Here is a 72,089-nt window from a genome sequence, read left to right on the forward strand (position 1 = left end):
AAGAATACGATAATCGGATTTCCAGTGGCCTTTCATTAGGCAAATTTTGTAAAATTTCGATTTTTTAATTTTTGATATTCAATTACGCCCTCTAGGGGTGGACTTACAATTATGAAAATAATTTCCAGACTTTTCTCGAGGCAACTTTTGTTATAATTTTTTTTTTTTAAAGCTGTACTATAAACGGTTCCTGAGATATGGCCGAGCGCCATTCTTATTGGGACACCGGTACAAATACAAATTAATACAAATAGTTTTTTAGTCATCTTCCAGTATAGGAACCAGTTCTGTAGTATTATATACATACATTGAAAATGCTCTATACGCGGACTATTCGAATTTTTCGGAAAAAAAATCGTTTTATAAACATAGCTCCTTTATTTTTCGCGATAAGAAGTTTTTTCAAAAATCATTTTGTAGGATTTTTGAAGAGATATAAGACTATGTAAATTAAATTCCGTAAAATCACTCACTTTTTAATTGGGGTGGGTTTAAAAGGCTCGATAAGGGAGTGTTTGCTCGTAAATAGAGGTTTTAAGCAGCTATATCTAGCTAACTATTCACTGTAATTAAAATCTATGCACAAGGCAATTTTAGTTATAAAAAAAGCTACAATTTATTAGTTCATAATTTTTTTCGTATCTCCAGTATTTTCGGAGATATTTTGAAGAAAATGGTGAAAAATACGAAATTGCAAAAAATCTATTTTTTTTAAACTCCAAGTTTTCTAAAATTAGGCCTGTTAAATAGGTCAAGCTTCTTGGATGTATTGATAATACAAATATAAAAGGAATTGCAGAAAGGTGAAGATCAATTTTTAGTTAGGAGGGTAGTTAGGGGGTTGTTTGTCACTGATTTTTTCGTAGAGAAAAGCAGGTACCGACATTTTTTTTATCGAAAGTCGCTCAATTTTTATGCTAGAAACTTTTATTTTTTTTTTTTTAAGTACTGATTTTGCGTGTACTTGAAAAAATATTAAATAAGTTTTTCTCGAAAAATTCAAAATTTTTCCGTTATTAGGCTTTGAATATTTCAAATTATGTATTTGACGAAAAAAGCTAACCTTTAACATGCCGTATCTCGGTTTGTATTGGTCGTAAAAATATAGAAAAATAATTTGGTTTGTGCTAATAAAAGATACAATATTGATATTAACAGTTTTTTGATTAAATGCATATTTTTCGAGTTATTCTCAAAAAATCCTCTAAAAAAGTCGATTTTTTCGTCGAACAACTGTTACTTTCAAGCCCGAATTACTCGAAAAATATTAGTTTTACGAAGAAAATGTAAAAAACATTTTTTTCTTACAATTACTTTTTACATCGATTTACATGGTTAAAATTTAATAAAAATTTCACACTCCCGAGATGGGGTGGAAACCACCCCAAGGTTTTAGCATACAGCGGCCTGATATAGAAAATGATCCTTGGACTATTCCCTACCATCTGTGAAAATTTCAAGAAAATCCATGCTGGACGAAAAAATTGCGAGCCAAAATGCTTCATTAACTCGACTATTAATAAACAAACATTTATTGTCGTTCTCAATTATAATTTTTTTTCAATAATTTATATTTTGAAACCACACAAAAATGTGGATGCTCATGGTTAAAACAAAGTGATTTTAATACTGAGCACACATCAAGGTACCTTCATCAATATCCTGCCTTCTGCATTCAAAGTAGAACATAGACCTCTCCTAATTTCTTACAGTTCTATCAGTTTGGAGCTTCCTGCAGCCAGTTTCCAGCAATTCTTATGACGTAATCTCACCATTGTGTAGGTGGTCTACAGTCGGAAAAATGAAAGAATACCCATGAACGAACATATAAAACATGCTGTATTTTCCTTTCACCGTGTCACAAAGAAAATTGTCCAGTGCAAGTACATCTAACAATAATTATTACATGTACTTGCGCTGGCCAATTTTTTGTGTGACACGGTGACAGAAAAATACAGAATATTTTATATGTCCGTTCATGGGTATTCTTTCATTTTTCCTACTGAACATCTCCTTCTTCTGGATTTTTTGGATCCACCGCCCCTTATTCATTCGGGTCATATGCATAGCCCTGCTAGTTTCATTTCAGCAATGCAAAAATATTTGAATATAGAATTGTAGCTTAATTCCCAAGAACCTTGTTTGCAAAAATTTTTTCTACGGCAAAAATTGAGTGAGCTATTGACAATTAAAACTTGTAATAACATGCAAACCTTTACCAACACTTTCAAAGTCATATCTTTTTGCGACTGAGGGTTTTAGAAAGATTTAATATCAATAGGCTTATAGTCCAGGGTAATAAGGTTTTTTCCATGACACTCGAGCAGCCAGGGTACTGAAGCGTTTTTTCGACAGGTAATACCTATAAGAGCAAATTGTAACTATTTCCTGCGTAGGATCTGGCGGCCATTTATATTTATAAACAATTAAGTGTCAAAAAATGGCATTTTTCACTTTTTTTCAAATCAATAGAAAACAGTGAAACTTACGGTTTTTTTAGTACAAATATCTTTGAGATTATAGAAAAATCTTTAAAATGACGTATTACAAAGTTTGATATACTCATTTATTGTTAATATAATTGCGAAAAAAGATCGGAATTGCAAAAAAAATTAATTTCGCAATATAAATTGTAAAAATTATTGTACAGCTTTGAAATTCTTGTCATATAAGGATTCTTTGGTGCTTAATATGTGATAACAATTTCAAAGCGATTCATTCAATTGTTTAAATTTTATTCAAATTGTTTTTCCCAGAGACCACTTTTTTTGCAATAACATAAGTCAGATAAAAATGACTTTAGAACCGTTTCACAGGTGTCAAATGAAAGAGCATGAGCACGTTTTTAACTTGGTTTAAAAAAAGCGAATAAAAAATGCATTTATTAGTAATAAATAATTATGCAAAAGTATCGTAAATCTTTCCTTATAAACTTTTTATTTTGTTATATAAGAAATTATATATATTTATTGCAATGTTTTATCAAATATGATATAAATAACATTACTTGGTAGTTGTGCACTTAAAACAGGGTAAAAAGTTAATTTTTTTGGAAAAATTATTCAAAAAGTTTATAAGGAAATATTTACGATACTTTTGCATAATTATGTATTACTAATAAATGCATTTTTTGTTCACTTTTTTTAAACCAAGTTGAAAATATTGCTCATGCTCTTCCATTTGACACCTGTGGAATGGTTCTAACGTCATTTTTTCTGACTTATGTTATTGCAAAAAAATGCTGTCTGAGATAAACAATTCGAATAAAATTTAAACAATTGAATGAATCGCTTTGAAATTTTTATCACATATTAAGCACCAAGGAACCCTCATTTGACAAAAATTTCAAACCTGTACATTAATTTTTGCAATAGATATTGCAAAATAATTTTTTTTGCAATTCCGACCTTTTTTCGCAATTATATTAACAATAAATGAGTATATAAAACTTTGTAATACGTAATTTTAAAGCTTTTTCCATAATCTCAAAGATATTTGTACTAAAAATCATAAGTTTTACTGTTTTCCATTGATTTGAAAAAATATGGAAAAATGCTATTTTTTGACAGTTAATTGTTTATAAATAAAAATGTTCGCCAGATCCTACGCAGGAAATATTTACAATTTGTTCCTATAGGTATTACTTGTCGAAAAAACGCTTCAGTACCCTGGCTGCTGAAGTGTCACGAACAGGGTATAATTTTGTCTTATTACTCTGGCCTATTAGAGATCTTGTAAAAACCTACAAAATTCTTTTTAGCAAACTTTCTAAGATAAAAAATAAAAGGTTACAATTAAAAATCAATATATTTTTTTGAAAAAAAAAAGGAGAAATCCAATTGGAAGCATAATGTAAGTTAGGCGGCGTTTTTAGTCATTGGCGTTATTGATTCTTCTTTATTTATGTATTATTAATAGAATCTAGAAGTTAGACTGGCTTAGAATGATTAGTTTTTAAAAAACTTGGGTTAAAATCGAATAACGAATTTTTGTAGTTTGGTAAAAAATGTCATTTTCTTTAGAATAGAAAGATTAGCAACAGAGATAGGAACAAATATTTAAATATGAAATTGTAGGTTATTTAATTTCCAAGAACTTGGTTTGAAAATCATTTTTTTACGGCAAAAATTGAGTGAATAGTAAATGAGTATATCGAAAAACATTGATTTTTTCGATATAATACTAATACTTTCGATAGCGAATAAATCGAAAACAATTAATTTTATAAAAAAATGTATACAACATTTTTTGCTTAGAATGAATGTTTTCATCAACTTTTGCGGTCAAAATATAATAAAAAATATCCACCCCCGAGATAGCAACCACCCCCATGGTAAAAGCGCCTTTCGCCATCATATAGATTTTGATCCTTGGACTATCCACTACTTATTTTCAAATTTTCAAGCAAATCGATCCATTCTGTAATAATTGCGAGGTGAAACGCTTTGGTTCCTGGACTATTACTAAAAACGTGAATTTATATTGTTTGTTGTATGCAAGTGGAGAAATGCCTAGCTGTTTTTCAGTCTTTTCGATATTTTTTACTTGGCTTTTTCACAGTAAGTTAGTAAGTAAGTATACAGTCGAAAAAATGAAAGAGTACCCATGAACGAACATATAAAACACGCTGTATTTTCCTGTCACCGTATCATAAAGAAAATTTTCCAGTGAAAGTACATGTAACAATAATTATTACATGTACTTGCGCTGGCCAATTTTTTGTGTGACACGGTGACAGAAAAATATAGCGTGTTTTATATGTTCGTTCATGGGTATTCTTTCATTTTTCCTACTGTAGGAGTGGTCGAACGTCTTCGTTTTCAAATAATTCGACAAGTTGCTGTTGAATATGTCTAATAAAGCTCCACAATACGCGGTCCATTCTAAAGAAGTGATTGTTCAGTTCAGATCGGATAATAGATAATCATTAGTAACAATAATTACTAACGAAGAAAGACTTTGAGCAATCTTAAACAGAACCTTAGAATGAATGTAATAATTATTATAGAAGAATTATTCCACTTTGAAATTTCTATATTAAGATTGTTTTTAAAAACGGCCTTAATAAATGAATCTTTATTGAATAACTTTAAAATGTTTTACCTATATAAAGTTTAATGAAGTTGTTTTCAAATTTGCATCTCCTAGTTGCATGTTCGGTAGTATAAGTAGGTATAGAGTTTTCGTTAATGTTTAACATTAATGGTTAAGTTGCATGTATATAGCTAAGGTTTTCAAAAGTATAATGTTAGGTTAATTAAAAATCATTTGTGATTAATTAAAGAAATAGAAAACTGAAAGACAAAAATAGCGACAGTAAATGACATCGATAAATATACTATTAGAATAATTTAAATCGAATAATTATAAATTTTGAGTAAACAAATAACATTATTTAGTTTTATAATTATTGTCAATGAAAAATTTTAGGTATGCATAAACGTTTATATTTTTTAAATAAAAGTCAATTTACAATAATTACAACATAATATATTGTTTTACTAATTTTAAATATATAACTTTATTGAAATGTCACCCAAAAAATTGTATTAAAAACATGTGATGTATCTTAAATACATATATGTAGGAGATAATATTTTAACAACGATTCGATGAGACAACCACAGCAGCTAGGAATGTACTAAGTAATAGATTGGACAAAAATGGAGGATGAAACCTGACTAACCCTGTCTACATTTACTTAGAAAAAGAATGACTTTTATTACCTGACATATTTAACATTTATGGTGTAACGTGTAACGTTAATTGGTAGAATAGTATATTGTACAACAAGAGAGAAAAAAAAGACATATTTCTCACGAGCGCAGAAGTTTGTTGGCACGAGCCGAGGTACGAGGCGAGTGCCGCAAATCAAGCGAAGGAGAACTATGTCGTTTTCTCACGTGTTGTACACTGTACTTTTTCTATGGATGCGTTTTTGTCAAGAGTTGAAATTTCAAAATTAAATAATTTAGGGGCTTTTATGTAGATTATATGCCAAAATTTAAAAAAAAATACATATTATACACATATGTAGGTATTTAATATTCTTAATATTTATATACTTTTAGTTATTTAAAATTATCGTTACCAGTTATATTTGAACAGTTTTGAAAGGTAATTCCTGGTCAGTTTTGATTTGACACATTTTATTTGACAAAAATATTTGTGTTTGTATTGTGCATGTTACCATGGAAATCGCGATTCTATGTATGGAACCCGTGAAAAAAAATCTTTCTCACTGCAATGGCCGACTTTTCTCACAGCCTGAGAAATTGTTCGTTTTGAATGTATGTAAGTAGTGAGAGAAGTTGCACATTGTGTAGCATCCATAGAAAAAAATCTTTAAAATATCCACGAGGAAAGTAAACTTCCTGTAGCTGGCTATACCATAAATCACAAAAATACCAATTTTTTTGTAAAAGGTATATATTAAAATAAAAGGTATATATTAAAATTTTGTTGGAGAAAAACCGTGGTTTTTACGTGGGAAGAGTCCTGTGTTGCCCTGGGTAACATCCAGGCATATCTTTAACATCAGATGATCTTTATATAAATATGTAAAACAACCATATCATTTAGATTTAAAGGGTTTTTACCCAATACATTTTGGTGGCTCAGGCATGCAACTTTGGCTTTTAAACACTGATGATGGATTCCTTGATCCGAAAACGTTTTGTATTGTGACCCTTATTTAGGGTATTTTAATATATACCTTTTACAAAAAACTTGGTATTTTTTTTAATCTTTAAGTTAAGCTTTGCTGATGACCGTACACTTATAGCAGCAAATGAACATAAAATACTAGATATTCTGCAAATAGTTGAGTAAGAAAACACTAAAGTTGGTATTAAAATTAATAAAGACAAGGCGAAAATAATAGTGGTAGACAAACTCAACACTATTTAGCTGAGTCACCATCAACTATCTCGAAACTAGTGTAACTAATCATAGCAATGCAAAGTAAAAGTTCGGAGAAGCATTGGTATTAGTTTATTCTTTCACGGTTTCTGCTGTACATTTTAAAGAACCGCTTGGATTGACATGAAATTTGGCATACACATAGCTAACATGTCAAAAAAAAAGTGATATGATGCCGATGTGTGCTTTTGCTCTGGGGGTGAGTTTCAGCCCATCTCGGGGGCGAAAAAATATATCCAAGATAAGTCCCGAAATAGATAAACTGACTAATTTTAAGCAACTTTTGTTCTATAGAGTTTTTTCACCAAATCAATACTTTTCGAGTTATTTGCAAGTGAATATGTTCATTTTTCAACAAAATAATCACATTTTTAGACGGTTTTTCGCAAATAACTCAAAACGTAAGCATTTTGTCGAAAAAAATATTCTTAGCAAAACTATAGCCTATCAAAAAGTAAAAAAAACGGTGTATATGTTACGTCTCTGTACTGTACCTAGCAAAAGCAGAGTGATAGCTATAGCCAATGAAAAATAGGCTCATATTCGAAAAACTCCAAATACATAGAATAATTTAATGTGAAATATCCAAATAATGAAGCATTCCTGGGGAAAACACATTACAACTTTTTTAAAGTGTTTAAAAAAGAAAAAATGAATAACCATTTTCAATTTCGTTGCAAAACGAAAACACAGCCGAACCATATTCTAGTCCAATCAGAGAGTGCTGCAAGCACCCCTATCGGTTTCGAAACTTATTAGTCTCTCATCAGGAGTCACATATGCTGCTCTCCCTGATCCAACCAAAACAAACTCCAGCGTGCAGTCCCGGATTGCAACGAACAAAATGGCATAGATGCCCTAGCGGCAACTGCTAGCAAAAAGACTAATTTTTCACTCTAATGGCATATAAAACAACATAATACTATTCTACATCCCACCAGAATGAAAACAATGGGAACCTTCTCTGGTTACACCTCCGAGGCTTCTACAATTTGCAAGCCATACGGATACTGAGACTAAGCAAGATGAGGGAATTCTACAATTTACAATTCACGTCCCATCTGCTCAGCGCGGTAAAGTTCCAACGAGAATGGTTCCCTTCATATTCCACACAGAGTAAATGTAAATCAAAAATGAATAACCATTTTCAATTTCGTTGTAAAACGAAAATACAGCCGAACCATATTCTAGTCCAATCAGAGAGTGCTGCAAGCACCCCTATCGGTTTCGAAACTTATTAGTCTCTCATCAGGAGGCACATATGCTGCTCTCCCTGATCCAACCAAAACAAAGCCCAGCGTGCAGTCCCGGATTGCAACGAACGAAATGGCATAGATGCCCTAGCGGCAACTGCTAGCAAAAAGACTAAGTTTTCACTCTAATGGCATATAAAACAACATAATGTTCTTCTACATCCCACCAGAATGAAAACAATGGTAACCTTCTCTGGTTACACCTCCGAGGCTTCTACAATTTGCAAGCCATACGGATACTGAGACTAAGGAAGATGAGGGAATTCTACAATTTACAATTCACGTCCCATCTGCTCAGCGCGGTAAAGTTCCAACGAGAATGGTTCCCTTCATACTCCACACAGAGTAAATGTAAATCAAAAGTGAATAACCATTTTCAATTTCGTTGCAAAACGAAAACACAGCCGAACCATATTCTAGTCCAATCAGAGAGTGCTGCAAGCACCCCTATCGGTTTCGAAACTTATTAGTCTCTCATCAGGAGGCACATATGCTGCTCTCCCTGATCCAACCAAAACAAACCCCAGCGTGCAGTCCCGGATTGCAACGAACGAAATGGCATAGGTGCCCTAGCGGCAACTGCTAGCAAAAAGACTAAGTTTTCACTCTAATGGCATATAAAACCACATAATGCTATTCTACATCCCACCAGAATGAAAACAATGGGAACCTTCTCTGGTTACACCTCCGAGGCTTCTACAATTTGCAAGTTGAAGGTGTAACCAGAGAAGGTTCCCATTGTTTTCATTCTGGTGGGATGTAGAATAGCATTATGTTGTTTTATATGCCATTAGAGTGAAAACTTAGTCTTTTTGCTAGCAGTTGCCGCTAGGGCATCTATGCCATTTCGTTCGTTGCAATCCGGGACTGCACGCTGGGGTTTGTTTTGGTTGGATCAGGGAGAGCAGCATATGTGCCTCCTGATGAGAGACTAATAAGTTTCGAAACCGATAGGGGTGCTTGCAGCACTCTCTGATTGGACTATAATATGGTTCGGCTTTGTTTTCGTTTTGCAACGAAATTGAAAATGGTTATTCATTTTTTATTTACATTTACTCTGTGTGGAGTATGAATGGAACCATTCTCGTTGGAACTTTACCGCGCTGAGCAGATGGGACGTGAATTGTAAATTGTAGAATTCCCTCATCTTCCTTAGTCTCAGTATCTGTATGGCTTGCAAATTGTAGAAGCCTCGGAGGTGTAACCAGAGAAGGTTCCCATTGTTTTCATTCTGGTGGGATGTAGAATAGCATTATGTTGTTTTATATGCCATTATAGTGAAAACTTAAGTCTGTTTGCCAGCAGTTGCCGCTAGGGCATCTATGCCATTTCGTTCGTTGCAATCCGGGACTGCACGCTGGGGTTTGTTTTGGTTGGATCAGGGAGAGCAGCATGTGTGCCTCCTGATGAGAGACTAATAAGTTTCTAAACCGGTAGGGGTGCTTGCAGCTTTCTCTGATAGGACTTGAATATGGTTCGGCTGTGTTTTCGTTTTGCAACGAAATTGAAAATGGTTATTCATTTTTGATTTACATTTACTCTGTGTGGAGTATGAAGGGAACCATTCTCGTTGGAACTTTACCGCGCTGAGCAGATGGGACGTGAATTGTAAATTGTAGAATTCCCTCATCTTCCTTAGTCTCAGTATCCGTATGGTTTGCAAATTGTAGAAGCCTCGGAGGTGTAACCAGAGAAGGTTCCCATTGTTTTCATTCTGGTGGGATGTAGAATAGCATTATGTTGTTTTATATGAATGCCATCAGAGTGAAAGCTTAGTCTGTTTAAAAAAGCTTTATTTCTGTTTATATAAAAAAAATTTCTAGCATCAGATGTAAGCAAGTTACGCTCAAAATAAAGTTGGTCCCTTTTGTTTTGGCAAAAAAAATCAGCAAGATCACCCCCCAATTAGCAACTTAAATGAAATTAATCGTTACCGCTTCACAAGTTACTTTACTTTATATTGTGTTTATATGATCTGTAAGTTTCATTGGTTCAAAGTGCTTATTTTTGCTTCGTTTTTTGGTTATGGCACGTTAAAATATTCGAATTGGAATTTGACGAATATGAACCTATTTTTCATTAGCTATAACTCTGCTTCTACTAGATATAGTGACCTAATATTAACCATGTTTTTTCACTTTTTTACGTGCTATATTTTTGATAAGAATTTTTTTTTCGGCCAAATACTTACTTTTTGAGGTATTTGCGAAAAACCGTCTGAAAACGTGGTTACTTAAAGAACGTACTAATGGCAAAAAGTGATAAGTCGCCTAACTAAAGTTTGGAGAGACAGATCTATCTCCCAAAATATCAACATAAAAGTGGTGAATGCACTTGTATTCTCAATATTTCTATACGCTATGAGCTCGTAGGTAGAGGGGATAATTAAAAATTCGCGAGTGCCAGTAGTGACAAGTCTGTAAACTTTTACTGGAAATTTGACATAAATGTCAAAGTGATTAATTTAAAACATTTTAATTAAAAACATTAATAGGAAATAATATTAGTTGATCAAAGCTGTGGTGTATATTATTACCTTAAATATACTTACGTTTTAAATAGTGAATTTAATTTATTTTAATATTTCGTAATATGTAATTATAAATTAATCTAAGCGCCATATACACGATAATTGTGAAAGTATCTGAAGTAAGAAATTAATATTTCATTAATAGAACGTTAAAATGATTAGCAAAATCTTTAAAAATCGATTACAATTTAATTACTTTTTTGCGTTGTAAATATTAAGCGATAACAATTAAATAATAAATTTCAAAATACCGGTGAAAGTTGCATTAGTAATCCGCTAGGAGCGACACCAGCGAAGCTCGGAGCGTATACGAGGCAGAAATTTGGATTTTTGCACACGAGAATGCCAACAAATTGATGCTCCTGAGGTGTGGTGTTGGAGACTGCGCATATCTTAGACTAGACAGCTCAGGACAAACATTTCCATTCTTAACCAACTTGATATTAAAAAAACTCTGCACAATTAATATGTCTACAGATAATTTTACAGTTTCCCAATCTCAATAATGAAGTACGCATAATGATTTAATAAAAGTATTATTTTTATACTAACAACTACTGGGACTCTTACTGTAATTATTGTAAAAGCTTTATATTGCATTATAATGCTATTTCGGCTGGTACTTAAACTTTACATACAATTACGTGTTCTACAAAAGTCTTTGAAACTATAAAGTTATTCAATGTCAATTTACATACTAAGAACTTGTCATACCCACCATCATAATCAGCAAAATGTACACAAAGTTGAGAAAGTTCTCGAGAAATGTAAATATGCTTTGCTTTTTATATTACAAGCTTCGTTTCTAACTTTTTTTCATTTTCCGCAATGTTTTTTCAACTAACGTGATACTCTTTTTTGGCTTAAAATTTCTCTAATTTCCATGCAATAGGCGAATTCAGAATGCCATAATGCAAGTTTAAGTAGCTTTGTAATTGTAATAAATGTTACCTGTATCTTCTCGAAGATGAGAAAAACAGTACCGGGTTTAGAAAATACTACGCAAATAAACGATAACGAATTACAAAATTGAATTAAATCTTATCTGATTGTTGTAACAATATCTAATGATGTTGAATATTAATAATTACATCATTTAGGTACGACAAACTGACTAATTAAGAAACATATTTTGTTATTACATAATATGTATATTATGTATTATATTCTATATTATAGAAAGTGGTGTCGTTACGTTTAGACATTGTATTATACATATCGATACATCAGTATCAGACTGCACCAACTCAAAAGTTTTCAATATTGAGATAAATATGAGGAAATGGTTAAAATATGTTTATCAGTTTCAAATTACACCATCTCAGAATTCCAACCTCATTGTAAAAATTTTGACTTGTCAACATGCAGAATCGAATATTTTTTTTACAACGTCGTAGTTTCATACCGCATCACTGTGAGTTAGTGCATAATGAAACTTGATCGGTAGAACTGCTGTCAGCTACTAACTCAAAATGGTCTGTGAAAGTTGCTTGCGCTGACCGTTGCTAAATTAAATGTTCGGAAAAATTTAGTGACACAGAAAGAGAAGAACTGTTAAACAACTACTGGGGTCTTGGGGATTTAAATAGGCGGCGAGATTTTATAGTTAACAATGTAATGCCGGTTAAGGCAAAATATCAATATAAGACAGAAGGGAGTCATAGAAGCGAATATATAGCTTATTACTTTGAAAGATGAGAAATGAAAAAATTAGAGTATGTAAAGTTTTCTTTATGAACACTTTAAACATTTCGAATAGGATATTAATGAAAAAGCATGCACAGCAATTTAAAAAAAAACAGAGCTAGGGTTTGCACATAATGACAATCGAGGAGGAAAAAAAATGCTGGGCGACCAAGGGTACTAGATAGTGAAAAAGAATTCGTGAGGTCCCACATCAAATCGTTTCCAGTAATTGATTCTCATTATTGCGGAGCAAGAAAAAACAGATCTCTAACAAGCCACCATGTACCAAGAAAAATGTAGAGGAGAACTGAAAATTCCCGTAAAACTCCATTATTACACCAATATTTTCAACAGGCAATGTAATAATGCCTTTTTTCAGCCAAAAAAGATCAGTTTTGTTAAAAGTGTTACAACTTAAGTATGATGCACATATCAGAGAAAAAAATCAGATTCAGTTACAAATTCAGTTACAGTTGTAGAGAAGTAGTTGGATATCAAGGATTCAAAGGGAGATGACAGTACTGTTGTTTTCACCTTCAAGTTGTATTATCACTACCAAATGGAGATCGGAGTGATTTTCTTTTTACACGAGACGCCTATCATGTTACAACTTCACTATATTTGATATTTCTCACAAACATTCCTATAGATTTTTGTGGCACGGACGTATCGCAAGCAGAGGTGCTAATGAAATAAGTACGTGTCTTTGACAGTATCTAAAGAATCATGGGACCTCAATATGAGCAAATATTTTACTCCGATATTATAATTGCCTGGGCCAAAACGAAAACAAGTATATTGCTTGCTTGTTTTTATATTGCTGTTAAAACTTAACAATAAAAAGCATAACCCACAAATGCTTAGTAGTTGGACATACTCAAAATGAGGGTGATGAGATGCATGTCCTCATAGAAAAAGAAAAAAAAGATACCTAAAAGGAAACCCGCTCTATATTTTATCGCAAATGGTACCTATAATTATTAGCCTGGCTAAGAAAACTTTCAATAAAAATATCGGAAAAGAAATGAAAGGCAGAATTTACAAAACAGTCATCAGACAAATAATGACATACTCGGCAGAAACACGACCCGACACAGAGAGAACAAAAAGATTGCTCGAAACAGCGGAGATGAAAACCCTTCGAAAAATCGATGGTAAGACTCTATGGGACAGAGCTAGAAGTACAGATATACGAACGAGATGTAAGGTGGATAACGTTAATAAGTGGGTAAGAAACAGAAAAATAGAATGGAATGACCACATAAGCCGAATGACAACAACTATAGTAGTGAGGACAGCGAGAGACGGTTCCCCAATAAGAACACGATCAGTGGGAAGACCAAAAAAAAAACGATGGAAAACGACAACTTACTAGAGGCACATTGAAAAAACAGACAGTCATGTCTATACAAAAAGAAGAAGAAGACGAGAAGAAAAAAACTGGATGGCCTAGTACGCTACAGAAGAAATTGCCGAAGTGTATGAAGTAAAAATTGACAAAAAATTGGGAAAATTTTTAATACAAATGAAGCAGGAGACAAAATAAAATGGAGCGAAATACAAATTCGAAGAGTTGAGAAAGACCAGCCACACAAAATAATGTAAAAATGTAAAAGAAGCCTTATTTTGACGAAAATTATAATGTTATAAATATTCGATAAAACAGAACGAGCGTGCCTTATGAAGAACCATCTCTCATCCTCTCCAATAAACCTCCAGTTTTTCTAGAACTTACCACTACCACAGTTGCCGCTGCTGAAGAAAGTAACAATTCAGAATTATTTTGATTTTATTATATTTTTTCATAACAAGGAAACAATAGTGATTTTACAAGAAAATAAAATACTTAAATAATTTTATTTGATTTCCATACAAATACCCTATACAAAACCCACTAACTGTTAAAAAATCATGTGTCTACAGTTTCATAGTGCACCAAGTCAAAAAAAAATCTGAATTATTTAAAAAACAATTAATTAAAAATTACCATCTAAAAGAACCATAAAATAAACGTCTAATTCCAAAATTTTGTTCTATTTGAAAAACAAATGGGCCATTTACAACAGATTAAAAATATTTGCTCCCAGAGAAAATAAGTTATAGTTGATTTGTGAAGAACTATGTTTTTTGAGTTAGTGCACTCTGATACTGATGTATCGATATGCATGTCAACAAAAACTTCAAATTTAAAAACCTGTGTATCAGTTAACAGTGTGTTAGTAAATATGTATGAAAAACTTTAAGGGATAATTCTACATGAAAAAATAATGGCAGTTTGCTCTATAAACGTATGTCAGAAAATGCTTTGTTTCTATACCAAGGACTATTTTTGAAAACTGGTTGTAGCTGTTGATACCAAATACCTTTAATCTTTTAAATATAAAGGTATTTGGTATCAACAGCTACAACCAGTTTTCAAAAATAGTCCTTGGTATCTCAATGTTCCTTACATAGATAGAAGACATATAACAATTATTATCAGAATGCGTACAGGTCACTGCTTGGTTCCAAATCACCTATTTAAAATGGGGATAGTAGAACATCCTTATTGTGAATGTGGTCAATTAGCAGATTTACAACATGTGATTCTTGAATGCCCTATTAATACTGTGCAAAATTTTGATTTATATAATGAATTAGCTAAAAATGGGTGCCCAACACCCATATCCCTTACAACCCTTCTTTATAAACCGCAGTTGGTTCTTATTAAACTTTTAATACATTTTTTGAATATACACAAAATTAAGTTATGAGGAAAGTAAAATATTGAAAGTAAATTAATAATATAAATGAATATATTATAAATAATTTGAAAAATATGTCAAAAGTACACGTGAAAATATAATTCGTATAACCGAATAATATAATCTTTTGTTTCTATATAAACATTCTGTAATCACCTGGGTCTTTCACTATACCTATCTGAGGCAACAACATGGGATTGTGTAATGGTCAGGTGTTGCCCTGTATAAGAGAAGTTTGTGCCTTTGTTGTATTTATTCCATGCCAACTCAAAATTGCCTGTAAATAAGATATAGAAGAATAAGATTGTGTAATGGTCGGCAGTTTCCCAAGAGAGAAAAAAGTTTGTGTCTTGTTATATTTCCCATGCCATCTCAAAATTGCCAGTAAACTCAAAAAAAGTAGAAGAATAAGATTGTGTAATGGTCGGCAGTTGCCCCTGAGAGCAAAGTTTGTGTCTTTGTTGAATTTGTCCCATGCCAACTCAAAATTGCCAGAAACTAAAAAAGAAGTAGAAGAATAAGATTGTGTAGTAGTCGGCAGTTGCCCTCGAGAGAAAAAAGTTTAATGTCGTTGAAAAAAAAAGTTAAGTTTTTGTATTTGTCCCATGCCAACTCAAAATTTCTACTAAATCAAAGAAGAAAAAGAAGATTGTGTATTGATAGACAGTTGCCCCCTTAGACAAGGAAAGAGAGGTTGCCCCTAGCGTGAAATTTTTTTTTATCTTGTCATGTTTGTCCCACACCAACCAAAATTACTAGTTAACTAAAGAAGAAGAAGAAAAAGATGAAGAAGAAGAAGAAACACATTGTACAATGTACTAACTCCAAATTGTAAGTGAATAAGGGATTTTTCCCTTGTTCCGAGACGATGAGCTGGCCAAATACCCAAGTAGGTGGAGGCCAATAAACTGAAGAAGAAGAAGAAGAAGAAGAAGAAGAAGAAGAAGAATGCTTTGTTTCCGAGATACAGGGTGTTGAAATTTTTATTTCGAACTGCCAATTTTTTTATTGCTCTAAGACCGGTGAGATATGAAAATTGCATTTGGTGTGTTTCAAGACGTAGTTAATGCGCATTTTTTGGAAAACAAATAGCAATTTTATATTCATCATTGGCGCGCCTACGGGTAATGGTCTGAATTTTTTAAGGAAATAATGGTACGCCACTGAGATATTTCAAATTAAAAAATATTTTTGCATTCCACGTTTAATTTATGAAAAATAACCTTTCTTGTATTGTTTCCTATGGTGCACCGTTATTATGCGAAAAAATAAAACATCTGGAGGGACGCCGGTGTTCAACATTCCTCCATGGAGAGTTTGGAGTAGTTCCAATGTCTCTTTCCAGCGTTTTGCACTTGCAGTAAGTTCAATGTGTCGCTAAGCCTTCGATAGCTAAGAGGAGAACTTTTAATGAACCGTAAGATGCTGTAATTCTGGCCTGTTGAATTGTTAATGTAAATAAAACACTTTCTATTTTGCTATGACTGTAATGAAGTTGAAAAGGGCAAGAAATAGAATTTTACATGTGAACAATTGAGTTAACAACTTATCCGTGAAAGACGCCACTACACATATATTTACACTTTGTACCGGCTTTTTGCTAATTGCGGCGTGAAGAATTCTCTTCGAAAAAGCGTAAATGAAAAGAGGTTTTTGCGTACGTTCTTAATGAGTGTTGATAGTTGACTGACTGTTGCACCCCGCTCTTTCATCCCGTTAACAAATATTTCCGTTGGGTGCTTTGGGTAAAAGAGAGGGCGGAGATTAACAATCTTGGAAGTTTTCTTCAGGCACTGCGTAATGAAATTATTTATGGTTGTTACAGAGGCGGCGCGGAAATTTGTTGTTGGTGAAATAGAATTTATTTTGGGTGGAGAATACAGTTCTCCAACATTCCCCCCGGCGTTAGAGCCTTGTGGTCTAACCTACTCTTCTTTACCTTGATTAGGGAGAACCGAAATTTTAGAGATTGCCCTTGTGAATTGACCATCGATGGTCTTCAACTTGACCACTCTGACTTTGCCAACTTGCCCGGGCATTGTATCAACTACCCGTGCTAAAGGTCATTTTAGAGGAGGTACATTATCCTCTCTCAGAAGAACTAAGTCATTGACTTTTACGTTTTCCCTTGGTCGGGACCATTTTGGAGAATTTTGTAACCACTTTTGGTTCAAGTAATCAACAGACCACTTTTTCCAGAAACTTTGTTGTATTTTTGCAATTTGCTGAAACATGGATAGTTTATTTTCCGGAATTTTTTGTAAGTTTTGCTCAGGATGCGCTGACAGGCTGGAGCCAATTATAAAATGCCCAGGACTGAGAAAGGTGTAATCTGAAGGGTCGCTGGACATGGAACAGATAGGCCTTGAATTCATCACAGCTTCAATTTGAACCATGACAGTGTAAAACTGTTCGAAAGTGAAAGAAGAACAGCCTATTAGCCTACGCATATGATATTTTGCGCTTTTTACTGAAGCTTCCCAGAGCCCAGCCCAATGAGGAGATCTAGGGGGGATAAACTTCCATGAGGTTTGATTTTCAGAAAGGTATTCCATAATGGTTTGAGAATTAGACTTATTTTGAAAAAATTTGTATAAGTCATAGAGTTGGTTTTTTGCACCAGAAAAACATGTGGCATTGTCACTGTAAATGACGGTTGGGTTACCACGTCGGGAAATGAATCTCTTAAGTGTTAATAGAAAGGAAGAAGTTGTTAGATCAGAAACAACCTCAATGTGCACAGCTTTGGTCACCATGCACACGAAAATGGCTATGTATGCCTTGATTTTTGGCGCTTTTCGGAGTGAAGAAGATTTTAACAGAAAGGGTCCACCATAATCTACACCCACTTTTTGAAAGGGTCTTGTTGTAATGGACAACCTATCTTCAGGTAAATTACCCATAAGCTGTTGTGCAGGAGCACACGAAAATCGGAAACATATGGTGCAGTTGCGAATTATTCGTTTTGCTTCCTTTAGACCATTGAGAGCCCAGAATTTCAAACGAAGATTTGAGAGAACTGTTTGCGCACCAGCATGTCCCAATCTGAGATGTTCATTTTTGATGATAAGATTGACGATAGGATTATTGGAGGGGAGCAGTATCGGATGTTTTTGCAAATAGTCTATGTCGGGACAGTTCGTAAGTCTGCCTCCAACTCTGAGAAAATTAGAAGAATCTAAAAATGGTTTTAGTGACATGAAGTTTTTATTCGAAATAAATTTGTTATTTTTAAGCGCCGAAATTTCTTTTGAAAATGCATCACCCTGTATTTTCTTGATGATGAAATCCATTGCATAATTTAACTCCGCAACAGAAAGAGGTTCAGAAATTTTTTGTTTTTTACAATTAGAAATAAAACGAAATACGTACGCTACTGTACGTTTTAAGCGTGAAATATTTGAGAAACGTGAGAAAATTTTTATCCAGAAATTTTCCACATTAGAATTTACCACGAGGCTTATTTTTCTTTCCTCGGGTAGGTTTTCGAGAACTTTGTCATTTACTAGATTGGAAACATTGAAATTTTTATCTCGCAAGCATTTGGGACCTTGCCACCAGAAGTCGCTATTGAGAATTTCAGAACCAGACATTCCTCGAGAAAGAAGGTCTGCGGCATTTTGCGCAGACTTTATGTGAAGCCATGTAAAGTTTTGAGTCAACTCTTGGACAAGAGCTACCCGGTGAGCCACGAAAACCGACCACCGACTTGGATGACTTTTACACCACGACAGAGCTACTTGGGAGTCTGACCAGAGGCTGACTGAATGAAATTTTATAGATTGATTTTCAAAGATAGAAATTATTTTTGCAACAAGTTTTGAAAGAAGAACCATTGCGCACATCTCAAGCCTAGGAAGTGTTACCGTCTTTAACGGAGTTATCCTTGATTTGGAAGAAACTAATGCACAAGAGATGGTCTCATCCGAATAGAAAGTTCTTAGGTATACGCATGCGCCATAAGCTGCCATGCTGCTGTCTGCAAATCCATGAAGCTCAACCTTCAGAATTATTTTTTCAGAAAAATAGAAACGAGGAATTTTTAATTGTTTTAATTGTGACAAAGTCCTGTAGAAAGTTGTTCCAATCGTTTAGAATAGTTTTGTCCGAAATTTCTGTGTCCCAGTGAATTTTTTGCAGATAGAGTTTCTGCGTAAGCATTTTGCCTTTAACAATAAACGGATTGATGAGTCCCAGAGGGTCGAAACATTGCGCTAACGCAGATAGGATTTTTCTTTTTGTTATTGGTGGGCAGAAATTATTTTCGGGGACGGAAATTGTTATTTGGTCTTCCGCAGGGTCCCATTTTAGGCCTAGAACCTTACTGGAAGTGGAATCGAAATTTAGGTCATATTCCTGAGTAGTATTTTTTGAATGTTCTGGGTTGATTTGTTGTAGGAATGTGGATGAATTTGAATGGAATTTATGTAAAGTAAACCCATGGCGGTTTAGAACAGAATTTAATTGCTGAAGTATTTCGAGCAATTCTTGAATATTATTTGACCCACATAAACCATCATCTACGTAGAATTGGTTTTCGAGAAAATGCGAGGCCAATGGGAATTGAACTTTATTTTTATTTGAAATTTCTTGCAAGACTCTCGTCGCAAGAAACGGGGCGCTATTCGTCCCGTATGTGATAGTATTTAATTGAATACATTTTATAGAATCGTGGGTATCGTCCCTCCATAGAATATTTTGTAGAAAGCGTTGATCTTTGTTGATCCACGTCTGTCGAAACATTTTTTGAATGTCACAGGAAAATATGAATTTGTATTGCCTGAAACGAACCCGAATGTCGAATAAATCGGGTTGAACCTGATACCCTTTTAATGAAATGTCGTTCAGACTTTTTCCTGTAGAGCTTTTACAACTAGCGTCCATGACGACACGCAAATTTGTACTTTTATTTTGTTCGTTGATGACACATAAATGTGGAATAAAATATTTTTTGTCCGAATTTTCATTTACGAACGAAAGAGGTACATATTCAGCATGCCCTAAAGAAATATATGTGTCAATGAAATTTTTGTACTCGAAAAATAATTTTTTATCTTTTTGGAATTTATTTTCGAGTGAAAGAAAACGCCGTTTGGCTATAGAAAATGAATCACCCAGTAATTGGTGTTCTTGTGCACTTTTTAATGGAATATCTACTTCAAAGCGTCCATTTTCAAGGATCTTTGTTGTAGTTTGAAATATTTGTTCGGCCAGCTCGTCAGCTTCCGACAGAATAGGTTTTTGAGAAAGTTCTTCCATGTTCCAGAATTTCGTGAGCAGCTCGTCCGTGCTACACGTAGAAAGTAGAGCAACATCTCCAGAAGCATTGTTTGCTACTGTAGGTGCCGTCAAGTGAGGAGCAATCACGCCGGCTATTAGGTACCCCAGATGAGAAGCCTGCAAAACTGGAAGCCCAGGGCCCAGAGGAATTATGTCAGGAAGAATTAAGTCGTAGTACAAATCAGCCCCAACCAAGATGTCTACCTGACTAGGTTTGTGATAGGAATCGTCGGCGAGAAAAACGTCCCTTGGAATTGGTAATTTTTTTGTAAGAATGCGGAACTGTGAAAGATTGCAAGTAATATTTTTTAAGATGGCACATGAAATTTTGAAAGACTTTTTATTATTGTTAGAATGCATTTTTATGTTGACCATTTTTTTTTAAACCGAATTATTTTGGCCTATGCCAGAAATGTTTAGAGATATGTCATATGGCTTGTAGCCCAGCCTATCAGCGAGACACTGGGTACAAAAGCTATTTTGACTTACTTTGACTTTTGACTTTTGACGTATCGAGTAACAATCGGGCCGTTAAAGGTTTCCCGTTTTTGTCGAAAATGGTTACTTTGGCCGTAGCTAGAAGTATGTTTAAATTTTTTACGGACAAGGCAGAAAAGGAATTTGTAAAAGGTTCTTGCCCTTGAAACGAAGGACCTTGAAAGTTTGAATTTGACGAATGTTCGCGTTCGTAATTGTTTGAATTTGTAGAAGTGGACGGACTTTCATTTTTATGGGTCGTAGAAAAAGTATTATGTTTACCCGAATTATTATTTGGTGCCAGAATGTGCAAATTTGTATTATGGCGCCTTTTACAAACGGTACATACATGTTTTGATGAACAATCTTTAGAATTATGCCTACCTAGGCAATTTACGCAAAGACCTTTTGAATTCACGAATTTTATTTTGTCATCATGCTGAATGTTTTTGAAAAAGTGACATTTGTAAATTTTATGACCTTGCCTTTTGTAGAAAATGCAATAAAAATCAGAAACTAAATTATTTGACGTATTATTTTTATCTGAATCCTCTGATGTGTTATTACTGGATGCATGATGTGAAACTTTTACGTTTTTGGCTTGCCTAGGATTTGTATTTTCCAGGCTTTCCAGAACAATGCACCTTTTTTCAAGAAATTTAAGAAGAACATCCAATTTTGGTACATCTGAATGATTTCGCTCAGTTTCAAAAAGTCTCCTTGTTGAAAAATCTAATTTGCTTTCTAGCAGGAAAACTAAAATTATATCAATGAGCTCTGTACTTGAAAATTGCAAATTTTTTAGCAATTGCATATTTTTTGTTACGGTAGTTAGAAAATTTCTGAGGGCTTGCGGTGAGCTGTTTCTCAGTGTAGGAATGTCTATAATTTCTGTTACGTAAGAATTTATGATTGTGACCTTATTCTGATAGCGGTTCTTTAGAATATCTAAAGCAATCGAAAAATTTTCATTTGTGACTTTCAAAGAATCCACCAACTTAAGAGAATCACCCTGTAGGTAACTTTTCAAATAAAGAAACCTTTGGATGTCAGAAAGGGACTGATTTTGTATTATCAGTGTGTCGAAGAGCTCAAAAAAACTTTCGAAGTCCCCTATTTGCCCGGAATATTTGCATATGCTTATTTCCGGGAGCTTTACGGCCACTTGCTTAGCGGCAGCGACGCTCCCTGTATTGGTAATATCCAATGCTCTAATCGAACTTTGTATTTTTGACAGAACCGCAAAATAATTTTCTTCAAATATGGCACGATCACATTTTTGAGAATCGTCCAGGAATTCAATTTCATCCTGTACGTTATTGTAATCAGAGAACAGGTCTTGTAATCGACCTTCTCTTGTTTTGAATGAGAAAACATCTTTTTCCGAGTCATGGTTTGCTTCTAGCCACGTTTGAATTCTATTAACAGAATCTAGAATGGAATGCTTTTTGTTTAATAATTTACTTAAACCTTTTTTGCTCATTGTAATAACTTTAATTTGTTTATTTTTGAATGAAATTATTATTTATTTTTGAATTTTAACAAGCATGCAATATTAAACCAAAAATTCAACCCTGAATAGTTCTTTAAATAGTGTTTAACTTTATTAGAGTAACATTTCGCAAGAGATCTTTGAAAATTAACTTTTTGAATTTACATATATAGAAAAGTTTATTTTGTACGTCACCCCTGGGCTCTTGGTACTTGAATGTGGGCTGATTTTCCTGGAATCAGCTAGTCCTTGAACACCACTTCTTGAAGTAAACTATTATCACTGTTTTTGTTCACAGAATGTTTATTTGTCCGTAGAATAAATAACGCAATCACTTTGTCTCTTGGAATTATTGTCTATTCGACGAGAATATCCGAAAAACGCGACACTTATAATGTCTTTTAGAAAGAGTTGGCATTAGCCAGAAATGTTTTTTAACAAAATAATAGAATTAGATAGAAACTTGAATTGAGTGTTTTTTGGCCAGAAAAGTTCGGTCGATGGATCAAATGTGGCTCTAAGGGCCAAATTCGGCTCTTAGAAATAAAATCCGGTCTCGGAGGAACAAAATGGAGGGACACCGGTGTTCAACATTCCTCCATGGAGAGTTTGGAGTAGTTCCAATGTCTCTTTCCAGCGTTTTGCACTTGCAGTAAGTTCAATGTGTCGCTAAGCCTTCGATAGCTAAGAGGAGAACTTTTAATGAACCGTAAGATGCTGTAATTCTGGCCTGTTGAATTGTTAATGTAAATAAAACACTTTCTATTTTGCTATGACTGTAATGAAGTTGAAAAGGGCAAGAAATAGAATTTTACATGTGAACAATTGAGTTAACAACTTATCCGTGAAAGACGCCACTACACATATATTTACACTTTGTACCGGCTTTTTGCTAATTGCGGCGTGAAGAATTCTCTTCGAAAAAGCGTAAATGAAAAGAGGTTTTTGCGTACGTTCTTAATGAATGTTGATAGTTGACTGACTGTTGCACCCCGCTCTTTCATCCCGTTAACAAATATTTCCGTTGGGTGCTTTGGGTAAAAGAGAGGGCGGAGATTAACATTCTTGGAAGTTTTCTTCAGGCACTGCGTAATGAAATTATTTATGGTTGTTACAGAGGCGGCGCGGAAATTTGTTGTTGGTGAAATATAATTTATTTTGGGTGGAGAATACAGTTCTCCAACAACATCTTCGAGCGCATGTTTCATTTCTTAATACATTATCAAGAACTCTCCAATATAATAATAGCAAAGTAGAACAATAACAGAAAATATTACTAAAAAGGTTTAAACTAGGTGCAGAGCTACAATAAATGTTCAAAATTACCTCCTTTAAAGGTGACAAAATAATTTTATATTCACCATTGGCGCCCGAACAGGTAATGGTCTGAATTTATTAAAGAAAAAAAAATAGTAAGCCAGTGAGAAACGTCAAATTAAAAATTATTTTTAAATTTCTCGTTTAATTTAGGACAAAAAATCATTCTAGTCTTTTTTTATATGCGGCGCCGTTTTTATACAAAAAAATAAAACATCTTACCGCTTACAAATTATTCGAGGTAGATTCCATGTGCATAGAAACTTCTTATTTCAAATACTTTGTAAACGTTAAGATATTTTATTTTTTTGCATAAAAACGACGCCTTATATAAAAAAAAGACAAACACAATTTTTTGTCGTAAATTGAACGAAGAATTCAAAAATGATTTTTAATTTGGCATATCTCAGTTGCCTACTTTTTTTTTCTTTAAAAAATTCGGGCCATTACCCCTACGTGCGCCAATGATGAATATAAAATTACTCTGTCACCTTTAAAGGAGGTAATTTTGAACATTTTTTGTAGTCTTGCACATAGTTAAAATCTTTTTAGAAATATTTTTTGTTATTGTTCTAGTTTGGAATTATTATATTGGAGAGTTCTTAATAATGTATTACGAAATGAAAAATACGCGCGAAAATGTTTTATTTTTTTGCATAAAAACCGTGCACCATATGACAAAAATACAAGAAAGGTTCTTTATTACAAATTAAACGTGAAATACAAAAATAATTTTTAATTTGAAATATATCAGTGGCGTACTAATTTTTTCTTTAAAAAAATCAGACCATTACCCGTAGGCCACCAATGATAAATATAAAATTGTTATTTGTTTGCCAAAAAATGCGCAATAACTACCTCTTAAAACTCACCAAATTTAATTTTCATAGCTTGTAAGATCTTAATGTTGTTCTGAAGCTATTTCCTTGTGGCATTTTTATGATTAATTATTTATATGGGAAATAAGCCACAATTAAAATGAAAAAAATAATTTTATTAACGTTTCGACGCCCAAATCGGGTGCCGTTGTCAAAATACAAAATATTACTATCAGTAATATTTTGTATTTTGACAACGGCACCCGATTTGGGCGTCGAAACGTTAATAAAATTATTTTTTTCATTTTAATTGTGGCTTATTTCCCATATAAATAATTAATCATTGTAAGATCTTAGAGCAATAAAAAAATTCGCAGTTTGAAAAAAAAATTCATCACTACGTATCTTGGAAACGAAGCATTTGCGGTGCGGACATACGTTTATAAAGCAACTGTCATTATTTTTTCATGTAGAATTACCCCTTAAAGTTTTTCATACTTATTTACCAACACCCTGTATACATATAATAAAATGTGATTGAAAAATCATTTTTATCAATACAATATTTATGAATTTAAAATTTCATCAAATATTTTTGTGTTGCATATTCGGTTTACCTAGATCAAAAATATATGTCACAGATGAACAGCAAGGCAGGGGAACGTCGTGTAAAGATGCCATATTCGGCATAAGCAAATAAATAAAGAAAGCAGTAGGATACAGTAGGACAGAGTCAGACTTTAAGATTTATTGCATAATTACATCTCTTGTATAATTAAGAGATTTTGCTGGATATTATAAAAACAATTCAAAACAAACATTACAACAAAGATGCAATATCGATAGCACAAAATGAAGATAGTCTTTAAAGAATAGTTCACCAACTTAACACAAGATCAAAAAAAATTAACTTAACGATTTCAATTCTGGTAACTAGGACAATGGTGATCAGTAAAAATACCAATAATATATAAACTGGAAGTCGATAGGTTTAATAATAAGTAATGGAAATGAAATACCTAGTGATATTCAGAGTACCTAGGGATTACAATCTCTATCCATGGAGGAGCTAAAAAAAGTAAAAGATCAAGTTCAAAAGTGTGCCTTAATAACATTATAATATGGTATAAAAATTTAGACTACTAATGTATAATCGTAGAAACTATACAATGTACAACTGTACAATGTAGATACTATATGGGAATAACCCTCCTTACTACAGCTTACAAAATATTTTCGAATTTCTTATATGGTCGCCTAAGTGCACATTCAGAGGAGCTACTTGGAGAATATCAAAGTGGTTTTAGGCCTGGTCGATTAACAACAGACCAGATCTTTGTGCTAAGGCAAATACTGGAAAAAACCAATGAATTCAATATCGACACATACCATCTGTTCGTAGATTTTAAATCGGCCTATGATAGTGTTCTAAGAAATAAATTGTATGAAGCCATGGATGAATTCCACATCCCTGATAAACTGATAAGATTAGTTAAAGCTACAATGCGTAAAGTCGTTTGCAAAGTCGAAATACAGGGCGAACAATCACAGGCTTTTGAAACAAATGTTGGGCTGCGACAGGGAGATGCGCTGGCGTGTCTCCTCTTCATCATAGCTCTGGAAAAGGCGGTCAGAGATTCACGAATAGACAACAGAGGAAATATTTTTAATAAATTATCCCAAATTTTGGCATATGCAGATGACGTGGACCTAGTTGCCCGGACAACACGCAAACTAGAAGAAATGTATACCACCTTCTCAAATTCCTCAAAAAATATGGACCTGAAAGTAAACGAGGAGAAAACTAAGATGTTGGCATTAACACCCAACAGTAGAGCCAGAAACATCGGTCACCAATTCATTGTTGATAACTCTACCTTTGAAGTGGTGGACAAATTCTCATACTTAGGCTTCCTGATCACCAAGGAGAACGTCATGATGGAAAAAATCAAGCGAAGGATAATCCTAGCGAACAAATGCTATTTTGGACTGAGTAGAGATATGAGAAGCAGAAACTTAAGCAAAAAACAAAAATAATTGTATTCAAAACCCTTTTACAACCAGTGTTGACATATGGATCGGAGACATGGACCATTTCCAAGGCAGATGAAAACCTTCTGCCTATATTTGAACGAAGGATCCTGACAGGAATATTTGGTTGCATCTGTGAAAATGGGATTTGGAGGAAGAGGTACAACTACGAGGTATACCACAGATATAAACTTATATTTGGTGGTAAAGACGTAGTATCTCTTATAAGAATTGGAAGACTAAGATGGGCAGGACATCTAGCAAGATCACAGCATAACAACCCTCCTAGAAGAATCCTTAGGTCACAACCTGTGGGAAGTAGAAATAGGGTTAGGCCAAAACTTAGATGGAAGTATGGTGTAGATGAGAATGGGAGAAAAATAGGCGCAGTAAACGGGCAACGGTTGGCAATGGATAGTAGTGACTGGCGTAATAGACTTGGGAAGGTGGAGGCTCTTTCATAGGGCTGTAGCACCATTGATGATGATAATGTACAATCTAATCCTTTCTCGCTTCTCACTAATACTGCATATGCAAGTATGAAAACTCCTACCACACAAAAAAAAATTAACCTCAGAAAATATATAAACCACTCTGGGGGGCAATATGAACCACTCTGAGAAACCATAAATGAGTGACCACTGACCAGCAGATAAAATTAATGATAAGCGTGTTAAAAACGAAATTTTTTTGAAAAAGACTAAGTACCAAAATATTTTTGTTTTTTTATATCTATTTTTAAATGTATAATATCAAACTATGCGAAATTTTACTTTTTTTTAGTAATATAGAAGAAACGGTAAAAAATGAATTGAAAATTGTGTAAGTTAATTGAGTTTCACCTAGACTTTTTTTTTTTTTTTTATTATTATAACGCATCGACCACGCAGGGTCATTAGCGCATTTAGGTTAAGATATGTGTGTTACAATATGGTTTTTAAATCTTTTGTAGTAATTGACAGTCTTTAAGGTACGAACATATTTTTTTTGTATGTGTATTTTCTTCTAGGGCATCTTTTAGGGAGTCGGGTATGTTATACTTCCGTCGTTCACTGTTATATTTGGGACACTGTATTAAAAAATGTTTTACCGTTAGTTCACTGTTGCACACTTCACACACTGGTTTATTTTTGCGTTGTAGTAAATAGTCATGAGTAAGTCTTGTATGGCCGATTCGGAGACGGGTAAGTATCACTTGTTCTCTTCTGTCTTTTATTTTTGGTTTCCAAAGATGTGGGTGTTTGTTGACTTCGTATAACCTTGATGGGGTGTTGTTCCAAGTTTGTTGCCAATTTTGAATTATTTTTTGTTTTAAGAGTGGTTTTAAATCGTTTTGTACCAATTTGTTACTTTCTTCGGACACAGGGTTAGTTGAGGCACTTTTAGCTAATTTATCTACTACTTCATTACCTTCAATTCCGACATGAGAAGGCACCCATAAAAAGTGAACTTGGATGTTCTTATTTGAAATGTTTTTAAGCTCTTTTTTAATCAGAAGTAGTAGGGGATTGTCACAATATAATTGAGTTAGTGAGGATAATGAACTTAGAGAATCTGTGATTATTATGCACTTTTCTCTATTTTTGTTTTGTATTAACGATAGTGCTTTTAGGATTGCGAATAATTCAGCCGAAAAAATGGTGGTAGTTGACGGCAACTTGAAACTTACTGCGGAGTCTTCGGTATAAATTGCCGCTCCAACTCTGTCTTCATTTTTTGACGCATCGGTGTACACGTTGTAGGTATTGCCATATCTATTTAATAGTGCATGAAATTTTTGTTTTATGACGATTGATGATATCTCTGATTTTCTTAGGTTTGTTAGACTGATATCGATAGTAGGAAGAGGTATTGTCCATGGTGCAGGAATCTGGATTGAAGAGGTATCGTAAGTTTTTGGAAATTGGAAGTTTAATTTGGATAAGTATAATTGTATACGGAAGTAAAAAGGATGGTCAATTTGATGTGATTGTTGAAATTTATTTGTAAATCGATCAGCGAAAACGTTATGTAGTACTGGATTATTACGGTTTGATGACACTGCAGCTGCGTAAGATAGGCTCAGATATTGTCTTCTAAAACGAAGAGGAAATTCTCCAGTTTCCCAATAGAGGCTTTGAATAGGACTTGTATAGTGAGCGCCTAAAGAAATACGTAGACAAGTATTTTGGATAGTATCTAGTGATTTTAAATGGGTTTTTTTGGAAGAATTATAGACAATGGATCCATAATCAAGTTTTGATCTAATTATGGATTTGTAAATAAGTATTAAACTTGAATAATCAGCACCCCAGTTTCTGTAGGCAAGTGATCGTAGTAAATTTATACCTGGTAGACATGATTTTTTTAGCTGTTGGATGTGTGTCTTCCAAGTTAACTTTTTATCAAAAGTCATCACCTAGACTTTATGAATTACATTTGTTGAAATATACATCTATGTTCTCATTGCAGAAATCTCATAATTCAAAATTTATTTCGGTAGTAAAAAATTAAATGTCTTTTAGTCAATTTCTGAAGAACAAATACAGTAAATGTATTCTCTGATGATACAAATAATAAAACACACACATCCTCATTGATTTGTAAAGTAATAAATAGTGTTTGTGTCTCCTGCAAAAATTTACTAGTGTGACTCGTGTGCTTTCTGATCTCAGCGATACTTTTGTCCTCGACTAACTAGAGACAAGTTAAAAACATGTATATTACACTCGGGTGCAAAAAAATCGATTCACTGTAAATTTGGTCATTTTTGATGTCTCGAATTTCCTAAACCTGTTGTCCGATTTAAGTGATTTTTTACCATGTTATAGCCTTAGTCATTAATAGTATCGCTGTAATAATATTGTTGCTAGACAGGTAAACTGTCATTGTATACTGGGTATACGAATCAAACTGTGTTTTTTTCTCAAAGTTCGCATCACCTTGTGGACTATTCTAGCATTTATAAAATACTGAAATTAAAAACCACCTATAGTCTCAGGTTTTATTAACATTCTGTTTTTAGATTCATTCGGTTATGTTGGATAACAAAAAAGTTAGGTACTTTAACAACTGACCATGTTCGTCATCAGTACAAAGTGTTTCTAAAAAAGTACGACAAACTTTAAGGGGCAATTTTACATGAGGAAATAATCACAGTTTGGTTTATAATCATATGTCCGCAAACGCTTCGTTTTCGAGATGGGGTGTTCAATTTTTGAAGTTATACTTCCTTACCGGCGATAGAGGGTGATTTTTTTATATGTTAAAACCTATCAGCCCGGCGCATGCGCATTATAACTTTGTTCTGATTGGATGTTCAAATGACATGTCAAAAATTATCCAATATGGCATCTGTGGTTTGGAGGTAAAGGTAATATTGTTGTGAGGACAGAAACAAAAAAGTTTATAATATTGTAGTGACTTTTAAATAGTTTTTAAAAGCAACAGGTACGTAATAATTGTTAATGTATCATGGGTATAAACCTACCTATTTGATCTGCCAAAATGCATATTATGTAATACTTTTATTTATATAATTTGATTACCATCAAAATTTCTATCAATATTCACCTAATATATTGTTTTTTTACTCTATGTTTTGTTGTATTTTTTCAATTCTAAATCATTTCAATTCAAAATTAAAATAATTTGATCAATTTTCAAAATATCAAAATATCACAAGTTTAATCCGTTTAGTTAGTCGATCTTCGTAAATAATGACACATAGTGTCCGTGGCTAAGCGGAGAAGGCGAATTAATTAAAATACCAACCGCTCTTATCAGCGCTGGTTCGAGTCCCAATAGAAACTTTCTTTTTTGTTTTTTTTAATACATTTTATGATTGTAAGTATATTTATTATATAATTGTATTTTCAGAAAATACGTATTTAGTTAAAAAAATTTTCGACAATTAATGTTCAGACATCATTTGTGGCTTGTTTAATGTGTTTGTGTGTGTTTTATTCTTTTATTATTTTAATTTTTGGCACTGTTCTAATAAAAATGTTTGAGAAGTAGTAAGTATAAATTAGTTTAATATTTAAACAAAATATAAATAAAAAGTATATTAATTTCGTTTAAATCATATGATAGAAGAATAACTTCTTACGTGCGTACAAAGTACACACACATTCTTTTTTTTTACAAACTTACGATTTATTTATTGATTTAAAACCAGTTAAGCTATGCAAATCAGATTTGGTGGGTTTTAAGACGTAGTTATTGCACATTTTTTGACATACAATTAAGAGTTTTATATTCACCATTGGCGTGCATACGGGTAATATGATCGGTCATAATACCCCTTTGCGCGCTAATAGTGAATATTAAATCTTAATTGTATGTCAAAAAATGTGCAATAACTACGTCTTGAAACTCACCAAATTTGATTTGCAAATCTTAACTGGTTTTAAAGCAATAAATAAATCGTCAGTGTGTAAAAAAAATTGAACTCGAAAACGAAGCGTTTACGGACATATGATTATCAAGCAAAATGTCATTATTCTTTCATGTAAAATTACCCCTTAAAGTTTGCAGCACTTATTTTGAAACACACTGTACAGATGACGAACATGACCAGTTGTTAAAGTACGTAACTTTTTTATTATCCAACATAATCGAATGAGTCTAAAATCAGAATGTTAAGAAAACCTGGGGCTATAGTTGGTTTTTAATTTCAGTATTTTATAAGCTCCAGAATAGTCCACAGGGTGATGCGAACTTTGAGAAAAAAACACAGTTTTATTCGTACACCCGGTATACAATTACAGTCTACCTGTCTAGCAATGATATTATTACAGCGATATTGATTATGAATAAGGCTATATATAACATAGTAAAAAAAAACACTTAAATCGGGCAACAGGTTTAGGAAATTCGAGACATCAGAATTGCCAAATTTTCAGTGAATCGATTTTTTTGCACCTGAGTGTATTATCGATTAACGTCCACAATCTCAGATACGCAGACGACACGCTACTGTTTGCTTACAATGAAAAAGATTTGCACTTATTGTTGACTTATAAACAGGGTGGCCAAATAATGTGAGGAATATGGGCTAAATCTTAGTAATTCTAAGACAAAACTTCTAGTTGTCAGCAAAACGAAGTTATAACCAATGAACATCAGAGCGTATGGAGTTAGAAAAAGTCAACAATATCAACTCTTTGGATACCAACGTTAACGGTAACTAGGATATAAACAAAGAAACAAGAAAAATTGAACAAGCCAGAGCAGCCTTTTTTAAACTAAAAAAAAATTCTCATTAATGGAGATATTACAGTCAACTTTAAAATCAGATTAATACGCTGCTAGAGATTCTTCACATTGCTGTATGGCATGGAGAGTTGAAACCTAATGAAAAATTGGTGAATCTTGGTGGTCCTGTAAGAAATTAAATAGGAAACATAGAGGGTTGCATTTTGATTCAATTCGAGTCTCTTACCATCCTCTGACATGTGTTTCTAAGTCTAGCCGTTATCAAAGAGGCTCATAAGACGACTGAGCTGAATCTGAGTTTGTAACTGGTTGGTAGATGCAATGAAATATTATACAAACGCAAGCATTTATCGTCTTCTAACGAAGAAAGATGAAGTGAGTTAAATTAAATAGTATTACACCAAATGAATAAGAGCACATAAATAACGAGTAATAACGAAGTAATAAACATTCTAAAGTTACACTATTTCGGCCATGTAACGATACATCCAGAGAGGGATAACCTTCTACACCTCATAATATAGGGCAAGCTCGCCAGAAGAAGAGGCAAGGCCGAAGAAGAGGCAAGGCCGAAGAAGATCCTGGTCCATTTCCGAGAGAGATATCAAGAGACATTCGCCGATCTGTTTCGAATTGCCATAAACAAAGTAATTATTGCCAATATGATCTCTAATATTCGATACTCGGATATTTTTATTATTTTGGTCAGTTCGTTTTCTTTATCTTTCCTTAAATGTTCGCTTTAGTAAATAACCTTGGTCATTGATGTAATATTAGTGAATAGTGAATAGTTGTAAAAGATTTTCTAAAATCTAAAATAAATCACTTCCTTTTACTGCGACAATGTTGTTTAAGGTTCAGGAAAATTCTGCAACTGTCTGAGCCATCTCTGTAAAACGTTTCCCATCGTAAAGTTTTTGAATCACGGAAAATTGAATTGAACCATAAACCGAACATTTCGTCGCTTTCGAAATGCAATGAAGAAAATAAAATAAACCAGCTTTATATTGAACTTGATGTATAGAATCACACATTTGAAAGGAGTGGTGTATTCAGAAAATTTATTTCAGTAGCCAATTAGCCTAATATGATTTGTTCGATCGCAAAATGTAAATAGCTTGTGTAAATAGTACAAAAACACTTTAAAGATAGTAAAGTTAATAATAAAGAAAGTATCGATAATGGGGTGTTTGTAAGATAGTATTAATATAGTAAAAGCGATCACGGAGACATTTTTAAATGCAATTTAATTATAAAAGTTATAAAAGTTATAAAAGTTATAAAAGTTATAAAAGTTATAAAAGTTACAAAAAAGTTATATATATAAAAGTTATAAAAGTTATAAAAGTTATAAAAGTTATAAAAGTTATAAAAGTTATAAAAGTTAAAAAGTTATAAAAGTTATAAAAGTTATAAAAGTTATAAAAGTTATAAAAGGTATTAAAGTTATAAAAGTTATAAAAGTTATAAAAGTTATAAAAGTTATAAAAGTTATAAAAGTTATAAAAGTTATAAAAGTTATAAAAGTTATAAAAGTTAAAACAGTTATAAAAGTTATAAAAGTTATAAAAGTTATAAAAGTTATAAAAGTTATAAAAGTTATAAAAGTTATAAAAGGTATAAAAGTTATAAAAGTTATAAAAGTTATAAAAGTTACAAAAAAGTTATATATATAAAAGTTATAAAAGTTATAAAAGTTGGCAGCCCCTTGATTTCAGGGTTGGTATGGGATCAAAGGGGTAGATAGAACTCCTCAGCCGTAGCGAAGGCAATCTATCTAAGAGAAGGACACTCTGATGTAAAATCCTGGCCCTCCATGTTGGGGGTTGAGGCATCGTGCTAACTCCACGATACTCGGAAAAATAAAAAAAAATGTTAAAAACCCCAAATCGTCTCAGACACGGATGGAAATGCGGAAACGAACTCGGCAAAGAAAACGAACACTGAAATTTGGAACATGGAACATTCAGGGAATCTCAATAAAGCAAACGGAAGTGCTTAGTGAACTAAGACACTAAAAAATTTACCTCACGGTACTAACATAAACCAAGAAAAAGAGCCAAGCAGCGGAAAATATAGGCAGTTACGATTACTCCTATTATAGCGGAGTCACTGTAAACGAATTGACGGGATGGGACGAACAAGTCGAATCAGAAGTAGAAGAAAAGCGAAGAAAATACCAGAGATATATGAGTACAAGAGATGTAGTAGACCAACTAGCTTATAAGGAAGCACAAGTAAACGTACGCAGAATGATTAGGCAGAGCAAGAACGAAAAATGAGAAAAGCAGTGTGCACGAATCAATACATGCATCGGAGGTAGGAAATCCACTGAGAGCTGTAGAATTTTTAGAAATCTACGCAAAGAGACAGGAATAGAACTTATAACTGCAAAATCTTCGAATGAGTGGAAGGAGTATTTCAGCGACCTATTGACAGAAAAAAGAAAGGAATTCGAAACATCAGAACCATCCCAGGACACAGTAGGAGTAACAGGATATCCAATGAGGCTATTCGCCAATGAAATAAAGAAAGTATGTACCGAACTAAAAAACAGTAAAGCACCAAGACCTGGGGGATTCCAGCCGAGTAGATAAAAAACGGAACTCCAAGACTTTACGAGCACATAAGGAAACTACTACAAAGATGCATCGACAACAAAGAAGTCACACGAGAATGGAAATTATCGTATATGTCAGCAATTAATAAAAGATGAGATCGAAAACAATGTGATAAGTACAGGGGTATTTCCGTTACACCAACAATCAGCAAAATATACGGAAGGATCTTAAAAAACCGAATAGAAGACGAATACAAGGAAATGGGGGCAGAAGAACAAGCAGGATTTAAAGCAAGATGATCTACAATTGATCACCTTTTTGCAATCACACAAGTCATGGAAAAGAAAACAGCGGTTAACCAAGAGATCCATTTCGTATATATTGATCTGAAAAAGGCATACGACAGTGTACCTTTTTTAAGGTTATGGGAGGCAATGGAGAATACAAATATAAACATAGAAATCATAAAAATAATTAAAAAATTTCTGACAAATAAAGAGCTCAAAGTCAAGCGTCCACAGACCCGCATCGTACGCATCGTACGCAACGGATTTTAGTTTGACAATCGATAATGCGATCCGTACGATGCGGATCAGTGGACGCGGTTACATAAGTTTCTGTACAAGGCAAACTAAAATCCGTTGCGTACGATGCGTCCGATGCGTACGATGCGGGTCTGTGGACGCTTGCCTCAAACAAGGATGCTGCCTCTCTCTAACACTTTTTAAAATGTATTTGGAACAAGCTCTTAAAAATTGGAAATAGAGGAATAGAGGAATACAGGAAATGGGGACTATAGATCAACATGGGAAAAACCAAATATATGAATATCTGTGGAACGCAGCAGGACCTGATACTAGAAGGAGGAAAAACAATCAGTAAATGTCTATCTATCAATCGGTTTTAAAACGTCTTGCGACGTTGTCCGATGCCTAATTTCCATGACACTCTATCATCCCATTGGCCCTCTCTAAGATCTCTTGCGCTCATCGCCTTCGTTACTCCCTCTCTCCAAGATTTCTTGGGTCTTCCTCTCTTTCTGCGGTTTGGTGGTACCCATTGCATAATTATTTTAGGGAGTCTTGAGTTATCCATCCTCTGGACGTGTCCGTACCATATCAGCTGTTTTCTTTCTATGTCTGTTGTTAGAGAGCCGTCAACCCCCATTCGCTGTCTTATCTCATCATTACGTATTCTCTCTCTGCGTGACACTCCTACTGATCTTCTAAAAGCGTCCATTTCTACTGCCTCCAGTTTTCTTCTGTTGTTTTCGGTTATCCGCCAAGTTTCTGCTCCGTACAATAGACTGTTTTTAATAAGAGATTCGTAGATATTGTGTTTTCTTCTTTTTCCTATTTCATGATTCCACAGTACGCTGTTTAGACAACCTATTGTTTTTCTGGATTGTGTTATTCTTCTCTTTATTTCTTCATCATCTTTCCCCGTTGTGTCAAAAACGATTCCTAGATATGTGTAATGGTCGCAGGGCATGATGATTTCATTATTTTCTAATGTGATGTTCGATAGTTCGGTACCTATTGGCAGGTATTTTGTTTTTTCTGTATTAATTTCTAGTCCCCACTTTCTATATTCTTCTTGTAATTTCCTTGCCATGTACTCTAAATCATCTTTATCGTTTGCTATAACAACCTGGTCATCAGCAAACTGCAATGTATATAAGCAAATCTCTCCAAGGTCTACGCCCATGCCTCTGCATTTTCGTTTCCACTCTTTCAATGCTTTTGCAACATATATTTTAAATAAGGTCGGTGATACACAACACCCCTGACGTAGACCTTTATTAACCAGGAAGCTTTGCGATAATCTGTTTCCAGTTTTTATTTGTGATGTTGACCCTTCATACAAATTTCTTAAGGCTTTTATTAAGGTGACACTAATATTCGTCTGTCGTAACACGTTCCAGAGTTTGTTTACAGGAACTGTATCGTACGCCTTCTGCAAGTCAATAAACATGAGGTGGGCTTCTTGATTTGTGCTTAATTTTTTTTCTATTAGTTGTTTGAGGCAGAAGATATTATCAGTACAGCTTCTTCCTGTTCGAAAACCGGATTGTTCTTCTTCCTCTTGGTCTTTGTACTCCTTCTCAATGCGGTCTCTAATTATTCGTCCATACAAACGGCTGAATGTACTAGTCACTGATATCCCTCTATAGTTTTCACATTTAAGCTTATCTCCTTTCTTATGGATCGACGAAATATAAGCAATTTTCCACTCGTCGGGTATGGGAGAACCATTTATAAATTGATTTATGCACCAAGTGACGGTTTCAAACAATTTTTGTGATCCACATTTTATTAGTTCGGCTGGGATATCGCCTGGTCCTGGAGACCTACCGTTTTTCAGTTCTTTTATAGCTTTTATAATTTCTGTCACTTGTATTGTTATATCTTCTCCTTCAATGTTAACCTCTGTTGGTGATTGAGTTAAGTATTCGTCCCTATTTTCTGTCAGTAGTTCCCCATAGTACTTTTCCCATTTTTGTGTGGATATTAATTGAATGTTTGTGCTCTTCCTTTCGTTAGTTCTTATTTTATTGAGGAACTTCCATGTTTCTGTACATTTTCTGCCTCCCAGGTAGGTATTAATTTCCTGACACTTCTTATCCCACATTTCTCTTTTTGCTTTTACTGTTGTTCTTCTTGTTATTCTTTTGAGTTCCAGGTATTCATCTCTATCTTTTTGTTGTTTACTGCTCAGCCATCTGATATACGCTTGCTTTTTCTCTTCTACGAGTGCTTCTATTTCTTTGTTCCACCATAGTTTTTCACTTTTTCTTTGAGTGTTAAAGCCGAGTGCTTCTTCTGCAGCTTTTTTAACGCTAACGACTACGTTTCCATATACCTCCTCTACTGTTGATGTTTCAGTTATATTCATTAGTTTGATCAATAAATGTAACGAGTATAAATACCTCGGTATGAAAATCACGAATGATGGAACACTGGACGGAGCCATTAAAGAACGAAATACTCAGGGCAGGAAATCAAGAAAAAGATCTATAACGCCGTAGTGAAAGGCATTATAACATACAGCTGCGAAGTATGGCCTTTGAAGGAAAAATCAAAACGAAGGTTAGAGGTCACCGAAATGGATTTCTGGAGAAGAGCTGCAGAAAGATTTAGTAGAGAACATGTCACCAATGAACGGATACGAGACAGAGTGAAGGTCACATATACAAGAAATGACGAATTCAACGAAATACAACTACGATGGTTTGATCACGTACAAAGAATGCACGAAGACAGAATCCCAAAACAAGTACAAAACTGGAAACCGCAAGGTAGAAGAAGAAGAGGTTGACCGAGAAAAAGTTTGCAGGCAGGAATAAACAAAGCGATGGATGAAAGAGGTCTGCAAGTAGATCAATATGCGCACAGAGAGGAATGGCGAACGGGTATCAGAAGACGGAGAATGTTGTAAACCGATAATATATATAATTATAAAAGTACATATTATATATAGATAAGTGTAAATATTATTAGTATATAAGACACATGTATACTAGCAGCGAGTGAAGTCGAAATGATTACTGTCACCGAACAACTAAGCCGGATAAGCAAATAATTCGTACTTCAAATCGTAGACACAAAAATAATCGACGTAAGATGCCTCAACTCAGCAGATGTAGGTAGCGACCATAGCCTAGTATTATGTAAAATAGGAATCATGAAATATTTCACACCTAAGAGGGCAGCACCAACACAAAAAAAATCAAAGTCGAAGGACTACATAAGGAATCCACGGAATACTTTCGGTATACTGGGGGATTCCACGGAATACTGGGGTAAAAATAGTTCGATTGAACCTAACTTACCTTAGTACAAAACTGTGCTCATAAAAAAAGTTACAGCCCTTTGAAGTTACAAAATGAAAATTGATTTTTTTTTCAATGTATCGAAAACTATTAGAGATTTTTTATTGAAAATGGACTTGTATCTTTCTTATGGCAGGAACATCTTACAAAAAAATTATAGTGAAACTTGTCCACCCCATAAAAATTTTATGGGGGTTTTGTTCCCTTAAACCCCCCCAAACTTCTGTGTACGTTCCAATTAAATTATTATTGTTACAGCACTTAGGTGATACAGTAGCGATCAACAGGTAGCAAAAACGCGTTCCAAGATTGCGGCTGTAATTTTGAATATTTTTTCGAGATATTTGGCACACGTATTCGTAATATAATAAAGAATGGCGGTACAGAGCCCAATTTGAAAAATATATTAATATGTGGAAATTACTCTGTAATTAAATACAATATTAAAAAAACGAGCCTGTACCACCATTAAGAAGAACAAAAGAATACACTTTCTTCAAATAAATTTTTTTATCCGATGCCTAGATTTTATGTCATTTTGGAGCTACTAATGGAATAAAAAATTTTAGTAGTTCTGCTCTATACCGCCATTCTTTATCTCGAAAAAATATTCAAAATTACAGCCGCAATCTTGGAACGCGTTTTTGCTACCTGTTGATCGCTACTGTATCACCTAAGTGGTGTAACAATAATAATTTAATTGGAACGTACACAGAAGTTTGGGGGGGTTATAGGAACAAAACCCCCATAAAATTTTTACGGGGTGCACAAATTTCACTTTAATTTTTATTTAAGATGTTGCTGCCATAAGAATGCCACATGTCCATTTTCAATAAAAAATCTTTAAAAGTTTTCGATATATAAAAAAAAATCGATTTTAGTTTTTTAACTTCAAATGGCTGTAACTTGTTTGTATGCACTATTGTATATAGGTAAGTGAGGTTTAATCAAATTATTTTTGGCCCCAGAATCGTGGAATAATTTATGACCAATCTTTTCGGGACACCCTATATAATGCCATAATAAAACCAGTGTAGATCTATGCTATCAAACTGTGGAGGGCAGTCAGTCCATAAACCTAGAAATATTGCAGATCCAGAACAAAATCCTTAGAACAATGCTAAATGCCCCTTAGTATGTGCCAATATATAGAGCAAGACCTCAATTTGCCATCCATAATAATATGAATAACCAAATGTTTCAAAAAATATTCCAAGAGACTAGAATCTCGTCCAAACGAGATAGCAAGCAACCTCACTGATGAGCATAATGACAATGATGTACAACACTTGAAGACGTTGAATATAGTCGATCGAGCAAGAAAATTTGAATAACCTATAATAATTTAAAAAAAAAGACTAAGTATGGCTTGCAAATTGTAGAAGCCTCGGAGGTGTAACCAGAGAAGGTTCCCATTGTTTTCATTCTGGTGGGATATGTTATATGCCATTAGAGTGAAAACTAAGTCTTTTGCTAGCAGTTGCCGCTAGGGCATCTATGCCATTTCGTTCGTTGCAATTCGGGACTGCACGCTGGGGTTTGTTTTGGTTGGATCAGGGAGAGCAGCATATGTGCCTCCTGATGAGAGACTAATAAGCTTCGAAACCGGTAGAGGTGTTTGCAGCACTCTCTGATTGGACTGGAATATGGTTCGGCTGTATTTTCGTTTTGCAACGAAATTGAAAATGGTTATTCATTTTTGATTTACATTTACTCTGTGTGGAGTATGAAGGGAACCAGTCTCGTTGGAACTTTACCGCGCTGAGCAGATGTGACGTGAATTGTAAATTGTAGAATTCCCTCATCTTCCTTAGTCTCAGCATCCGTATGGCTTGCAAATTGTAGAAGCCTCGGAGGTGTAACCAGAGAAGGTTCCCATTGTTTTCATTCTGGTGGGATATGTTATATGCCATTAGAGTGAAAACTTAGTCTTTTGCTAGCAGTTGCCGCTAGGGCATCTATGCCATTTCGTTCGTTGCAATTCGGGACTGCACGCTGGGGTTTGTTTTGGTTGGATCAGGGAGAGCAGCATATGTGCCTCCTGATGAGAGACTAATAAGTTTCGAAACCGGTAGAGGTGCTTGCAGCACTCTCTGATTGGACTGGAATATGGTTCGGCTGTATTTTCGTTTTGCAACGAAATTGAAAATGGTTATTCATTTTTGATTTACATTTACTCTGTGTGGAGTATGAAGGGAACCAGTCTCGTTGGAACTTTACCGCGCTGAGCAGATGTGACGTGAATTTTAAATTGTAGAATTCCCCCATCTTCCTTATTCTCAGTATCTGTATGGCTTGCAAATTGTAGAAGCCTCGGAGGTGTAACCAGAGAAGGTTCCCATTGTTTTCATTCTGGTGGGATATGTTATATGCCATTAGAGTGAAAACTTAGTCTTTTGCTAGCAGTTGCCGCTAGGGCATCTATGCCATTTCGTTCGTTGCAATTCGGGACTGCACGCTGGAGTTTGTTTTGGTTGGATCAGGGAGAGCAGCATATGTGCCTCCTGATGAGAGACTAATAAGTTTCGAAACCGGTAGAGGTGCTTGCAGCACTCTCTGATTGGACTGGAATATGGTTCGGCTGTATTTTCGTTTTGCAACGAAATTGAAAATGGTTATTCATTTTTGAAAATGGTTATTCATTTTTTATAATAATTTAATTTATGTAAAGAAAGTGATCAATAGATCTCCCTCTACAGGTGAAATTTTCAATTTTCATTAAAATAATTTATCTATTGTTGTACAAAAATAAAAAAGTTAGTTGAAAGACTGATTTGTAGACACTTGAATGAATCAAGGAAGTGAAAAAATAGCATGTCAAAGTGTGTAAGAAGTATTTATTTCTTTAGTTAAGTGCTTTCGGCAAAATTGTCATCATGGGAGCTAATAGTCAATAGAAAAAAGTAGGACTTGGAACGATATATGCGTGATCATCTTAATAACTAGTCCAGAGAAAAAGGTTTTTGTCGGGACACTTGAGCAGCCAGGTTTCAAATGGATTTTTTGTGTGCTATACACCTATTACATTATAAATACAAAAATGCCCGTCACATTTCGGACGAGAAACTTAGTTATTAACAAATAAGTGTCAAATATGCCAGATTTTTAGTTTAAATCGCTACAAGTAAAAATAGGGTAATTAAATATCATATTTATAATATTTTTCTTTTATTAGATGAGCCAAGGTTTAAAATGGCACTTTTAGAATTTTGGTCGGATCATTTTTGGCTTCGGAAATTGCAAAATAAGACTAAAATTTTAAAAATAAAAAATATGCTATAACTTTTGCGAAAATGGCCTTAAGACTTTCATATTGCACTAAAAGTTGAGCCAAACATTCCGGATAATGCACAAAAATTTTAAGACGATTCGTCAATTAGTTTAAATTTTATTCAGTGTTTTATCGCAAAGAGCTTTTTTTTCGCAATGTTACTGTTCCGAAAATAATAATGATATGGCAATTCTGTGGAAATCACGTTCAAGAAGAATGGTTATATTTTCAAAGTATTGAAAAAAATCATTAAAAAGTCGTTTTATCACTCCGAAAACAGTTTAGTAAAATAGAGTCATTTTTGGATTATAAACAATTTGAATAGCTTTGTTAATATTGACTATAGAGTAAATCTATTTTAAGATTTCAAAAGCTGGTATCTTTACACGAATTTTCAGAAAAAACTTTTTGCCTAGGTTAATTATGACCAAAGTTACCCACTTTTATTATTTAATTCACAGTTACTTCTATAACTCAGACAAAAGAAAGAGCACACGATGCCGAATATAAAAGACAAGAATGGAAACGTACTAACAGAAGAAAAACATATAATGGAAAGGTGGAGAGAATATTTCAAAGAGCTAACTCATGCAGACACGGACGACATAGGGGAGATACAAGAAAGGAATAAGAAGAAGAATACAAGAAAGAACAACAAGTGGAATCCATAACAAGAGAGGAAGTAGAGAAAGCAATAGAAAGAGTAAAATTGGGCAAAGCACCAGGCAAGGATCATATTACCCCGGAAATGATAAAATTCATGGGGACAGAGGGAATGGATAGCATGAAAGAACTAATGAACGATATCATAAATAGAGCAGAATTACCAAAGGACTGGAAGAAAGATATTATACTACCAATACACAAAAAATGAGACAAGAGAAACTGTAATAATTACCGAGGTATCACCATATCAAGTATCCCTGGAAAGGTATTCGCAAGAATAATAGAGACAAGAATAAAAACCCAAATAGAAACAACTATGGAAGACACACAGTGTGGATTCAGGAAGGACAGAAGCACGCAAGACCTAATATTCACATTAAGACAAGTAAGTGAGAAGGTAATCAAGAAGAATAGAGAGATACATATGTGCTTCATTGACCTGGAAAAGGCGTTTGACAGAATCCGAAGAAAGGACGTATGGAAGACACTAAAAGAAAGGGGAGTCGACAGACACATAATAGAAATAATAAAGGATATGTACAAAAATATACAAATACAATAAGAACCAATAACGAGGAATCCAGAGAATTTACTACAAGTCAAGGCGTCAAACAGGGATGCGTGCTGAGTCCACTGCTATCCTCAATGGTACTGGATGAAGCGATAAAGAAAGCCAAGAGAAGAATGAGAAAACTAATATTAGGATACTGGCAAATGAAACGGACTCAACTATCGGAGCTACTATTCGCAGACGACATGGTGTTGATAGCAGAAAATAGAGAAGACCTACAGAACAATCTTGAAATCCTAGAAGAAGAACTATCAAACATAAATATGAAAATTAATACAGAGAAAAAAACCAATGATAATTTCAAATACGAAGAAGACACACGCAATAGAATTAGACGGGAAACAACTAGAGCAAGTGGAATATTTTAAATACCTAGGAGTAATAATCGAAGCAAATGGTAAACAAGACATGGAAATAAACGAGAGAATGGGACGAACAGGAAGCTTGTTTAACGCTATGAAAACAACATTTTTGGGAAAAATAGATACCGGAGAAAGTAAAAACGACAAAAAAGTTAAATCAAAAGTTAGACCAACAATCATGTATAGCAGCGAGACATGGACATTGACGGGGAGACAAAAATCCAGAGTCAGTGCTATGGAAATGAGGTTCCTGAGGAAAATAGCAAACAGTAAGAGGACAGACAAAATACGAAACGAAACAATTAGACAAAACCTAAAACTGGAACCAATCAATGAACAAATAGTGGAGGGACAACTTAAATGGTTCGGTCACGTGTGTAGAATGTCGAACGAGAGGCTTACAAAACGAGTGTTCGAAACGAGAGTGCAGGGGAAAAACAAAAGAGGAAGACCAAGAGTTATGTGGGTAGATGAAATTAGGAAAGAAGTCGCGAAGAAGGGATTGACATTGGAAAGTGCAAGAAACCTAACGCAAGATCGGAAAGCATGGAGACTACAATGCCAAATTCAACTCCACCAGCCTTACACCTAAAGGTAGAAAGGTTTAGGACTAAATAAAGTAAAGTAAGTACTTCTATATACATCAAATTCTCCTGTAACAGCGTTAGTTACCATACTACTCCGAAAGGGCTTGGTCGATTTTTATGAAATTTTACACGTATATCCTATCTATAGGACAGAGAATAGGTTTCAATCTATTTTTTATACCCATAAGTTATAAGGAGGGTTGCCCCCTGACATTTTTTTTTATTTTTTTGGACAAAACTATCTACCTTAATTTTATATGATGTGGAATTAAAAAATACATTCAACCCTTTATTTTCACTCTTCTATCACCAACCCCTATTTGTTAATAGCCATCTACATATTTACATTTATAAAATTCTCCTGCCACAGTGTTAGTTTCCATACTCCTCCGAGACCGCTTGACCGATTTTTATGAAATTATATATGTATATTTGGTAGGTCTTAGAATCGGTCGTAATCTATTTTTCATATCCCTGAGTGATAAGCGGAGTTCCCCCTAACATTTTGTAATGTTAGGTCGGGATGTGCGTACATAACGTTCTCTATAAGACTATGAGTACATACAAATTAAAAAAAATTATGATCAAAATCCATCAACAAGATCCGGCGATATTAATCATAGCATATGTTTGAAGAATCAGTTTCATTTTTTGAGTGCACGGATTTTAATAATTACCCTCCACCGACCACAAATCCGTTCCGTTAGGACACCATTTTTAAAACTTTATTAACCACTCTATTGAGGTTCAAAGTTTACTCAAACTTTTACACATAAACTATATACCTTCAACTTCAAAATGGCTTTAGTTAGGTTGCTGAATTGTTATAAACAAAGTAGCCGTCAATTAAATAAAAAAGTGGCTAACTTTGAGACGAATTAACCTAGGCAAAAAGTTTTTATTTGAAAATTCGTATAAAAATACTAGTTTTTCAAATCTCATTGTAGTTTTAACTTACAGTCAATATTAACACAGTTATTCAAATTGTTTTTAAGCCAAAAATGACTCTATTTTAGTAAAATGTTTTCGGAGTGATAAAAGTGACTTTTTATTATTTTTTTAAATGTATTGAATACATGACTATTCTTCTTTCATGTTGTTTCAACGGAATAGCATATCTTTATTATTTTCTGAACAATAACATTGCGAATAAAAAGTTCTTTGGGAAAAACAAATTGAATAAAATTTAAACTAATTGACGAATCGTCTTAAAATTTTTGTGCATTGTGTGGACTGTTTGACTCAACTTTTCTTGCAATATGAAAATCTTAAATTAATTTTCGCAAAAGTTGTAGCAAATTTTTTATTTTAGAAATTTTAATTTTATTTTGCAATATCGGACCAAAATTCAAAAGGCGCTATTTTAGGTCTTGGCTCATCTACTAAAAGAAAAATATTATAAATAAGATATTTAATTACCCTATTTTTACCTGTATCGATGTAAACGAAAAAACTCCCATTTTTGACCCTTATTTGTTAATAACTAAATTTCTCGTCCAAACTGTGACGGGCATTTTTGTATTTTATAATGTATTAGGTATATAGTACCCAAAAAACCCATTTGCAACATGGCTGCTCAAGTGTCCCGAACATGGTATATTTTTGCCTTATTTCCCTGGCGTAAATATGCATTAGAGTATATCATGTATGCTTGTGTACTTTCGACAAAATGTCATCATAGAAGCTAATATATATACAAGCTGTACGCTCCCGAGGAAGCTGAAGCTGTTTTCACTTGAAGATCCTTTTTGTGGGGGATCATTCCATTCTGAGTTTGGTTTTACAATTGCTGGTGTGACTTCGCTGTTTCCACTACCTTTCTCCATTCTTCTCTCTCTCTCTCTCTCTGATTTTCCTTCTTATATTTCTAATTTCCATACTTCTTAAGTCTTCTTCCACTTGTTGTCTCCAACTGAGTTTAGGCCTGCCTCTGGTTCTTGTACCTGGTGATATCCATTCGGTTATAACTCTTAACGGATTGTTCTTCTCTCTTCTCATTATGTGTCCATACCATCTAATTCTCTGTGCTTTTATTGCTCTAACTATGTTCTCTTGGCCCACCCATTCTTGTATTTCGTGGTTCATAGAAGTTAATAGTCAATAGAAAAAAATACCACTATAGAAGGATATATGCGTGAGGATCTTAATAATATGCATTACAATATATCATGTATGCTTTTGTAGTATATTTTTGTCCTCCGAATTACCCCCAGAAAACAGAAAAAAACAGGAAAAACTGCCACGCAAACGTTACAAACACATTAAAACTTTTGACATTTCTTGGGTGTATCACCCAACCATTAGGGCATAGGAGAGATAGCTGACTATAGTATTTCTTCCCTTCTTTGATTAAAAAAAATTCTTTAGTATATAGTAACAAAGTTCTGAAATTTAATTAAACTTCCTGAATCTAATTCGCAATGATTTAATTTCGTGTCATTTGTCTAATTCCCAACCATCATAATCAACCAAAAATATCTATCTCCGTAATGAAAAAAAGTTATAGCTTTCAATAAAATTTTAATCTGCATAATGAATTAAACGGAACAATTATACAAGGTTACGTAAAGACTTCGTTACCGATTCAGATTAAAATAAATTCTCATCATTTTGTCGATGAGGTTTTACTGCACAAATTCCAATGAACCGCAACACAAACGTAATACACAATAATTTCCGCAATAAATAATTTTATGGAATAAAATCCGTACCAGATTAATATCCAAAGTAAAAGTTATTTAAATTTCTCTAATCGACTTCTGTGGCAATTCAAGTTAATAGATCGTTTATATATTTTTGTATCGCTAGTAGCGCACTTATAACCATGTAAATAATTGATTTATTTATTAGAAAAGGCTTAAGAAGCTATTTATGCCAAATATGCTTATATACGATATACAGGGTGTAACAAAAAGGTAGGTCATAAGTTAAATCACATATTATTATTCTAGCACCAAAAATAGTTCGATTGAGCCTAACTTCTTCTTCTTAAAATTCCATCTCCTATCGGAGGTTGGATATCATAATAGCTATGGTCAGTTTGTTGGCTGCTGCTCTGAATAGTTGTAATTATCTAAGGCTCCTAAGGCAGGAGACCCATCTTCTTTCTAAACTTCTTCTCCCTTGGATCCTTCCTTACATAATAATTCTCAGCAACTCATATTTTTCTCCTCTGGTTGTGTGACCCAAATATTCCAGCTGTCCTGTTTTTATACTGTTCATAATTTCTAACTCCTTATTTAAACGTCGCAGCACTTCAACATTGGTAATTCTTTGAACTCACTAAATTTTCAATATTCTTACAATAAGACGATCACATGTCCATTTTCAATATAAAATCTCGAACAGTTTTCTATATATTGGAAAAAATCCATTTTTATTTTTAACTTCAAAGGGACGTAACTTGTTTTATATCCACATTTGTACTAAGCTATGTAAGGTTCAATTTTTTATGCCCAGAATATGTAGTACCTACGTTCTTTAACCCGGCACCTGCCACGTGGAGTCCTATCAGCACCCCATAACACATTTTTATCAAATATTTGCTATTTAAAGTTTGGTAACCGAGCTGTGCGTCATAGTAGCTTTCTATAATATTATTATAAATATAGCATATATGTGTTAGTGTTTGAAGTGGTTATTTAGTGTCATTCTGAACTTATAGTTCTAAAGTCGAATTGATGTGTCATCATCTGGCACTTTAAGTTTTAAATTTTTTTTGTATTTTTGATAAATACGTCAAATTTACATTTTTTATTGAAATAACTGATTTAAATTATTAATATAGACTCTAGACTCACTAAATCTTAATTTTTTTGGATATTTTACTTGACTTCATTTATTATGGCTTGGTACTTGCTAATTTGCTTATAACACCTTTTTCATTTTATTTTTTAACTTTTATAACATATTAGTGGCTAATAAGTTAATAAAATATGTTTATTTATATTCTTGTGTTACTCAACACATTATTTTGTTTTTTAAACAAGTAGATCACAGAAAATTTTTAAGGGGTGCTGTGAGCACCCCACGTGGCAGTTGGCGCCTTGCAAAGCCACGTGGCAGGTGCCGGGTTAACGGTAAAATATTGTAAAACCTCTAAATTTTTAAGAACCGCTCTTATTGACATGAAATTTGGCATACACATAGCTAATAAATCAAAGAAAGAAAGTGATATTGTGCGGATGTGTGCTTTTGCCCTGAGGGTGAGTTTCACCCCCTCTTGGGGGTGAAAAAATATATGTCCAAAATAATTCCGGAAATGGATAAATTGACTAATTCTAAGCAACTTTTGTTCTATACAGTTTGTTCACTAAGTCAATACTTTTCGAGTTATTTTAAAATAACCACGTTTTTAGACGGTTTTTCGCAAATAACTCAAAAAGTAAGTATTTTGTCGAAAAAAAAACATTCTTAGCAAAAATATAGCCTGTAAAGAAGTGAAAAAGATAGTGAATATATTAGGTCTCTATACGTAGCAGAAGCAGAGTTACTAGCTAATGAAAATATGTTCATATTCGTCAAATTCCAAATCGAATATTTTAACGTGATATAACCAAAAAATGAAGCACTTTTTGGGGAAAACTCATTACAACTTTTTTAAAATGTTTAAAAAAGTGTTTTAATTTGTGTTTTATAAAAAAAGTATGGCATCAAAAGTAAATAAGTTACGCTCAAAATAGAGTTGGTCTCTTTTCTTTGGTAAAAAAATCAGGATCTCAAATGAACTTAATCGTTACCATTTCACAAGTGTGTTTACTCGTGTATGTATTGTTTATATGATCTGTAAGTTTCATCGGTTCAAAGTCCTTATTTTTGAAAGGGCTGTAGTTAAAAGGGCTTGAACGATTCACCAATCACGAGTGTAGAAACACCAAATCTTAACCAATTTTTGTCTTATAGAATAACGAAAAAATACAAAAGATTTAAAAAAGCTAAGCCGACTTTTTTTATTGTTTGAGATTTTTGTTATCTCCAACAATTTTTAAGTTATTTTGAAAAAAACATTTTTTTCAAAATTAAAATTTTTAAAAGTTTATTTTAAAACCAATTGTTTTCAAAAATAAGCACTTTAATTAATAAAATTTGCAGATCATATAAACACAACATAAGTAAAGGAACTTGTGAAGCGGTAACGATTAATTTCATTTAAGTTGCTAATTAGGGGTTGATCTTTACGATTTTTTGCCAAAACAAAAGGGACCTACTTTATTTTGAGCGTAACTTGCTTACATTTGATGTTAGAAACTTTTTTTATAAAAACATAAATAAAGCTTTTTTTAAACACTTTAAAAAAGTTGTAATGAGTTTTTCCCAAAAAGTGCTTCATTTTTTTGTATATTTCACGTTGAAATACTGTATTTGGAATTTGGTGTACATGAACATATTTTTCATTAGCTATAACTCTGGTTCTGCTACGTGTAGAGACCTCATGCATACACCATTCTTTTTACTTTTTACAGGCTATATTTTTACTCAGAACATTTTTTCGATAAAATACTTACTTTTTGAATTATTTGCGAAAAACCGTCTAAAAACGTGGTTGTTTTGTTGAAAAATGAACAAGTTTACACATGTTATCACAGTACGATAAATACACAAATATAATATATTATTCAAACACTAAAATATAATGAATGAATCTAAATATTAATGTCCAATTTACATAGCCATTCAATTGCTTTTGGGGAGCATTCCACAAAATCCTGGAGGTTTCCACAGTAGGCACGATTTAGGCAATCTGAAACACAATGCCTTATGGTCTGTCTAGGTGATACACAATCGCACTGTGGACTTTCCGCACGACCCCATTTGAACAGAGAATCAGCACATTTACCATGTGCGGTACGTATGCGATTAAGCCTCGCCCAGGTGGACCGGGGCAGACCCGATCGGATGAAACCCTGGGTTGGGGTGGATATCTGAATATAGTCTGCTGCTATTGTTAGCATCCGTCTTGTGGACCATTGTCTTTGTATATCATAGGAATCACGAATTGTTCGTGCAGATATGATGGGAGGATTTATAGACTTCAGTCGCTGGTGCTCTTTTGAGATGTCTGGTATGTCTTGATGGATTGGTAATTGTATGTTAGCTACAATTTTCTGGTACTCTCTCACTAATGCTGCTGTACGGCGTAGATCTGGGGGAGCAATATTGCTCAAAGTAGGCAGCAATCTCACCGGGGTTGATTTTATTGTTCCAGTGATTATTCTCATGGTTTGATTAAGTTGGACATCGATTTTGTTTGTATGTGCACTATTTAGCCATACTGGTGCACAATATTCTGCCACTGAAAAACCCAAAGCTAGAGCAGAAGTCCGAAGAGTATCTGCAGAAGCACCCCAAGTTTTTCCAGCAAGTTTTGTTATTATATTGTTTCTTGTTCTCGGTTTACCGGCTCCGTTTGTATAAGATGGCTTTTAAACCTCGTTTCTCTATTGCTATTTTTCTATGCCTAATAATAAATTTCATTGCCATTGTCATTTGTGTGCTAATATCAACATTTTGTATGTGTTCTATCCGAAATCTTCTTGCGGATCTTCTATAAAAATCTGTTCCAGTACTTAATAGTTTAGCGTTATGTTTTTGGTTAATTGTTACAGTTCTGCCCAATATATTAACACCTAAACTTAATACGATGGTAGAATATACTTTTAAAAATTTAGGATTAGATGACAGAGGAAATAAAAATAGATGGAGAATATCTTAACAACTTATGTTTCGCCGATGATATAGTCATAATTGTTGACGATCGAGGTATGACAAGAAAGATGGTACAGGAATTCGTTGGTATATTATTCTCCGACAGAAAATGTAGGTTTAATTATAAACATCTCGAAAACAAAAATAATGACAAATTTGGTACCCAACCAGAACATCAGTATCGGTGGGACAGAAATAGAACTCGTAGATACATATAAATACCTGGGACATGAAATTATGATTTGCAGGGATAATCAGATTCACGAACTGAAGAGAAAAATCGGTCTTGAGGGGGCATCATATGGAAAACTGAGAGAATCTGTAAAAAGTGAGCTGCCCACATGCCTAAAGAAAAAGGTATTGGATCAGTGCTTCCTCCCAGTCTTGACATACGGAGCAGAAGCACCTAATAAAAAAGAATATAATCGTTTCGTTTTGATTCAATTCAAATCTCTTGCCATCCTCTGACACCTGATGTTTCGGAATATATTCCTTGTCAATGAGGCTTTGCAAGTAGACTGAATTGGACCATAACGAAACGAAGAAGAAGTGCAAATATTAAAATATTTGCAAGGAGTATAGCTAGACTGTACTCTAACGGGGAATGATGAAATGAGTGAAAGATAATTTCGACCACGAATCAAGTAATCTGTTAACCGAGGTACACAGTACCAAGCGGCGCCGCTAGGAAAACACTCCAATAATGCTTATATGAAACGTGGTCATTTTGTACTCTAAAACCGAGTAAGTTATGACAAGAAAGAAAATAATCGTTTCTGTTAATAAACTTAACAAAAGCCTGGGCTACCAAACTGAGAGTCACACAGAGAAGAATGGACCGGTCGATGTTAGGAATAACTCTGCGAAACAGAATAAAAAACCAAGAAGTCAGGAGAAGAATCAAGGTGATTGACTTCATCAAGAGGACCATCATCATTATCATCCAGCCTTCTGCATCCAAAGTTGAACATCTTCTTCTTCAGGTTCCTTCCCCTATCGGAGTTTTGAAATAATCATCGCTGTTTCAATTTTATTGGCCGCACTTCTGAATAATTCTAATGAGCTGCAACCGAACCACTCTCTCAAATTTCTTAGCCAGGATATTTTGCGTCGTCCTGGGTTTCTCTTCCCTTGTATCTTCCCTTGCATAATTTAACTAAGTAATACGTACTTCTCGCCCCTCATTATAAGACCCAGATATTGAATCTTTCTAATTTTAACAGTTTTTGTGACTTCACATTCTTTCTTCATTCTTTGTAATACCTCTATATTAGTTATTTTTCAGTCCACGATATTCTGTGGATTCTCCTGAAGCACCACATCTCAAAGGAGTTTAATTTTTTGATTTCAGACTGTTTTATTGTCCACGCTTCCATGCCGTATAGTAAAGTAGAAAAAACGTAACAACGTAGCATTCTTGTGCGGATATCTAGATTAAGGTTACGGTTGCAAAGTAAGTTCTTCAATTTTATGAACGTGTTTCTTGCCATTTCTATTCTAGATCTGATTTCTTTTGTTTGATCTCCATCTTCGGTTAGCCACGTTCCTAAATATTTATATGTTGTTACTCTTTCGATCGTTGCATTATTGATGATCAGGTTATCAAGTTGAATATAGGCCTCCCCTAATTTCTTCCAGTTTTGTCGATCTTGGGCTTCCTGTAACCAATTCCCAGCAATCCTTTTGACGTCGTCTGTTCATCGTGTAGGTGGTCTACCTCTACTTCTTTTTATAGTTAGAATTAGAAATATATCATGAAAAATAATTGTACAATTTTATCGACAAAGCTTATGAAAAGTCACGAAAACAAAACAATAACAATACAATTATTTACTAAAAATACATAAATCGTCAATTAAATAAAAAAATATATAATAATAATCAAGTAAACAAAAACATTCAATTGCAAAATTTAAAAATTTAAATAAATTGCAGATTGCATAGTCTACCTTATGGTAGGGGAGTCCAAGCGGGGATTTTTGCAGTTACTCGAGCGCGTCAGATTATTACATGGGGAGAAACCTTGTACCCTGTAAATGTACCCCTACAATATATTGGCTCTTAATGCAGGGAAGTTCGTTAAGAGGGGGCCGAAAGAAAAATATATCCTTAGAAAAACTTAAAATCGTCAGATCAAGATAAGGTAAGTTAAGTACATGCAGAACAGTCTATTATTTCAAAAATCTGACGATTTGAGCGGGGCTTAAGGAAATGGGTGAGTCCCAAAGTTTCATAAGAAAAAAGCGAATATTTCGCGAAATGAATGAGAGATCGAAAAACTAAAAAATACATACTCAATATTTTTCAAATATCTATCGGATGATATCAAACACGACTTCCCACAGAAAGGGGTGGGGGGTAAATTTAATATTTTATATACGAATCCCGCGATATTTCGCCTAATGAACATCAGATCGAAAAACTGAAAAATACAATTATTTAATATTTTTGAAAAAAATATCGAATGGCACCAAACACGACCGCCCACGGAGGTGGGGTGGGGAAACTTATGAATTTCTTATGAAACTTATCTTTCTTATCTTATCTTTCTTATCTTATCTTTCTTTCTTATCTTATCTATCTTATCTGAAACTTTCTTATGAACTTATGAAACTTATGAACTTATGAAACTTAAAAATTTAAATAAATTGCAGATTGCATAGTCTACCTTATGGTAGGGGAGTCCAAGCGGGGATTTTTGCAGTTACTCGAGCGCGTCAGATTATTACATGGGGAGAAACCTTGTACCCTGTAAATGTACCCCTACAATATATTGGCTCTTAATGCAGGGAAGTTCGTTAAGAGGGGGCCGAAAGAAAAATATATCCTTAGAAAAACTTAAAATCGTCAGATCAAGATAAGGTAAGTTAAGTACATGCAGAACAGTCTATTATTTCAAAAATCTGACGATTTGAGCGGGGCTTAAGGAAATGGGTGAGTCCCAAAGTTTCATAAGAAAAAAGCGAATATTTCGCGAAATGAATGAGAGATCGAAAAACTAAAAAATACATACTCAATATTTTTCAAATATCTATCGGATGATATCAAACACGACTTCCCACAGAAAGGGGTGGGGGGTAAATTTAATATTTTATATACGAATCCCGCGATATTTCGCCTAATGAACATCAGATCGAAAAACTGAAAAATACAATTATTTAATATTTTTGAAAAAAATATCGAATGGCACCAAACACGACCGCCCACGGAGGTGGGGTTACTTAAAAATTATAAATGGGAGCCCCCATTTTTATTGCAGATTTGGATTTCTTACGTAAAAATAAGTAACTTTTATTCGAAACATTTTTTCGAATTATGGACAGATGACGCTATAATAAAGAAAACGATTGTTGGAAATGGAAAATTAAATTTAAAATGGGCAAGTCCCCACTAAAATGGAAAATTTTACTTAATTTTTTTTGGTTTAGAACCTACTCTTCACAACCCAATAGGTCCCCAAAGCGCTCGAGTGACTGCATATTTAGCATACTTTGCTCCCCTACCGTTAGTAACTAATAAGTTTAAAAGTTAGGCTGCTGCATATGACACCCAAATATACAGAGTGAGTCTGTAATTTGGAATAAATTCAATATCTCAAATGCTAATCGTTTCTTTGAAAAACCCTTCGATTAGTATTTCAAATTGTCCTTTTTGACATACAATAATAAAAATATTGCATACAGGGTGTCCCAATTTAGAGATATGACGTCTTCGTTGATTTTCTTAAATGCAACACTGTCACTTTGATAGCTATTTTGATAGGGTGTATAAAGTTTTTCATAACTGCAAAATTTAAAATTTTTATTCCCTACCATTTACAAGATAATAAAAAATAACAAAGTTATGAAAAACAAGTAATCAAATAATAATTGAATTTAATTATTTCAATTAAGCAAATGCTCATAATGTTGCCTTAATTTATTGTCAAATAGTCAATGGGCAACATTATGAGCATCTGCTTTATTGAAATAATTAAATTCAATTATTATTTGATTACTTGTTTTTCATAACTTTGTTATTTTTTATTATCTTGTAAATGGTAGGGAATAAATTTTTAAATTTTGCAGTTATGAAAAACTTTACACACCCTATCAAAATAGCTATCAAAATGACAGTGTTGCCATTTAAGAAAATCAATTATGACGTCATATCTCTAAATTGGGACACCCTGTATACATTATTATTGTATATCAAAAATGAAAATTTGAAAAACTAATCGACAGTTCTGAGCATTTTTCAAAAAAACAATTAGTAAGTATTTGAATTATTGAACTTATTCCAAATTACAGACATTACTTTAATTGAAGAAAAAGGTCTTCTGTGCAAAAGGTATATTAGTTTGTTAGTTAGTACACAAACTAATATACCTTTTACACAGAAGGTCTTTTTCTTCAATTTTTGTAATTAATGGTATACAGCCAGCTACAGGAAAATTTTTCCTTATGGAGACATTACTTTGTTATTTTTTATTATCTTGTAAATAGCAGAAAATAAAAATTTGATATTTTGCAGTTATGTATAACTTTACACACCCTATCAAAATAGCTATCAAAATGACATTGTTGCCATTTAAGAAAATCGACGATGACGTCATATCTCTAAATTGGGACACCCTGTATACATTATTATTATATGTCAAAAAGGACAATTTGAAACACTAATCGACGGGTCTGAGCATTTTTCAAAAAACGATTAGCATTTGAGATATTGAATTTATTCCAAATTACAGACTCACTCTGTAGATAAAAAAACTACTTGTATTATACAAAGGCTACTGTAATTTCTTAGTTATTGATTAAGAAATTCTTCTACTGAATAATATGGTCTTTCAGATAGGTAGGCTTTTGTCATTTTACGGAATTTAGAGAAAGATGTTGCAGATTTAAGTTGTAGAGGGAGATAGTTGTACAGTTTTTTTGCGGAATATAATATAGATTTCCTTACTAACTCAGAGGACGGGGTCGGTAAATAAACGTTTAAGGTAGAATTTCTCGTGAAATAGTCATGATTCGGTCTTGCTGGAAAAACATGTAGATGTTTACGAATTAAGCAAACACTTTCTAAAATATATAAAGAAGGAAGAGTTAAAGTCCTGTGATCTTTAAAGTAGTTTCTGCAATGTGTTATTCTTCTGGGGCCAAACAGATATCGTATTGTTCTTTTTTGTAATTTGAAAATAACAGCGGATTGGGCAAATGTACCAGAACCCCAAAAAGCAAGACCATATCAAAGATGCGACTCGAACAAAAAAAAATATGTTATTTTGGAAGATACTAAATTGAGTTCCTCCGAAACAGATATTATATGATAGCAAGCTGAAGATAATTTCTTCCTTAACACATCGATATGAAGGAGTCATTTAAGGATGCTGTCTAAAAAATACCAGGAAATTTTACAGAGTCAACGGTACTGATCTGGGTGTTATTAAGAAGTAAGTGGTGAAGAACTCCTTTATAAGATAATGCTACTGTTTTTCTAAGTTAAACGAGAGCAACTAAGAGTCGGACCAGGTTTTTATTGTAAGTAGATCAGAAGTTATAGTAGCATGAAGAGTTGCAATATTTGAGTTACTCCAAGTAATACTGGTATCATCAGCAAAACAAAAGATTTTTCCATCGATTTTTAAACTAGTGATATCATTAATAAAGGTAAGGAAAAGTAGAGGACCCAATACCGAACCTTGAGGTACCCCATATACAATGTTTTTGAGACTAGAGTCTGTATCATTTGCTCGAACCAGTTGTTTCCTATCATCCAAGTAAGATTGGAATCAATTCAAAGAAATACCTCGAATTCTGTAAAAATTTAGTTTTTTCATCAACGTGTCGTGATTTACACAATCAAAAGCTTTGGCGTAGTCACAAAAAACCGTGGCAGTGTGAAGATTATCGTTCAGTGCTTGGTAAACGTCATGCTATACAGAAGACATGGCATCAGTGGTACATTTATTATTTAAAAATCCGAACTGATTTTGTGATAAAATGTTGTTTTCAACAAGGAAGAATATTATAAGTCGGCCTTTTATGAGTCTCTCAATAATTTTGGAAAGTACCGGTAGTAGTGCAATAGGTCTATAATTGCAGGTATTGGATCTTTAACCACCCTGATGAAGAGAAATAAAGATGGCTATCTTTAGGCACTTTTGAAATTTACCTTTCTCAAAAGAATCATTAACTAGTGAAATGAGGACTTCCAACACATTTTCTGGGAGATTTGAAAAAACTCTAATCAATAGACCATCAGTACTACAGGAATATTTGCTTTTAATACTATTGATTGTTAGGATCAGTTCAGATTTATCAACTGGTTTTATAAAGAATGAATTCGAGACCTTTCTTTAACTAGGGAGACAGGAAATAGGAGACAGGAAATCTTGTTGTGTGCAAAATAGTTGATGTACCTAATAATTTTACTCACAAAGCTTACTTCATTTTTCTGCTCTTGACATCTGTGACGCCTGTCCTTCTTCTAATTTCTTCGTTTCTGACCCTGTCTCTGAGAGTCAGTCCAAGAAGTGATCGTTCCATTCTTCTTTGGGCCACTCTAAGTTTGGTTGCTGTGTCCTGGGTTAATGATAATATTTTGGCGCCGTAAGTCATGACTGGAAGCACACATTGGTCGAAAGTCTTCTCTCTTAAATAATTTAGCAAGTCGCTCTTGAAGATGTCTGATAGAACTCCATATGCGGCCCATGCTAAGGTGATCCTTCTTTGTAATTCGGCAGTTTGATTGTCCCTGGCAATTTGGATTTCGTGCCCAAAGTTTTTAATATTTATGAACCCATGCTATTTCGTTGACGTCGACTTTTGGATTTTCGCTTGGTACCAGGTTTGTCATATATTGTGGCTTTCCAAAATTTATGTTTAAACCAATTTTCTTACAGGCGACATCTAACTCAGTAAGCATAGTTCTAATCTCTTCTAAGTTGTCTGTTATAAGACCATGTCGACTGCGAATCGTAGGTGGGAGAGCCTTTCACCGTCGATATTTATTCCTTTGGCATCCCACTCCAATTGTTTGAAAGCATGTTCAAGTCCTGCCGTAAAGCAGACAAAATCGAGAGGATAGCCAGCCTAAAATGGAGTCGGGCAGGATAAATAGCCAGAATGACAGAGGGGCGATAGACAAAGAGGTTATTGGAATGAAGACCAAGGGAAGATAAAAGAAGAGTCGTTTGATCACCTACAAGATGGACTGACTATTTAAGAAGACTAAATAAAAACTAGATGAGAGCGGCTCAAGATAGACAGGGTTGGAAACATGAGGATGAGGCCTATGAATGTTCAACAGTGGACTTTTGAGGCTGGATGATAATATATTAACACTAGTTTTAATATTAACCTGTAGATTCATCTTTTTGTATCTTCATTTATATTATTTTAGGATAAATGCCAATTCAGAGCCACTATCACTTGTCTTCCTTTTACTATTCTGTCCTATATATTTCCTTTTTTAAAAAATCAATGGGAAAATCCCAATAGTTTGCTGTATACCATAGTTTAAAAAACCAATACAGAAGTAAAAACTTCGAGATGTATTCTGGTATAAAATCGTTTATTTAAAACTATAAAATGTCATGGATTGCAAAACGTTTTCGTTCTATACAGAACATCTTCAGTGCATCCTGCCGAGTAGATTGAAACTAGCACACTGTAAATAGTGTTAACCTCATTGTATATGGTTTACATAATATAATATATTAAAATTTTATGACTACAAGTCGACGTTGATAGATAAAGTGGAACACATGCTAAAAGGGTGCCATGGTTCCCTGTTCGAAGATGCTAGGTACTTGCCAATTCAATGGGCACAGACCAACTGAGTTGGTCTGTTTTTTGGGTTTTTTAGTGATTTAAAACTATGAAATGTCATGGATTGCAAAACATTTTCGTTCTATACACAACATCTTCAGTGCATCCTGCCGAGTAGTTTGAAACTAGCATACTGTAAATAGTGTTAACCTCATATACAATGAAGTTAACACTATTTACAAGGAAGAGGATCAATAATATTAGAAAACGGAATGTTACTAATATACAGTGGAGTGGAAGAAACGAAGAGAGCTCAGGCAGGAGTAGCGTGCCTGATTAAGAAGGATAGTATCAACAAAGTAAAAAATTGGATATATTACAACGAACGTATACTAAGAGTAGACATATATATTGATACAGAGGAAACCAATACAAACCTAATCATATGCTATGGACCAGATGAAGACGCAACAAAAAACGAAAAGAATGAGTTCTGGGACAAATTACAAGAAGTGATAAATGATTGTACAGAGAAAATGGTGATCACAGGAGACATGAACAGTAGAGTGGGGAAAGAAGCAGAAAAATGGAACAATGTCATCGGACCGTATGGGGAGGAAAAAATAAACAAAAATGGAAAATTACTACTTGAATTCTGTCTAGACAATAACCTGGTGATTATGAACACACACTTCCAACATAAAAGGATACACAAGATCACAAGAGAAGTCAAATCAAGAGACGAACAATCAATTATAGACTATACTATAGTGCAAAAAACAGAGAAGAACTGGATAAGAGACGTAAGGGTGAAAAGGAGTTATGAAATTGGTAGTGACCACTATCTACTAGAAACCACATTCAAAAGCAAAAGAAAAGAAATAAAAAGAAATGAGAACATAAACAGAGAACACAAAGAAATAATAAAAATTTATAAACTAAGGGAAGAAACAACGAAAATAAGATACACAGAAGGGCTAGAGAAAGAAATAGACAATGAACATATAATAACAGAAACAATAGAAGAAGAATGGGGAAAATTTAAAAATGCGATGATAAAAACAGCTAAATCAATATGTGGAACCACAAGAAATAACAACAGAGGGAAACGAACGTCTTGGTGGAACGATGAAGTGAAAAGAGAAATAAAAGAAAAGAAGAAATTATGGAAAGAATACATACAAGACAAAACACAACAAAAATATGAAAATTATAAGAGAAAAAGAACAAAAGTTAAAGAGATAGTTAGGAAAGAGAAAAAGAAAAGTTGGGAAAAATTTGGAGAAAAAATGGAAGAAAACAGCACAGAAAACGTAAAATTATTTTATAGAACACTGAAAAACCTAAGAAGCAACAAAGAAACGAAACTGAAACAAATAATGAACAAGGAAGGAATAATAATAAATGACGATAAAACAATAACGGAAAGATGGAGGGAACATTTCCAGCTGTTACTGAATGGAAATCAAGTGAACACAATGGAGAAGGAAAGCCACATAAAGAGAGTATCCATAAGAAACACGGAAAATCCAGAAACTATAGAAAAAGAAGAACTAGAAGAAGCAATAAGAAAGATAAAGATTGGAAAAGCACCAGGAAGCGATGAAGTAGCACCAGAAATGATGAAATATATAGGAATAAAAGCAAAAGAAAAATTGTTATACATATATAACCTAATATGGAAGAGAAAAGTAATACCCAGAGAATGGACAAATGCAGTAATTATACCTATATACAAAAAAGGAAACACAAGAGACTGTAAGAACTATAGAGGTATATCACTACTATGTGTAGCAGCAAAAGTATACGAAACCATAATAGAAAGGAAAATCAGAAAAGAAATAGAACATAAATTAGAGGACGTACAAAGTGGATTCAGGAAAGGACACAACACACAAGACCATATATTTACCATGCAACAAGTAATAGAAAAAGCATTAAAGAAAAATAGAGAAATATACCTGAGCTTTATAGACATGGAAAAAGCCTTCGACTCAGTCAAAAGAAAAGATATATGGGAAAGCCTAAAGAAGAAGGAAGTAAGCGAAGAACTGATAGAAGCAACAAAGAGTATATACATGAAAACAACAAATACAGTAAGAATGTTAAATATACAGTCAGAACCATTTGAAACAACTCAAGGAGTTAGACAAGGGGGAAGTCTCAGCCCAGTGCTATTCATAAATGTAATAGATGAGATAGTGAAAGAATGTAAGAAAACTTTCAAGAAATACTGCATCGGTTGGAACAGAATGCAAATGATAAACGCTGAGATGTGTATATTTGCAGACGACATAGTACTAATTGCGGAAACAGCAGAAAAACTGAAATACAACTTAGAGAAATGGAACCTAGAAGCAAGCAAATACAACTTAAACGTAAACAAAGAGAAGACTCAGATAATGAAAATACCAGGAAACAAGGGACGGAAGATCAAATAGAAATAATGATAGACCAACATCAATTAATACAGACAAATTCATACAAATACTTAGGAACAGTAATCAATAACAAAGGAGACATAGAGGACGATCTTAACAACAGAATGGAAAACACAGGAAAACTATTCCAAGCACTAAATAGAGGATTCCTTAATAACAAAGAAATATCAACAAAGACCAAGATGACAATATACAAAACAATATATAGACCTACGGTGACATATGGAGCAGAAAATTGGATATTAAACAAAAGACACCAGAGCAGAATACAGGCAGCAGAGATGAAATACCTCAGAAGAACGATAGGAGTAAAAAGAACAGATAGAATCAGAAATGAAGAAATAAGAGAAAGACTCAAAATCAAGCCGATACTCGACTCAATCAAGAAGAAAAAATTGGCGTGGTTCGGACATCTAACCCGGATGGACAATGATAGACAACTGAAAAGAGTGTGGGAAGCCAAACCAATAGGTAAGAATAGAAGAGGAAGGCCCATCAAAGAATAGAACAGTGACATTTCGCAGATACTGCAGAGTAAGGGTAAGACTTGGCAGGAAGCAACACAGATGGCATCCAATAGGAAGGAATGGAGAAAGTTCGTTAAGAGCTAGGACAATTCAGAAGATTGTAAAATATTGTAATTTATTGAATTGTAATTTAATGAATTGTATTATAAATGGCCCTACACCGAAAGGTACTAATGGGTCTACTGATTAAGTAAAGTAAGTAACACTATTTACAGTTTGCTAGTTTCAAACTTCTCGGCAGGATGCACTGAAGATGTTCTGTATAGAACGAAAACGTTTTGCAATCCATGACATTTTATAGTTTTAAATAAACGATTTTATTCCAGAATACATCTCGAAGTTTTTACTTCTGTATTGGTTATTTCCTTTTTTAGTGATTTCTGGGTAATTTAGATTATGATAAATATTGCATATGTACACAATCTTCGTAATACGAATTGAGAGAGACTATACAGAGAGGATCTAAATTATGGAATAACATGATTTTCTGTAAAATGGACGACTTTGGAGAAAAATCCTGAAACAAGGCGATTTTTATTTTTAAATTACAATTGTTTGGCAAATATTTCATACTAGTGACGTCATCCATCTGAGCGTGATGACGTTTTCAATTATTTTTTTTAAATGGGAATAGTGGTCGTGTGGCACCTCATTTGAAAGGGTGTTAAATTCTCTATTCAGTAATATAAACGATAATATTAATATTTATACAGGGTGACCAAAAAAATAATTTTTGGATTAAATTACCTAATTGACGCAAAAAGAAGTATGTATGTAATTTATTTAACTCAGAATACATTGTACGGCTGTCAGTAAATAGACAAAAATATTTATTTCACAAATTAACATTTATTTTCGCTTAAATTAAATCACAAACAGCTTTCCACCTACCTCTTGGCAGTTTGAACATTTAATTTAAGCGGAAAGCAATGTTTATTTGCCAAATAAACATTTTTTTTTCTATTTTCTGACGGCGATAGAATGTATTTGGAGTTAAATAAATTGCATACGTTCTTCTTTTTTCGTAAATTAATTTATTTTAAAAATTATTATTTTGGCCACGCTGTATAAATAATGATAGTAATGTTTATATTACTGTACCTATAGAGAATTGAATACCCTTCCAAATGAGGTGCCACATGACCCCTATTCTTATTTAAAAAAATCATCGATTACGTCACCACGCTCAGATGGATGACGTCACTAGTATGAAATATATGCCAAGAAATTGTAATTTGAAAATAAAAACCGATCTGTTTCGGGATTTTTCTCTAAAGTTGTCCATTTTATAGAAAATGAATTTATTTCATAATTTAGATCCTCTCTGTATATACCATTGATTATTTTTCATGTCGTGGCCTAGATAAATTTAACATTATTGTTGACATAAATTTGCAAATTTCATTCAAGAAATTATAATCCCAAATATTATTCAAGATTTTATTTTCTCAGGATAAAAATATATTTTTTTGTTACCGAACAAAGTTTCTTTCGGGTAATTTAGACTTAAATAAACAACCAGATAAAAGCGTTCCAACTTCGCTGTCGCGTCTTTATCACCAAATTTTTATATAAAACAGAAGTTTATCCGATAAAATAAAATCTTGCTATATTACATGATATATAATTAGCATCTGAATGGGGCAGATAATTTTCTAAAGTAATATTGAGCAGCTTAATTAACGTTAATTTCTAAAAAAATAATCACTTCCATTCTTTTGACTTGTTTGCAAAATAATTTTAGGAATTTGGATTTAATTCTAAAAACTCGTATTAGTCTGATCAAATAAAATTATAATATGTACCTAATTAAAATGTAATTAAAATTTTCCTCGGTAAGGTTAGAACCAATTTTATATCAAAGTCTAGTTCAAAACAAAATTTATTTTCAAGAAAGTATGATTTTTATAATGGGATCGTTGTTTACATAATGAAAAATGGGTCATTTTTGTAGGTACAATATATACTTTTTTAATTGGTGTGGTATTTCATGTTTTTATGAAGGTTTTTATGATTTGTTTTCCGCAAAGTGGAAGAAAAAAAAACCTTTTATTTACGACTTTCTAAATTAAATTTGACCACTTATTTATTTAGATAAATTATAAGTAAATGTTGAAAAACAAATTCGCAAAAAATTATATTATTATTTGCATTATAAACAAGTACTACAATAATTATTGTTTTATTTTGCAGGATAAATTACGGTATGTTTTGAGATGTTTAATTTGTTTAATAAATACTAATTATTGTAATGTCTATTAAATACTATTTTTTTAATTGAAAAAACGCGGCTATAGCCGATACAATGCCTATACACTTTTATACGGTCTCATTTTTTGGATTTTATTGTATACAGTGATGAGCGTGCTAATAGCCGGCAAAATAGCGCAAAAGATGGAAAACATATTAAATTTTGAGATAAAAAGAAATAAAACTAATAGAGTTATTAAATTTAGCGATAGTAACATATAAATTGACATTATATTGATTGTTTCCCACCTTTAGACGTATCAGAGGAGTATGTCAATTAAAACTGTCACTGTGACAGTGGCATTTCTCAAATTTGTCCTATACGTCTAGAGGTGGGAAACAATCAATATAATGTCAATATATAATGTTGTTCTGAAGCTATTTCCTTGTGGCATTTTTATGATTAATTATTTATATGGGAAATAAGCCACAATTAAAATGAAAAAAATAATTTTATTAACGTTTCGACGCCCAAATCGGGTGCCGTTGTCAAAATACAAAATATTACTAAAATAAACTAAAGTGTTGTTGCTAAGCAAAAAAAATTCTTCTAATAATTTATTTAATCTCACTCATTTATATTGGCAATTCAGACATATATTATACATTTTAAAGTAGAAGACTTTAAAATGATATTGCCAATATTTATGAGTTGCGTTCCTGGGACGACTTACTGAAAGATAGTTCATTCGATTACATGAAATTAACCCCAACTCAAGAATATCCGTCATAAAAAATTATAGCATGTGATATGTCTTTAAAAAGACAACCAAATGCAACGACAGTAAAATTCTCGCGTTAGAGACCTCATAGTAAATCACAAGGGAAAACCAGGAAAAGCCTGTGATACTATCCCGACATCGTAAGTATTTGGTCTTACATTAATTTACTCTCAAAAAATAATACCAAATTCTGACTTGTAACATGTTTAAATTATAAATAATATTAATAATACTAGATATATAAGTAATACTAAAATATAAAATATGTACTAGCTCGATATTATTGACTTACTAATCTTGGTATTTTCTTTCTATTGACTTCCTCTTTCAGTATGGCTAACCACATCCTACTGCATTCTACCGAGGAATTTGCGACACAATTGGTTTCATTTAGCATAATTAGAGCCGCTTCTTTGACTTTTCTCTTTTTACTATCTGATTCTTTCAGGACTATACTTGAATCTCTCCACTGAACTCTATGTTCATTATCCCATGCGTGTTGACATATTTGAGATCTCTCAAATTCTCTATTTTTAATATAAGATTGATGTTCACTTATTCTAACGTCTAATGGTCTTGATGTCTCACCTAAATAAAATTGTTCGCATTCACAAGGTATTTTATAAATGCAATTCTTTGTTCTTTCTTGATCATTGTTAGGTTTAGTTTTAGATAGAATAGATCTCAATGTGTTTGTTGTTTTAAATGTTGTTGAAATGTTGAATTTATTTCCTATTGTTTTAAGTTTCTCGGATAGTCCTTTTATATATGGCATTGATATTTTCCTCGTATTATTTCTGGTGAATGTTGTAGGATCCCGTTCTAAGTTGTTCTGTTCCATTCGATCCAATCTTGACAATTCCTTATTTATAAACGATAAAGGATAATCATTTTTTAATAAAACAGATGTTAACAATTCTTTTTCTGCTAAAAAGGAATTTTCGTTAGAAGAAGTAATTTTGGCTCTATCATATAAGGATTTAATGATTCCCTTTTTAACGTTGATGTTGTGATTTGACTTGTAATTGAGATATCTGTTGGTGTGTGTTGGTTTTCTATACACTTGAGTCTCATATCCAATATCCTTCTTTGAGAACAAAACATCGAGGAAAGGTAGGCTGTTATTGTATTCCTTTTCCATTGTAAATTTTATTGTCTCTTCTTGATCGTTTATAATATTCAGGAACGTATCCAACAATTCTGATGTATGAGGCCATATTGAAAACACATCATCTACATATCTCCACCATACTGTGGGTTTTAAATTTTGTTTAGAAATAATATTAGTTTCGAAATCCTCCATAAATATATTAGCCAATAATGGAGATAAAGAAGAGCCCATTGCTATTTATTTTAGTAATATTTTGTATTTTGACAACGGCACCCGATTTGGGCGTCGAAACGTTAATAAAATTATTTTTTTCATTTTAATTGTGGCTTATTTCCCATATAAATAATTAATCGTCAATATATAAGTTACTATCGCTAAATTTAACACCTCCACTAGGTTCATCTCTTTTTATCTCACAACTTAATATGTTTTTCATCTTTTGCTTTATTTTGCGGGTTATTAGTGCGCTCATCACTGTATATTCGATATATACATTGAGAAATCAAAATTTCAATTAAACTCCCCTTCAAGATGGCGTTTGAAAATTGTTCTAATTTGTTTATAACTGTTTTTTTTTTAATATCTTTACGGGCATTAAAAATTTTGAAACAATGTTTTAATATGCATGTTCTTGAAAATTTTTACTACTACTTATTTCTCCTATTACGTGATTTGTCCCTTGTTATGTTAGTGACTCTTGTCTCTGTTATTCTATTGATGTCATTGTGTATGTTATTACAAAAAAATTTTGGGCAATATCCACTATAACCGTAAGTGGTAGGTTTTAAATAATTTATAATAATTTGGGCATATCCAAACATCCCTTATCCTACATTGTCGTTTCTCTAAATCGTCTAAATCATTCCGTATTATTTGTTATTTAATAACTAATATAACAAATATTTAAAAATTCGCAATATTTTTCGATAGTCTTTAAAAGTGCTCCGTCAAATTTATGTACCGTAACCGTATTCCTTACTACAATAATTTAAATCGGATATAATAAAATGCTTGAAGGATATTCATTTTTCATTTTGCAGAAAGAATCTTTTGTGCGTATTTTTTTATTGTCAGAGCAATGTTATTAAAATACAAATACGTATATTGGAAGTAATATGATAAAATATTAAATATTACATTATTAAGTTTCCTTTGACATGCTTACCTGCTCTGGTTACTCGAAAATACACCTGGAACAACAATAATAAACTTTAGAAAATAATAAAATCTTGTATAAGTATGATGTATATTGAATAAAAGGAAATGACAACAATCAGAAATAATTATTATCTGTTGGTAATAATTACTATTACCTTAAAGCAAATTAATGGTTTTTTTAACTTCTTTTATTAAACAATCTAAGGCTATCTAAAAGTTTTTAGTATGTCTAGATAACATAACTTTAAATTAAAAATGATACTTTAAAAAAGGTATATTTACATTAAAAAAGACCCTTTTAGGCTACATCGCAGAACGTTTTCTAAAGACCACCATCACTGCTGTTTATGAGGTATTCTAGCTTCAGCCACTAAAAATATCTTGGTGAAAACACTTTAAATGGTATAAAGTATAAAGTAATATAATAGTTATTTATGTACCAAGTCAGTAAAGTGACTCTTTATCGAACGAGTCTGATATTACGAGCGAGGCGAGTAACAGACGAGTTTGATAAGGAGTCTTTACTGGCGTGGTGCATACAAAATTTTATCGCCAACATAATTTTTTAAATATAATGTCGTCCGAACCACTGGGGTTATAAACGACAACAATGAAAAATACATGTATTAGAAATAAAAAGAGATTGTAATATTAAGTAAATACATATATGTACCTACTAACAAAAAGTATACCTGAAAAAATTGTGTGATACAATTAAATGTCTTTTATTCGTATTTCCGTTAAAAACTGTATGATATTGTTGATATTTGTATTGTCTCTAAGAAGCTCAGATATGTCCCTCGGAAGGTTGAGTTTACTTCTCGTTTGCTGGTATATTTGACAATCGGTTAAGATATGTTTTATTGATATAAAATAATATTTGCCCACATACTTTGATATTGGTTTTAACACGTACTTTCAATTTACAATTTAAGAACTTTTTAAATTTTAGACGTCATAATAATTTCATGACAGTGATGACAGATAACTTGCAAGATGGCCGCTTTCGATTTTTAATCGATAGTTATCAATATTGAATAATTACTAAATCGGTAAAGTTTTAATTTATTTTATATGAATAATTTACAAAATACTACAGAATTTCGTTTTATGATATAAATTTAATTGTTAATAACGCAAATTGTGTACAATATTTTTAATAATTAAAGTATTTTTTTTTATTTAGCGTATGGCTTAAGTATATCACAGAATATATTTAGATTTATGCATTATACAATGCATCACAAACAGATGTCCAATTTTTTTATATATTCGATTGACCCTTCGGTTGCCATTACAAAGTCTATAGGGTCGCCTGTGTATGCTCTGCGTGGGCAGTCCTGAACAATGTGACTGATCGTCTGTCTTGCAGCGCCGCAGTCACAAGAAGGCGAGGGGAGTTTACCCCATCTGTGGAGGGAGTCGGCGCATCTTCCACAGTTTGTTCGAATTCGATTAAGGGCTGCCCAAATCTTACGGGGACGTTCAAATTCGCCAGGTTTCCCTATGATATCCGGTAGACTATGGTAATGCGGATCTGTCCTACTTTCCCAATCTTCTCTCCATCGGGTATTTAAGTCAAAGTTGGATTGCTGCAGCGCTTGAGCAGATTGTAGAGGGGGTAACCTGGATCGGAGACGGTTTCCAAGAATATCGGGGATGTCGTTGTGGACTAGAAGCTGGTGACTGTCCATTATTTTGTTATATTCTTTAACCAATGCATGTTCGCGGCGTAGGTTGGGTGGTGCTATATTACTAAGGGTAGGTAGCCACATTGTAGGGGTGGGCTTAATTGTGCCTGTTATCATACGCATAGTAAGGTTTAGTTGGGTGTCGACCAGGTGGGTATGCCTGCTATTTAGCCACACTGGAGCACAGTATTCTGCCACCGGATATATCAGGCCAAGAGCAGAGGATCTTAATGTTGGTGCTGTGGACCCCCATGTAGTGCCGCAGAGTTTCTGTATTATATTGTTGCGTGTTTTCAATTTTGCTGCTGTTTTCGTCAGGTGTTCTCTGAATGTGAGCGTTCTGTCTAGAGTAACCCCAAGGTATTTCGGGTATTTATTGTGTTTTAACAGCTTGTTATTAAAATACACTCGCAATTCTCTGTTTGCCAACTTGTTGTTTAGATGAAAAGCTGATACTTCAGTTTTTGTAGTACTTGGCTGTAGTCTCCATTTCTTAAGGTATTCGCTGAGGATGGATAAGTCATTCGTGAGAGTGATTTCTGTAGTTTCTAAAGATTGGTGGCTTGTTGCAAGGGTCCAGTCGTCAGCATATCCAAACTTCCGAGATTCGGTTTCCGGATAATTAAAGTAAATAAATTGTAAGCCCACTCAAATACTCGCCATTCGATTACTGCCATCGACCACTTACATTCAATCTCGGTTAATTTGATTAATCGCGGCAGGTAAAGTAAAATTCTTCTTTCAGTACAATAAAGTGCTACTTTATTTCCGCAAATGAAGGCAAATGAGTACAATAATGAATGAATTTAGTGACGGTTGGCGATGAAGTTAGTTTTTTATTTAGCTAATGCCTCGACAACTAATTGCCATTGGCATGGTAGCTACGGTGAATTTTTGCAGTTAGGTGTTAGGTACCTAGTGTCAAGTGTAGTGTGTGTGTTGAGTAAGTGTCTTGTTACTTTGCAAAGTCGACGTCATTGTCTGTGCAAAGAGACGCTAATAATTGTATCCGAACGTCTGCGATCCCTCCGGTGAGTACCGATCCCACAAGGACGAAACTATTTTCATTTATTAATTTATAATAAATGAAAAATAAAGTAATATAAAGTTACATTTTAGTTTCTTAGCGAAAAGTCTTTAATTTAAAATATTGTTTATTATTTTTATTTCAATTATTCTAATTGTTTAAATGTAGTACACTTTGTATCTGGGACTTTTCGTCTTCCTCGTTTTAAGAGAGATGTCGCTGATTTGCGTCTCAAAAGTGGAATTATTGCATTCGCGGTAATTTCCATTAAATAAGGCAGCCTCTTAGTGTTTGATTCAGAGTTGTGACTACATACCTCCATTTATAACGCCTGAGAGGCAGAAAGAGCTATCTGGAAATGATGGTCCAACTTTGAATCAAATAAAAACAAAAACTGCTATTTCCATTTTCATCTTTACTCAGATTTGAGTACTTGAAACTGTCTTTCGGTCCTTTTCCTAGACGAAAAGAGAGTAAATACTTAACCGTGTCCTTTATTTGCTTTCTTCTATATTCGTCGTCTCTGTGCTTATATATTGTAAAAGCCAGAGATGCGGGATGCAGCCAGAAAGCAGTTTCTTACCGAAAATGCTTAGATTTAAAATATTGTTTATTATTTTATTTCAATTATTTTAATTGTTTAATTAGTAGTAAACTTTGTATCTGGGACTTTTCGTCTTCCTCGTTTTACATTTTTGTTTTTAGTATTATTAGTCTAGGCGCCAGAGGAGTCACCGTGTCCTTTTCAATTCTGATGGATAAACTCAACGGTTTCTTATGGATTTTTGGCTGCTGATTACGAATTCTGAGGGTGGATTTCGATCCGAGTGGTCAAAAACTGTCATAAACAATTTAATTCTTTATAAATTCTTTATAAGCTCATAAACTAATAGAGATAAAAAAATGTTTCAAATAAAATGTATTCCTTAATAAAAAATTAAGAAAGCAACGTTTACTAAACTTAAATCCAACAATTAGAACTCAAGATATTGTAAAATTAGTGCACAATGCAAATTGCAAATTTCAAAATAAGTATTTTTCGAAGCTTTACCGATAGTAACTCGGCTTCTACGCATGCAAATGAGCCTTAAAAGGTCTCGTTTTAAAGCCTCATTATTAGGCTTCCAACAAAGTTTGACAGATTACTTTATATTCATTTGTTTTAAAGTTATACTCGTTTGAATTTATAATTTTCCTAAATAAATTGTACATTAATTTATTTATAAGGTTTTCAAGCAAATTTAAGCCATAAACGTTTATACTTTAATCAACAATAATGATAGAAGAACTCAAAAGGAACAATTTGAGCTTATGAAAATGTTCTTAAGTATATTTTTGGCCAAGATGTCGATATATTAATGGCGCGCTATGAGGTGCAAGATCGGCTCACAGTCAAGTAAGTATTATTCGACGCTTTGTCGATCGTAACTCGGCTTCTACGCATTGAAATGAGCTTTTCATGGGCTCATGTTAAAGCTTGACTAATAGATTTCTACACAAAGTTTACAAGATATGCCACCAACATCAAACTCAATCCAATTGCATATAAAACGAGCATTTTATGTGGTGTACTAATTTTAGAAATAATATTAGTTTTTAATGTTTTTTTCTCATTTAGTACAAAAAATAGAAGACAAATTAAATAGAATGAAAGGTGATACGAGGTACAGTATGATGATTTAATTATAAAAATTATATGATAAAATTTTATTAGGATCTTCAAAAATGAAAAATTAACATAACGTATCTATTGGGACCGTGCAAGTTGCGCAAAGCGACACCTATTTCTACGCTCTGCACTTTTATTCGCACTTTTAATTGTATTGACCAATTACGTTAGTCCTGGTTGCTGGATAATTGTCAAGGCCAAATAATAAGAAGAAAAAATAAGATTCAGGTTATGTGATGAAACCGTAAACAATTGTATGTAGTAAATAAAATTAGTTATTAAAATGCAGTACTGCAAGCAAAATACAATTAATTAAATTTACCTTTATATAATAATTGCATATCATATCAATATTGTGGAGCAACATATAATTTTTCTCTTTCAATGACAGTAGATATGAAATGTACGTCAATTTGACAATTTCAATTGACAATATGAATTATTTAAGAAAGTTGCAATATTTCTCCGCTATTCGCGCACGATCGTTTCACGTATCCCTTCCAAGTACTTGCACACCGCGAATACAACATATACATAGAAATTATAATTTGCATCGAGAAATTAGCGCGTGAACCTGCTGTGAGCCAATTATGTGCCTCATAGCGCGCCATTAAAATATCGACATCTTAGCTAAAATTAAATTTACGAACATTTTCATAAGCTCAATTTGTTCCTTTTGAGTTCTTATATCATTATAGTTAATTAAAGTATAAATGCAGCTCAAATTAGCTTGAAACCCTTATAAACAAATTAATGTACAATTTTTTTAAGAAAATTATAATTTTAAATGGGTATAACTTTAAAACAAATGAAGATCAATTAATTTAACAAACTCTGTTTGGAAGCCTATTAATTAAGCTTTAGAATGAGACCTTCTAAGGCGCATTTGCTTACGTAGAAGCCGAGTAACGATCGATAAAGCTTCGAAAAATATTTATTTTGCAATTTGCAATTTGCATTGTGCACTAATTTTACAATATCTTAAGTTCTAATTGTTAGATTTAACTTTAGTGAACGTTTTTTTCTTTGTTTTTTATTAAGGAACACATTTTATTTAAAACATTTTTTATCTCTTTTTGTTTATAAGCCAGAGCCTTATAAACAATTTATAAACAATTAAATTGTTTATAACAATTTTTTGACCACTCGGATCAAAATCCACCCTCAAAATTCGTAATCAGTAGCCAAAAATCCATAAGAAACCGTTGAGTTTGTCCATCAGAATTGAAAAGGACACGGTGACCTCTATTTGGCGCCTAGACTATATGATATGTTTGAACTTTTCCTTGATTTTACATCACGGTAACGTTGAACTCCCAACAACCTCACAATTTGGAATTCAGATAGCAACTGACTTCCAGTAGAGATTTATAATGACTCAAAGCTTTGGATCTTGTACTCCTACTCTGTCTGCCAATCCAACGTAGTCCAAAGTAGAC

The sequence above is a fragment of the Diabrotica virgifera genome, chromosome 7 (genome assembly GCF_917563875.1).
Source record: "Diabrotica virgifera virgifera chromosome 7, PGI_DIABVI_V3a".
Taxonomy (NCBI): domain Eukaryota; kingdom Metazoa; phylum Arthropoda; class Insecta; order Coleoptera; family Chrysomelidae; genus Diabrotica; species Diabrotica virgifera.